The following is a 72,089-nucleotide window of genomic DNA, read 5'->3' as shown; positions in this document are numbered from 1 at the left end:
CATAAATTTTGTATTATTGTGATAGTGGACAGTTTGCCTTCCTAAAATATTTATTTTCTCCATTATAATGTACCCGGGAAAGCCAATATGAAGGGATTTACTGTTATATTAGGAATACAAGATTCAAAGCTGGAAGAAAATTCAGAAATATTCTTACCAAACCCCTTCTTTTATTTTACAGAGAAAATAAAAATTTCTCAAGGATAAATAACTTAGCCAAGATTACACAGTAAAAAAGAGGCAAGGCAAGTATTCTAAACTAGGTTTTCAATCTACAGATACTCTGCTCTTCCCTCTACATAAAACTGCTTGCATAGAATTCAATGACAATTCAACAAACATTTACTAAGGAACAACCGATTACTCAGGACTTTGGTGGATCATAGGATCTCAAATTTAGAAGATGATAGAACCTCTGAAAGAGATAAAATTTCAATAACACATAGTCCTTAACTTCCTGAAAATTTGCTTAAACTGAATTCAATATTGCATAGGAAATCTTGTCACATTCCTTTGCCCTTTGTCATCTTTTGGAGATGAATTTCCCAACTCTATTTCCCAGCCTCAAACCACTGAATTATGAATAGAGAACTGGACCTGGAGTCCAGAAGACCTGGTTTCAACGTTTCAGACATTTGCTAGCTGTGTGATGCTGGGCAAGTCATTTAATCTCTCTGTGCCTCAATTTCTTCTGAATTCTAGCATTTGGACATGGAGTGATTACATGACTGATTCAAAGTTATATAACAAGTATGTAACAGGATGGGAATTTGGACCCATGTCTACTGCATTCATGAGAGATACTTTCAGGCACCATATCCTCTCTCAACCCTGCACTGTCACCACCATGACACCATAAGACTCCCTTAGATACCTTTTTCTTGCTCAAGATATCTTCAAAAATTAGGTTTCCACCTCATGGACTTAACCCAATACCTGTCACTCAAACAAAAAATTACTCATGGCCAATTTTAGCACCTCTAACAGTTGACCTTCATCTCAAAAACCTACCCCAGGATCAAAGATTCAGAAATCCTACAGAAAGCCATCTATAGGAATCACCACAAATACTGTATCTGTAGTCTTCCCTAAGACTTAAAGTAGAATTGGTGCACTCTTCGCCCTTCTCCATATTTTTAGGTGTAGCAGAGAAAGGGTCTAGAAGGAGCAATAGGGAGCAAGGAGTATGCTGACTCCTTAATCAAGGCTAGTGTGTCAGGGGGCATAAAAGAAGGCTCAATTAACCTTTTATTAAGGTAAGAATAACAACTAGAAAAGATGGTCAGGCGTGCAATGTAATGGGGTGGGGGGAGGAGTCAGTTTTCCATAAGTGCCATAGAAAAATTGAAAGCCAATTTAACAATAGAATAGGAATTCGAGAGGATACAATGGAAGACATGGTAAGAAGTGAAACAGAAGAAAGGTGGGGTAAGGCTAAGTGTGTGGGGATGAAAGAATAAGAGTTGGGGAGAGGGTGTCCACTTAGGTGGCTGGGAACTCTGTTCTACAGACCTTGAAAGATAAAAAGGACGAAGGTTGGTAGCCATAGTTGATGCAGTATGCTTTGATTGGGACTCAAACTCAAAAGTTGAGTTGAAAAGTTGGAAATGGCCATCCATGGAAATTTAAGTTGCAGAAGCTGTTATTCAAAAAATAATCTATAAAACAGGTAAAAGATTGTTTGAAGAAACTATAAGTGTTGAATCTACAAAAAGAAGATTCAGGGGAACATAATAGTGTCTTTGACAATTTGAAGGACTGTCACCTGGAGTAGGGATTGGACTTTTCTTTGGTCTCTGTGGGCAGAACCAGGAGCAATAAGTGGAATTGGAAATGAGGCAAATTTAGGCTTGGTATCGAGGAAAACTTCCTAACAATTAGATCTGTCCCAAAGTGAAAAATGCTTCCTCAAGAGTTAATGGGAGAATCCTCTTCCTTAGAGGTCTTTGAAAACACGCTGGGATGATCATTCATCAGGTATGTTCTAGTGGTGATCCTTTCAAAGTGTGAATTTGACTATACAGCCACTGAGGTTCCTTAGAGTTCTCAGATTCTGTGACTCTCTTAAAAAGAAGACAACTGATTACCAAGTAGCTACTGATCATAAGAGCCAACAAGCAAAGTAGTTAGAAGTTTGCTTACAGAGGATGAGCAAGTCATTTTTTAAGACACTGCAGCTTAAAGGCACGTAAACAACTCTACCAAAGTAAGCTATCATTCTGGTATAAATAGCAAACTACCATGTTGGTCCAAATTATGAGCTGCCCCCCACCTCCCACAATGAGATCTCTTTGAAAAGAATAGATATTTATTGAATCCTTATAAAAGTACACAGAAGAGTATGTACTATAAATAATAGCTATTCTTGAGGGGATGAGTCTAGGCCTATAATTCCATAGGAAATCTATCTACCATTTCAGATCCCTCAAGAGATATGTAAATGACAGCATTCAGGAATTATGTGAAACAATGAAAATTGCCCATGGAACACACTTGTCCAAAGTGAAACTTGACCCCAGGTTGTACTGACTCCTAGTCTGACCCTCTTTCCCCTATGTTGCTTCTCATGTAAGAGAGGAGGTGAGAAGAGACTGACTAGTTCTTCATGACAGGGTTTAGTCACACAGAGTTGCACCATGATCTGGAAAACCTGCATAAAAATTTTTGGCCCTCCCTTCATACCAGAGAAGAAGTCTGATTTATCATGGTATTAAAAGATGAAATATATTGATATTATACAATATTACATATATTTTATGCATTTCTGAGTTTCTAAACTTTTCCTGTGTTATCTGCCTACTTCTGTATGTCATCTGTGGCTTCCACAAAAAATTCCCGTTTAATTTCTTTCGCACAATATATCAAAAGCACAATAGGGAAAGTCATGAAGTGGAAAGGATGACTATGTATCTGTAGATCTCTTGCCATGGGAGACTAGAGGAGTCCAGAGAGTGGGACAGAATCAGAATATGATTCTAAGCCTTACTTAGGCTTTGTACAAGCCAGATGTAAAAGTACAGCTTGGCCTGCTTTTAACCTAATACAGTATGTCCATTATATAAACCACACAAACTTAAACCAGAAGGGAATTTGGTCCCTGTGAGCAGAACCAGGAGCGTTGAGTGGAATTTGAAATGAGGAAAACTTAGACTTGATGTCAGGGAAAACTTCCTAACAATTAGAGCTGTCCCAAAGTAGAATGGGCTGTCTGCCTCTGCTGACCATCTCTCCAAGGAGGAGAAATGAACAAACTCTTCAAACTCTGCACTCAGAATTATATAACATTTGGGTGGAACTAGAAAAAAAGAGATAATTGTGTGCTGATAGCATTGCTGTGCAGTCTCCAAATATCATATGGTGCACTCATTAAAATTCTCAAGCAGAGTTGTTACTAGAAATTCTTCTATCTGGCTAAATTCAGTTGAGAGATGAAGGGTGACACTGAGGACCGATAGACCAAGTCCTTGAAATAGTTCAGGGAGAATAGGCAGCACATCGGGCAGAAAATCCAGACCACAAATTTTGCAGCAAAGCTGATGATTCTTGTACATCTCCCCAACTCTTCAAAAGAGAAATAGGGACACTGTGAGTGCAAAAAGCAAGCCCCAGAAGAATCCTATGGCTCTGGGACCCTGGGGACTGGGGCAAACCAAGTGAGAGCATCATCAATGTAGCGTGAGCTGTGGAACGGTGGACTGAAAGATTGACATGGAGTGGAAGCATGCCACTCTGGACGTCAATGTCACAGTACAAAACTGAAGTCACCTTACTTTAGTTACATCTCTACTCTCAAGAATAAATAAGAACCCTAAAACTATAATATACTGAGGCTATATTAAAGATTTAGGATATCACAGAAAGGGAATACAAGAAGAAAATTGAAATTCAGAGACCTTTTTTAAAATCAGCAAAGATGTCAAAGCAAAAGGAAAAAATTCTGGACATGTTTCCACTGAGAGAAGAATAGATACATAAAAGGACACTGATTGATATAGGAAGCTGCATTGCAGAAGTAAATATCATAGACCAAAGAGCCAGGAATCTCTGGGTCAGATAAGAAAAAGTATAGATTCCCTAGTGTAAGAGTCAATTACTGAGGGACATGATCTGGTTAATCTCCGAGTTCCCTTCTAGATCTAAAACGAATTTCTGTGAATTTGGAAGAGAAAGGAAGTGGGTCAAAGTAGATAAAAACCAAATCTCAAAGCTGTAAAGACACTGGACAAGTCCTGCTTCTGACATATACTGGCTATGTGACCCTGGGAAAGTCATTCTCTATTCTTTGGACAGTTTTCAGATACCACAAGTTTCAAAGAAGATTTTCCTCACCTGAGAGTTCTTTATCATAATTAAATCACCAATCTAGTTCCTGTCTCAATGATTGTGTAAATTCTCACTTATTGGATTTATTTTGCATGTATTTATATGTGTATAGTCCGTGACAGAATGTAACCTAAGTTATGCTCAGAATGCTTCACCTTCATCTCTGTATCACCAGGCATCTAGCACAGTGATAGGTGATAAGTAGGTGCTGCTTGATTGATTTATTGATTAATTGAAGGAAATATTTATGGCTGAAGGATAAAGTTAGAACTGAGATAAAACCTTTGTCCCAATCATAAAACATGTAGAATAAGAAGTGTGTGGAACAGCCAATTTTTAAATTTTCAATGTAAACATTTAGGCCTTGGAAATCAGTAAATGCTACAAATCAGAGAATTGGTTTATTGTTTTGTTGGTAATCTAGACTTAAAAAGAGATGGAGAAAATGTTATCAATGCAAAGTAAACTTGAAAGTGTCGTGCCTTTTCAGAGAATCTGTAGTTAAGCATATCCTTTTGAACAGTTGTTTTGGCAGTGAGAAAGAGAATGTAAATGAAAAATATTTAGACATAGAGAGAGCCCTCCTGTACAGTGACATCAAGAAACAAAGATATGACAAGGATTGACCACTTAAAGGAACCACAACATAGAAGTTTCATGTGAAATCCAAAAAAACAAAAACAAACAAACAAAAAAAAAACAGGAATCCAGAGCGCAGAAAACAAGGATAAATGAAGTGTTCAACAGAGAAGAAATATTCACACAAAGAAAAGACTCGTGCCTATACTCTGGAATCCAAGGAAACTGATGGACCTACCCTCTGATTCATGTCAATGATAACAATTATCTACTTTGAGAAAGTGGGAGCAAATAACAAACTAATGCACAAACTGAATCACGGTTTTTAAGATTAAAAGAGTTAAGAAGCAATATATATGATCTGGGCATTCAACTAGGGAGAGAAGTAGTATGTCAGAGCAGAAATAGTTCTGGATTTAGAATCAGAGGTTCCAATACTGACTCTGACATTTGTTCCCTGTGTGACCTTGGACAAGACACTCTGAATCTCAGTTTCCTCATCTGTAAAATGAGAGACTAGATTTAGATCAATAATATCTTAGACTAGATTTTTTAAAAAATGTTTTGATAATGTATTTCAATATGATTACTTTCCTTTATATTCTTGCATATTCTGTTTTATGCATATGAAAGCATTAATCTGAGAAGGGTTTCATAGGATTCACCAGACTGCCAAAGAGGTCCATGACAAACACATACAAGGTTAAGAACTCCTGATTTTAAAGGTATACAAAAGTATAATGGGCCTGTCTCAGGAGTTTATGAGCTCCCCTTCATTGGATGTCTCTGAACATAGGCTGGATAACCATTTGTTGGGAATGTGACAAAGAGATACTTCAGGTGTGTCTTAGGGTATATATACATATATATGTATGTATATATATATATATATATATATATATATATATATATATATATATATATGTATGTATGTATGTATGTATGTATGTATGAATATATATATTCAAATCTATATACGTACACACACACACACACACACACACACACACACACACACACATATTGCAGGTCTGAGAGTCTGCGAGATTCCGCAATTCTCCCCTAGAAGAATAAAGACCAAGGCCAAGGCCCGAACCTTGATTGGTGGCTAGTTTCTCCATGGTCAGAACAGAAGTAGCAGAGACTGACTCAATGCTAAACCCCCAAACTACTCTAGTCAAGCATCTTGCACCTTCATTGTCAAGAGCCATCATTGGTCCTGATGGAAAAGGTAGTACTGAAACTATATCTATGGGTGGTGCTGCCAAGATTAAGTGGATCATAGGATTTCAGATTTGACTTGAAAAGCACCCTTAAGCTCATCTAGTTCAATTGCCTAAATTTAAATAAACAAAATTGAGGGACAGAGAGGCATGGAACCAAACCAGCAAAAGAGTTGATCCTTTCCATTTAGTTCTTTGATACAACTTCAAGTACATCTTAGTGCTGATCTTGCTCAGACTTCATGGCCCCCTTCTCCCAGTGTTTCATCATCACTCTCCTAGCAGCAGGGTCTTCTTCATATCCTCAATCTCCCAGCAGAAGAATCTTCTTATGTCCCAGTTTACCCATAAAAAAGATGGGCAATAGCTGAATGTGAATGAAGCCTATGTACGGTATAAGGAAAATGTAAAAATCAAAACACAAATCCTCCAGACTGCAGGTAAAATATCAAATCATGACAATTAGCTGATTAGAACAGTGTTGAGTATTTGATTCTTGCTTCTATTTTTGTGTTGTTACTAACTTTAACTTTAGTGCTGACATGTCTTCACCCATCCTTCTTTCCCAAATTATTTGTGTTATATTAATTTGTAGCTATATACAGCAGTTCTTTACAGCCACAAAGGAAACTCTGAACCAGGAATTCCCACCCTTTTGACAGTAGGGAGTCATTGTGATATTCATCTGAACTCTTGTATTGGGGAAGCGGTTTTTAATAAGGAAATCTTGCCAGTATCCCATAGAGCTAGAAGAAGGAACACTAGTGGCAAAGGGAGGGGAGGAAGGACACAGTTAATCAAAGAACCTTGGTGTGAAATCCTTCTCTGACACTTACTAACTATGTGACCCTGGCCAAGTCACTGATATTTTCAGGATCTCAGTTTCCTCATGTATAAAGTAAGGAGGCTGGACCAGCCAGACCCTTCTAGCTCTAAATCTATACTCTTATAATTCAATGAATGAATTTCTAGCATGTTATTTCCCTTACCAGAAATTTGAACAAGTTGAAGGTAAAGGATATATTCAAAGGCTACATACTCATGATCAACCACTTAAAAAAGCAATCTGACCTAGCTGGAGTTCTACCTCTGTTCAAAACTGTACAACTACTTGATTGATTAATTCTACTAGCAAGATATACTAATAAAAATATTTTTCTTGTTTTGCCATTCATAAGAATGAATGTATGGGAGGGAGGAGCCAAGATGGCAGAGTAGAAAGACACACATACGCTAGCTCCAAACCCACAGCCCATAAAATATCTGTAAAAAAGAACTCCCAACAAATTCTGGAGCAGCAGAAGCCACAGAACAACGGAGCAGACAAGATTTCTGTTCCAGAGAGCCTTGTAAACCTCTCGCAAAAGGTCTATCGTGCTGCAGAACCAGAGCCGAGCCCAGCCCTGCCTTGGCCACATGGCACTGAGAGGAACAGATCCGAGCAGGCTTCAGAGACAGAATCCCCAGCAGCTGCACAGGTCCTTCAACCCACGGGCCCCAAAGGTTGGTGTGAGGGTCTTCTTGGCTTGCCAAGAGGGGAGTGGGGTGCCCCCATAACTCAGGCCCCCTCGGAAGGCAGCAGCAGAGGCAGCAGCAGACTGGGGCTCCCCAAGCAGGCAGGAGCCAGGATCCATTGTTGAAAGTCTCTGCATAAACCCCCTGAGGGAACTGAGCCCATGTGGTGGCCCTGCCCCCACCTGAGCACCTGAACTTAATCTCACACTGAATAGCAGCCCTGCCCCAACCCAAAGTCCTGAGATTAGGAAGCAGCATTTGAATCTCAGACCCCAAGTGCTGGCTGGGCAGATCTGGAGGCCTGGTGGGTGTGAAGAAAATATTCAGAAGTCAAGTCACTGGCTGGGAAAATGCCCAGAAAATGGGGAAAAAAAAGACTGTAGTAGGTTACTTTCTTGGTGAACAGGTATTTCCTCCCTTCCTTTCTGATGAGGAAGAACAATGCTTACCATCAGGGAAAGACACAGAAGTCAAGGCTTCTGTATCCCAGCCCACTCAATGGGCTCAGGCCATGGAAGAGCTCAAAAAGGATTTTGAAAATCAAGTTAGAGAGGTGGAGGGAAAACTGGGAAGAGAAATGAGAGCCATGCAAGTAAAGCATGTAAAACAAGTAAACACCCTGCTAAAGGAGACCCCCAAAAAAATGCTGAAGAAAATAACACCTTGAAAAATAGGCTAACTCAATTGGCAAACGAGGTTCAAAAAGCCAACGAGGAGAAGAATGCTTTCAAAAGCAGAATTAGCCAAATAGAAAAGGAGGTTCAAAAGCTCACTGAAGAAAACAGTTCTTTCAAAATTAGAATGGAACAGATGAAGGCTAATGACTTTATGAGAAACCAAGAAATCACAAAACAAAACCAAAAGAAAGAAATAATGGAAGATAACATGAAATATCTCATTGGAAAAACAACTGACCTGGAAAAGAGATCCAGGAGAGACAATTTAAAAATTATGGGACTATCTGAAAGCCATGATCAAAAAAAGGGCCTAGACATCATCTTTCATGAAATTATCAAGGAAAACTGCCCTGAGATTCTAGAACCAGAGGAAAAAATAAGTATTCAAGGAATCCACAGATAACTGCCCAAAAGAGATCCAAAAAGAGAAACTCCTAGGAACACTGTGGCCAAATTCCAGAATTCCCAGGTCAATGAGAAAATATTTCAATCAGCTAGAAAGAAACAATTGAAGTATTGTGGAAATACAATCAGGATAACACAAGATCTAGCAGCTTCTACATTAAGGGATCGAAGGGCGTGGAATACGATATTCCAGAAGTCAAAGGAACTAGAACTAAAACCAAGAATCACCTACCCAGCAAAACTGAGTATAATACTTCAGGGGAAAAAATAGTCTTTCAATGAAATAGAGGACTTTCAAGCATTCTTGATGAAAATACTACAGCTGAAAAGAAAATTTGACTTTCAAACACAAGAATGAAGAGAAGCATGAAAAGGTAAACAGCAAAGAGAAGTCATAAGGGACTTACTAAAGTTGAACTGTTTACATTTCTCCACGGAAAGACAATATTTGTAACTCTTGAAACTATTCAGTATCTGGGTACTGGGTGGGATTACACACACACACACACACACACACACACAGAGCACAGAGTGAATTGAATAGGATGGGATCATATCTTAAAAAAATGAAATCAAGCAGTGAGAGAGAAATACATTGGGAGGAGAAAGGGAGAAATGGAATGGGGCAAATTATCTCTCATAAAAGAGGCAAGCAAAAGACTTATTAGTGGAGGGAAAAAGAGGGGAGGTGAGAGAAAAACATGAAGTTTACTCTCATCACATTCCACTAAAGGAAGGAATAAAATGCACACTCATTTTGGTATGAAAACCTATCTTACAATACAGGAAAGTGGGGGAGAAGGGGATAAGCAGGGTGGGTGGGGGATGATGGAAGGGAGGGTAATGGGAGGAGGGAGCAATTTGAGATCGACACTCATGGGGAGGGACAGGATCAAAAGAGAGAATAGAAGTAATGGGGGACAGGATAGGTTGGAGGGAAATAGTCTTATACAACACAACTATTATGGAAGTCATTTGCAAAACTACACAGATTTGGCCTGTATTGAATTGCTTGCCTTCCAAAGGGAAGGGGTGGGGAGGCAGGGAGGAAGAGAAGTTGGAAGTCAAAGTTTTCGGAACAACTGTCGAGTACTGTTCTTGCCACTAAGAAATAAGAAATACAGGTAAAGGGGTATAGAAAGTTATTTGGCCCTACAGGACAAAAGAGAAGATGGAGACAAGGGCAGAGAGGGATGATAGAAGGGAGAGCAGATTGGTGGTAGGGGCAATTAGAATGCTCGGTGTTTTGGGGTAGGGGAGGGGACAAAAGGGGAGAAAATTTCAAACCCAAAATTTTGTGAAAATGAATGTTAAAAGTTAAATAAATAAATAAATGAAAAAAGAATGAATGTATGGCACCAGACCAATGGTGTTTTCCAAGAAACTCCCCAATAGTCATTCAAATATACACACACAGAGAGAGAGAGAGAGAGGAGAGAGAGAGAGAGAGAGAGAGAGAGAGAGAGAGAGAGAGAGAGAGAGAGAGAGAGAGAGAGAGAGAGAGAGAGAGAGAGAGAGAGAGAAACAGAAAAACGAACAGAAAAAGAGAAACAGATAGAGAGCAAATACTTTTCATCTACAAAAGCTAAGAAATACATTACTCAGTATTGATAGATTCTCTCTAGCCTTTATATTTTTATTCATAGACCTCCAGATACTTAACCTCCTTTATACAAGCCAAATTGGTCCTTGGTTTGCAGATATAGAAATTCAATACACAAAAATGGGACACCCAACTACACAGAAAAGAGGATTCAAATTTAGTCTCTAAGTATTTATTTCCATTGATAGCCCATAGATCCTTTTTTTATCTATGGTGCCTTTCCTTTACCTTCATGAGCCATATAGCATTGAGTCATGGTACATCATTCATGTATTCATCTCACTATATCTCAGATATGCCAGTAAAGTCAGTTATCAGAATTTAACACACTCATCACTATTATTTGCAAGCGATAACAAACAAAGCCTCCAGATGCATTGTAAAACTGGTCTGTAAATCACAGAGTTTCCTTACTATGAGGATGAAAGCAAAATGTTCTGTAAACTCACTGCCATCTAGAGCAGCCTGAGCATACCAAAATGTGGTTGAGGAAGTTTAGTATCTTGATTGGTTTATTTTTCTCAAACTAACTGGCTAAAATTCAGCAGGAAAAATATGTTATATATGACATTGCATAAACTATCTGAATGCTAGTCTGTTCCATTTTATGCCTTCTTTGTGCTATTAATCTATTTTTACTAATTATTATGCAGCAATTGTGTTCTTTCCTTTCTAAGCATCTTTTAAACTATGAAGAAATAATATTATTAGCAATAGTAGTCTGTTTGCCTTTGAATTAATTTTATGAATTCCTTTTTAAACTATATATCAAGCTACTGTAATTATTATATCCTCACATTTGAAACACTGTAATTAAATCTGAGCGGCTGTTTTCATGATACACTCCAGATTGTTCTTGGTTCGTTTCCTCTGGTATGTGACTTTTCATCCTGAAACAGATTTGAGAAGCTCTCTATGCTATTCTGGTTATATTAATGCTGTCCTATATATCTAGCAAAGAGGCTTCTCCAGCTGTGTAAAATGCCCTCTTTACCAATTACATCAAGAAATCACTTCCATAAAGACTAAACATGTAAGAAATTGCAAATGTGATCACCCTCAAAAAAATCACCATAATATCTACATGACAGTTTATATAGTTTTGGGGGGTTTTCCTACCTGGTTGGCAAATTTTCTGGCTGGGAAGTGGAAAGGGAGCTGCAATTCTTTGTCTCTAACATCTGCCATTGACTCATACCCTAAGCGCCTAAAAATGAAAGGAGCAGGGCAGGGTTAAATGAGGAAAGCTCCCAATTTTGGAGAAAAGATCTCATTTTCATGAAGTCTTAGAAGTTAGTTAAGCTTTTATCCTATAGTCTACTGATGGAAAGCTTAGAACAGGTTATTAATATAAATAGACACATAGAGAAAGAAGTCTGAGGTTTGAGAGTACAACCATTCTCTCTGCATTTTTTCTGTCTCTCCGTCTCCCCATTCCCATGTCAATTTCTCTCCCTCCCTCCCTCCTTCTCTCTCTCTCTCTCTCTCTCTCTCTCTCTCTCTCTCTCTCTCTCTCTCTCTCTCTCTCTCTCTCTCTCTCTCTCTCTCTCCCTGTTCTCTGTTGCTTCCTCTCCCTCTCCTCTGTTCTCACATCTCTTTGTTTCTCTGTTTATCTATTCCTCTCTCTCTCACTTTTTCTCTATGTCTGTGTGTGTGTCAAACACATATGAAAAAAACCTTCAAATAACTAAAGGTAGCAGGTGAACAAATTATGGGTTACTGGGTACTTAATTTGTATTCCTGAGCCTATCATACATCACTAATAATAATAGCTAACTTTTATGTACTGTCTGATAAATTCCAGGTGCTTTATGATTATCATCTCATTTGATCCTCACAACAACAATTAGTACCATTATTATCCCCATTGTTCAGATAAGAAAAATGAGACAAACAGAAATTAAAATGACTCATCCAAAGTCACAAATTTAATAAGTGTCTGAGGTAGGATTTGAACTCCTGACTTGAGGTCCAATGCTCTATGCACTTTATCACTTTGTTGTTCATTCAGTTGTATCCAACTTTTCATAACCTCATATGGGGTTTTCTTGGCAAAAAGTGGTTTGTCCTTTCTTTCTCCAGCGGATTAAGGCAAACATGTTAAGTGACTTGCCATGGGTCATATAGTGAATGTCTGAGGCCAGACCTGAACTCAGGTCTTCCTGACTCCAGTCTCAATAATCTATCCCCTGAACCACCTAGCTGACCCTATTATTTTCATCATCATCGTCATCATCATCATCATCATCATCATCATCATCATCATCACCACCATCCTACAGCTGGGTTCTGAAAAGTTCAGGTTCACCACGAGTTGTCATTAAGAAACAAGATTCCTATTTCACATGAGCATCATGGTTATGAACAAGTACATCAGAACAGATACTTTCAATCTTAAAATCCCAAATGTCTGATTTTGAACTCAGCATTCATGCCTGTCTCCACAAGGACCCTCATAACCAGAAGTACCAAATGTACCACTAAAAAGAACAGTATTTCAAAGAATTAGAATTAAAACTCCTGTTGGTAACTTCTTTTTTGGTTGTCATTCAGTAAAGCACTAGTTTTCAAAATGTTTTGCCCATTCTACCAAGAAACTACCTTTTCATGTAATTTAATTATTCGCCTTTTTTTCTTTATGCTATTCTAACATGTTAAATCATGCCAACAGGGCCACTGAACTTTTGTAGCATGTTAATGTTGTATACCCTTTTCACATATGAACTATGGACATATGGAAAGAGTAAGTAAAAGAGCACTGCTGAGTGAACAGTCATCAAAGAGTAATATGGGGACTTGTGATGACTCATATTGTAGGAAATTGTTTAGATAAATAGATATTACCTGGGATCTGGCCTACTCTATCTCTGTAGAGATTTTGGTTTTCATTTTTCATCTTTGTAGAGATGAAGAAAGCTTATTACTCTCCTGTTTTTCATGATGAGTCTTGGACTGGAATTATATCTATATGCTACATATCATATATTTGTAGTTTAAGGTTAAGATGCTTTGTTTGGAGGTAGGAGAATGTTTCAAGTTAAAAGTCATTTTGCCTGGTACATTTTAGGTAGGAAGTAGCCCTACCCCAGACTGGGAAGGTAGAATTTAGCTTAATCTTGGCCAGCTTAAGTTTATGCTAGCAACATATGCTAATTACACAAAAGATAATTATGGATAGTTTTATCAAAACAAGTGGTAAAGTAGTAATCAGAAAAGCTATACAGCTTAGACAACAAAGTGAACTAAAGTAATTAGACTCTGTGACTCAGGAGCAAGATGAAATCTCAGCTCAACCAACGAGAGAATGATGTCAGCCAAAAGGTCTAATCTTAGCAGTCTCTCAGGTTACAAGAGCTGAGAAATAAGGAAAATGTTGAAGTGCTATTTTTCCCACATCTGCAATTTTAAGGAGGTCTTCTGATTGCTGTTCAAAGTCTGTATATCTTGCTTCTTCACTGTATTTCTCCCTCTTCTCTCTCAACTTCTCTCTTTCTTTCCCTCTCTCTCATCCCTTCTTTCCCTCTGTCTCTCATTTTGTCTCTCTGTGTCTGTCTCTTCATCTCTCTGTCTCTTTCTCTTACTATCTCTCTTACTTTCTGTCTCCGTATTTTTCTCTGTCTCTGTTTCTCTCTGTCTCTCTGTGTTTCTCTCTGTGTGTCTCTGTCTCTGTCTCTGTCTCTCTCTCTCTCTCTCTCTCTCTCTCTCTCTCTCTCTCTCTCTCTGTCCTTTCTGAAGTTACTTCACCAATCAGAGTTCATGTCTCCCTATACAATACAATGTCACAAGGCTGTCCTTTAGTAATCTATCCAAGTCCATCTGGGTGGAGGTATCAGACTTTCTCTATTGACATTTGTACTTACTTGCCCAATTACAGTTGTTAGAAATTGAACTGAGCTACTCAGTGAGAAACTATTCAGGTTCTTGGAATTAAAAGCACTCTTGAAATACAGGTAAAGCATAGATGTGCTGGGTGCAGAGTTGATGCATTCGCTGAAGGAGGGAGATTAACATGTATTATGGATTTTTCCCTTATATTGCAAGATGTTTTATATAGCAAGATGTTTTGGGATGATATTCCTTGATCCACAATATAACCACATCTGTGATATATAACAAAGCAGTGTCATTATGTTTTACTAATATCAAATCAACACACATTTACTATGTACCTATTATATGCAAGATTCAATGCTAACGACTAAGAACACAAACTGCACTGATGATCAATACAGTCTGTTATGTAAAAGAGCTCTCTCTCTTTTGAGTCCATTGAGGGATGAGATGTGTAAGCAATACAATGTAAAGAATACTCCACTTTGCATCTACTACCCTGTCTAGTTTCAGCTCCATGGAAATAAGGTACTTCTTCCAATATAAGTTTATCACTTCTAAACTCACCATCATTCTGCCTACTCAAACCTTGATTGATACTACCTTCTTTATCTTCCACACCCCTTTGATTAGAGGGCTAGAGAAGGGAGCATGAAATTCCTCCCAATGTCTTCCTTTATAGAGGGCAGAAACTGAACTCAGCTACCCACTACACTTTGTATCTGCCTCTCCACCTGATTTCAACTATATGGAACAAGATGCCTTTGCACCAGGTACTCCCTGGTGTACCCCACACACTTGTTTTCATGCCTCTCTTTGAGTGCAAGGAATGTCTTTGTTTTTATGAATCTTAACCCCAGTGCTTAACACAGTACCTGACACATAGTAAGCATTTAATAAATATTTATTGATTTGGATTGGCTTGGATATGGGTTTGAATACTGGTTCCGTTATTCTTGTGTAACCTTCGGCAATCATTCTTAGCCTCAATTTTCTCATATCCAAAAAGTAAAGGTTGGGAGGGGAGGGGGCAGAGCCAAGATGGCAGAGTGAGAGTAAGTACTCAACTAAGCTCTATGAAAAAATCCTTCAGATACCTCTAAAAGGAATCTGAATAAATTTTAGAGTGGCAGAATCCACTAGGAGGCAGAGTGTGGCAGATTTCCAGCCCAGGACAGCCTGAAAGGGAGACATGAAGAATCTGTTGCACAGGACTGGAGGATCACAGAGTGCACAGGCTATACCAGTATGGACCCTGCCATAGCAAAGCTTAGCAAGAACCACCAGGTGGTCTGAAGCAGAAGCAGTAATGTGAATTCTCAAATAGCCTAGGATGGGAGTCCAGTGGAACTGAGTGAGAAAGAAATACAGAATCCCAGGTAATAGCAATAGCTGCTACTGAGACTATCAGCCTGCAGATTAAATAAAATGATCAAGTAGACCCCTACTTGAACTTCCAGGAGTCAAGATGATGGAGTGATTTGAAAGTGCTCTCCCTCTCCCCTTGTTGACCTTGAAAAACCCAGAGAATATTTCCCCAGGAAAAATACTGAAATAGTGGGATCAGCCAAAGGGGTCATCAGTCTCTTAGGTCAAGAGGCTAGGAAAATCACAAAGGGGAGAGGGGTTCCCTCTTATTGTGGCTGAAGGGGACCAGTGCAGGACCAGAGTTATCCCAGACAGCCCCACCTCAGCTGACCAGGAAGAGATCCTGAGCCCAAGGGGGGGGAGTAGAGCCTGTAAGTGCCAACAGCAAGATCCCAGGCATGCTTTAGCACAACCAGGGAAATTGGGAAGACACCATTACAAATTGGGGTTCACCTATTGCTGTACCTGCCTGTGCTGTAGCTCAGGAGAGAAGACCTCCTGTGGCCAGTTCACCACCTCTCCCTCACCGCATGCAGTGAACTCCAGGGTAAATCCAGGGAAACTCAGAAAGACTTCACCTGACCTCTGCTTTGGTTCACCAGCCACCTCAGCACCAGATAAGCTGCAGCATTTTAGCTGCTAGTTGAAAGAACCAGAGGCCACAACACAAAGCCTCAAGTTCTGAGCACAGGAGCCATAGGACAGAGCCCCTTATACCCCAGAAGCAGAAATCCCCTTTAAAAGCCAGAAAAAACGTGATCATCATGAGCAGGAAGCAAACCAGAAAAGACAATAGAATCTTACTATGGGGACAAGGACCAAAGCACAAATACCAAAGAGTTCAGCATTGAGAGTGTATTCCCATCTGAAAATTCAGAAGGGAATATAAACTGGTCTCAAGCCCAAAAAACATTCTTGGAAGAGCGTAAGAAGGATTTTAAAAGCCAAATTAGAGAGGTAGAAGAAAAATTATCCAATGATTCTTAAAATATGAAAAAGAATTCATGGAAGAATTAAAAAGGAAAATTGGGAAAATGGAAAAGGAAGCAAAAAAACTACCTGGGAAAATTGGACAAATGGAAAAGGAAGTAAAAAACCCAACTGGAGAAAATAACTCCTTAAAAGGCACAATTGGGCAAATGGAAAAGGAGATACAAAAGTTAACTGAAGAAAACAATCTATTAAAAATTAGAATTGAAAAAGTAGAGGCCAATGACTCTATGAGACATAAAAAGATCAGTCAAACAAATTTTAAACAATGAATAAATAGAAAAAAATGTAAAATATTTCATTAGAAAAACAACTGACCTGGAAAAATCAATCCAGGAAAGAAAATCTAAAAATTATTGGTCTACCAGAAAGACATGATGAAAAAAAAAGACATGGACAATATCTTCCAAGAAATCATCAAGGAAAACTTCCCTGGGGTCTTAGATCCAAAGGGCAAAAATAGTTGTCAAAAGAATTCACCCATCACCTCTTGAAAGAGATCCCAAACTGAAAACACTAAGGAATATTGTTGTCAAATTACAGAACTATCAAATTGAGAGAAAATACTGGAAGTAGCCAGAAAGAAACAATTCAAATATCAAGGAACTGCAATCAGGATCACACGGGAGCTTACAGCTTATACGTTAAAAGATCTGAGGGACTGGAATACGGTATTTCATAAGGCAAAGAGGCTTGGACTAAAACCAAGAATCAATTACCCAGCAAAATTGTGTATAATATTTCAGGCAAGGAGATTGACATTCAATGAAATAAGGGATTTCCAGACCTTCCTGATGAAAAGTCCAGAGCTCAATAGAAAATTTGATCATCAAATACAAGTCTCAAGAGAGGCATAAAAATGTAAACAGAGGGGAAAATCTTGTCATTCAATATGCACAAATGTTTTCTGTCCCAATAAGGGAAGATGATACTTGCTAATCTTGAGAATTGTATATTTATTATGAAATTGAAAAGGGATATACATACGTAGAGGCAGTGGATACAATTAAATGATGTGATGATAAAAATGTGATTTAAAGGTGCAAAGGGATTGTAACAGGAGATGTGAAAAGGAGGAGGCATTACATCACAGGAAGAGGGACAAAAACATATTACAGTAAGAGGAAAGAGGGAAGGGAGATGAGCACTGTTTGAGATTTACCCTCATCTGATTGGTTCAAGGAGGGAACAATAAAAACAGTTAAGGATAGAAATCTAACTTGCCCTACAGGTAGGAGGAGAAGAAAAAGGAAAGAAAAGGGAGGGGAGGCTAAAAGGGAGGGAAGAAGTAGTAAGTGAATGAAGGAATAAAGGGAAGGGGACTGATAGAAGGGAGGGAAGACTGAGGCAGGTCAGTGGTCAAAATTAAAACGCTATAATGGAGGTGACAGGAGAAGAGAGAACTAAAAGGAAAAATAGGGGGAAGTAGGATGGATAGAAATACACAGATAGTAACCATAACTATCAATGTGAATGGGATGAACTCTCCATTTAACAGAGGTAGATAGCAGAATGGATTAAAAAGCAATAATTCAACTATGTGCTGTTTACAAGAAACACATTTGAAACTGGGTTACACACAGGGTAAAGGTAAAAGGTTGGAGGAGAATATATTATGCTTCAGCTGATTAAAAAAAGCAGGGATAGCAATCCTAATCTCAGTCAAAGCAAAAGCAGGAATAGATCTAATCAAATGAGATAAGGATATAGCTGAATATAGCTAAAAGTCACCATAGACAACAAAGCAATTTCATTACTAAGCATATATACACCAAGTGGTATAGCATCCAAATTCTTAGAGGAGAAGTTAAGTGAGCAAAACTATACTAGTGGGGAATCTCAACCTCCCCCTCTCTGAACTTGATAAATCTAACCTCAAAATAAACAAGAAAGAAGTTAAGGAGGTGAGCAGAACTCTAGATAAGATAGATATGATAGATGTCTGGATAAAATTGAATAGGAATAGAAAGGAATATGCCTTTTTCTCATCAGTACATGCCACATGTACGAAAATTGGCCATGTACTAGGGCATAAAAACTTCTCAGTCCAGTGCAGAGAAAGGCAGAGAGAGTCAATGCATCAAAGTAATCAATAGACATCCTCTACCTGACCATAATTCAACAGATAGGTACAGCTGCCTGACTGTAGTTATCAGAGAGGGAAGCACAATATTTGGGTTCTCAAAGCTGGATAGGGGGAGGGCCTTAGAGGCTTCCTAGGGTCCTCATCTGGCACTCACACCTTACAAAAACTAAGACCAAAAGTAAAACCTCAACTCAGAGTATTTATACCTTTTTTAGAGCCAGAGGGCATGACAATCCTTTCTCCAGGTGCCTGAATAGAAAATACAAAAGGTACTTGGGACCCTCCTACAAAACAGCTCCCCTAATCAAGCTTCTCACAGTGGGCAGGCCCATCAATGAGTGGGAAAGATCTTTTATTACTTTAAAATAATTAACAATACAAATACATATACTGTTTATAGTTAAAGAAACACTTATTTCTATACTTTACGCTTTGTAAAGACTTTTGATTGATAAAAGCAAGATTCAATCAGAGGTACTTGATTATACTAAAATGAAAACAGCAAAAGATCCTATTTTGATTGCCATCACAAAAGACTAAAGATTTATCTGCATGCATTTATCAATTGAAAATCACATTTAATTCATATTTTAATAATTCTCTTTGACCATGTAAGCATAGTGTATTAGCTCCAGACATAGTCAGAACATGTGACTTTAGTCCCAGCTCAACCAAGGAATAAGCATTTATTAAGCACCTACTATGTATCAAGCTGTGTGCTGCTGGATAATTTCTGGGGATTCAGTAGGGGAGAGAGAGAGAGAGAATTTATGTAGTACTTTAAGGTTTGCAAAGAGCTTATATTTGCATCTAGCTTGATCCTTGCAACAACCCTGAGAGGAAGGTATCATTGCAATTTCATTTAACAAATGGGGAAACTAAGGCAGACAGCAATTAAGAGGCTTAACTTTAACACCACTAATAAATACCTGAAGACAGATTTGAACTCTAATCCTACAAACTCCAGACCCACAGCTCTAGGCAATGCACCACCTAACAGAATCAATAGATAGGAAGATGATAGATAAAGTGGTATAGATGGATAGATGAATGGATGGATGGATAGATAGAGGAATAAGTGAGTGAATTAATGAAAATAAAAAGAATGAATGAATCCCTGCCTTCAAGGAGCTTACATTCTACTGGAGTAGTAGGGGAAACAACATGTGTACAGGTAAGTAAATACAAAATGTATTTAAATAACAAGCTGATTTGGGGGTAGGAGGAGAAACTAGTTGCTGGAAGGATCAGGAAAGCCTTCACATTGGAGGTGGCCCTTGAGCTGAGCTTTAGCCAAAGACTCTTTTTTTGTTGTTTGTTTGTTTAATATTTTATTTTTCTTCAATTATATGTTAAAACAATTTTTAACATTCATTTTTAAAACTTTGAGTTCCAAATTCCCTCCCTTCTTCCCTCCCTACCCTCCTTCTTAAGAAGGCAAGCAATTCAATATAGGTTATACATGTGTAGTGTTGTAGTGATGCAAAACATGTTTCCATATGAGTCATGTTGTGAAAGAAAACATAGAAAAAATAAAACTCAAGAAAAATAAAGCTTAAAAAGTATACTTCAATCTGTTTTCAGATATCATTAGTTCTTTCTCTTAGTCTGAGATTCTAAAAGCCTGTACACAGGAGGAATGTACGTGAAAGGAATTGCCCATTTAACTAAACTGTAGTGTACAAAAGGGGAATAATATTGAATAAGTCTAAAAGTAAGCTGGAGACATACTGTAAAGGACTTCCAATACAAACAAATTTCTCTTTTATCTTTGAGGCAAGAAGGAGCTGCCAAAGCTTCTTCTTGGAAGCAACATGGTCAGGCCAGTGTCTTAGAAATAGCTCTTTGGAAGCTATATGGGAGATGGTTTGGAGAGGCAAGAAACTTGAAGCAGAAATGCCAAGTAGGCTCCACAATTGATCAATAAACAAGTGTTTATTAAGCATCACTCTGTGCCAGACCCTGTGTTAAATACTATAGATACAAAGATAAAACACTCCCTGTACCTAAAGAGCTTACATTCCAACAGTTGAAACAATATATACATATAAATTACAGGCAGTATATACACAAAATGAATAAGAGATGATTTAGGAACAAGAGTACTGGCAACTGGGATGGGCAGATCAGGAAAGGGGAAGCTGGATTTGAGTCTTGAAGAGAACCACAGATTCCAAGTGCAAGGTGGAAGAGAGAATGCATGCCAAGCCTGAAGGATGGACATGTAAAGGCTCAGTGACAAAAAAAAAATGGAGTGTCAAGTGTACAGGCAGACCTGTAAAAGCTAAACCTCAAAGTACAAACAGAGGAATAATGTGTAAGAACCCTGGAAAGATAGAAAGAGATCAGGGTGACAAAGAGCTTTTAATAACAGATGGAAGATTGTCTATTTGTTCTTAGAGAGCCACTAGAGTTTGAGCAGGGGAGAGATGGTCTTGCATTTTAGGGAGATCAGTCAGACAACTAGCACTTCAACAGCCCCACAAAAGATGGGTAGTATTGAAAAACACCAAATAGAAAGTTATTGTAAGACTTCGTATGAGAGATCTCAGGTCCCATAATGAGAGCCTGAGCTAGGGTGGGAGCTTATGAGTGAAGATCTGGGAATATATGCAAGAAATGTTGTGGAGATGGAAATTATAAGGTTTAGCAATTTTTGAATATTAGGATGGTTAAGGAGGGGGGCAGTGAGTAAGAGTGAAGAGGAAAATGTAGTGCAATAATCCAGATGAGAAGAGATAGGGCTAAAACTAGGGTGGTAGCCATCGTGATAGAAAGAAGGGGATAGATGATGATTTTGAAGAGATATAATTGACAAAATTTAGCTGATGGGGCAGGGAAATAGGAGAGAGAAGAAAGAGTTGAGAATGACTTAATTTGTGAATCTAGGTGACTAGAAAGATAGTTCTGCTTTCCACAGAAATAGAAAAGGTCAGCAGAAAAGTGACTTTGGAGGGAAAGGGAGTGAATTCTGTTTTATATAGAATGAATTTGAAATGCCTAAAAGACTTACAGGTAAAAATGTCCCAACCGATGGTTGGCAACGTATGACTAGTCAATGCCCAAGGGAGAGACTAGAACTGAATACATATTTCAGATATCCACTCTCCATAGAGATGATAGTTGAAACCACAGAAGCCAAAGAGACCATACAAAGAGAGTCTTTAGAATTGTAGAAGAAGGTATAGAACTTTGGGGTATGCCCACAGTCAGTGAATGGGACAAACATGATGATTTAGCAAAGGAGACTGAGAAGGAACGTCTTTGGGTAAGAAGAGAACCAAGAGAGAGCAGTACCTGAAAACCCAGGGAGCAGAGACCATCCAGGAGGAGAGGACAGTCAACAATGTCAAATGCTACAGAGAGACCTAGAAGAGTAAGTCCTGCCACACACACATTATGAAATTTTCAGCAAATATTTTCCTTTCTCCAGGTGTTAGTTTTCTCATCTTTAGTATGTTGGGCTTGAGCTAAATTAAATTAAGTTCCCTCCTACCTTTAACATGCTGTGAATCTATATTACTCAAGAATTTATCCTTTTCCCCTGTTTATATGTGGTGAATTTTGTCTATAATGTGAAAAATGTTTAAAAATAATTTCCAGGATAATATGCAGGTGATGCATAACTCATTTGTGTTAATGCAAGAGTATTTTGTTGATGGGATGAAATTCAAGTGGAGGAACAGAAATAATATTTAGGGAGAAAGGAGGTGGGTGGTTATTTAATGAAAAAAGAGAGAAAGAGCAGGAACCACAGACAATGTGAAGATTAAAAAAAATCACTGGCACATGAAGTTCAGGTCACTATTACAGCAAATTAAAATAAAATGAGGTTTACAAAATCTCAAGGATCTTGAAAAAATAAGAAAACTAATGAAGTAGAAAACCTAGCATGACTTTTTCCTGAACTGTTCAAGCTTCATAGACTTGGGAGCTGAAAAATCTTTATTTTCCTGTTAAGCAAGAGACACAAGGGAAGTAAGTTCAATGACTCAGAATTAAATTTTTTATTAGTCACTTTCTGAGCTTTAATTGCTTTTTCCCCTTTGAAAGATGGCTACCTCCCACACTGGATTTCATAGCATTTTAGTCTTTTCTATAAATATCAATACAACAATAATACAAAATGCCATATATGTAATATATAAGTAAAAGAATTAATTTTTGTTTTACCTATTTTAAAACATTGTATGAATATTTCCAGTGTTTAATATCAGTCCAGTTCAATGGTACAGACAGTAAGATATTTTTATAGACCATCACCTGCCTTTTCCCTTCTCAAAGGAGATTCCAATGTGTGGAGTGCTGAAGGATATCACCTGTCCTCTATAGCTAGGTTTATACCAACCACCATGATGATAATATCAATATATAACATTTACATAGAGCCAAAAAAAGGAAGTCAGAAAGAGAAAATAAGAGAGAAATAGAGACAACATTATTCTAAGTGTTATAGCTACAAACACAAGAAAAAAATAAAGACTCTCAAAGAGCTTCCAATGGGAGGGGGAGATAAAGGGGAACTGGAAGGGAAGGAGATGGTGCATCAGCAAGGACCCCAGCCAACACAGGAGGCCCTGCTGTACGGATACTTAGATCTGCTTTTCTAAAAGAAAAGCAACTTTTGCGGGGTCAACAATCTACTTTAATCAAGCACATGTATCATTCACTTAGTTCAGGAGGAAAAGTTAGAGAAAATAAAACAGAATTACAAGCAGAAATACAAACAGAAAGATCAACAGACAGGGCTTCCAACCATACTGTCATAGACAATACATACATCATTACCAGAGAGAAAAGCACCAACATCTGGGTTTCAAAGCCAGGGAGCTTCTTAAAACGACTGCCCAGAGTCTCATCTGGCACAAGATCCTTCTTCCAAAAAATAAGCCCTAAATCAAAACCTCACCTTAGAGTATACATACTTTTTTTAGGGCTGGAAGGCTTGACCCTAGTGACCTTGTGCCTTATTAGAAATTAACAAAAGGTGTCTGAGGCCTATTAATGAGTGGGGAAGATCTTTCACTCTTCCCCTCACCCACCATTAACCTTACATTAACCTTACAGATGGAGAAAGATTGCTTGGCTAAGCAATGCTCCTGATGGGGAGGTAGAGACATCTGTCAAATAAAGAGTAAAGCTGGGAGTAGAATGAGCCTGGGTACCTCATGAAATGGTGGCCAAAGTCAGGGACTCAACAATCAGAAGAGAAGGCCATAAGGTATCTCCAAGGGGAGTAGGCTGCTGGGGACTTACAAGATTCAGAGTTCACAAAAAAGTTAGAAACAAAAACAGTTCAGTCAAGTGAAAGGAATTGAAGGTCCATTAGGGCTGGCTGGCATTGTTTCATTTCCCAGCACCTAAAACAGTGCATCAAGGCTGCTTAATTGAAGGTACTTAATCTTTATTGTTAATTAGTCATAAGCCTGTGAAGCAGTTAGTATTAATATTATTATTCTATTTTTACAGTTAAATGTATTGAGGCTTAAATTGTTCCAGCAAGTGGGAGAGGAAGGAGACCCTCTGCAAGTTCATGCAATGGGAAAAAGATGCCAAACTCCGCCCTGCTGGCATAATCAAGGAGGTGACTGGCCTTATGGGTAAAACGTCTCTGGGAAAGGGAGAAGCAACCTCTAAATTCTCCCTTTTTCACATTCCTGTGAAGTCTTCTTAGAAATGTGAAGGAAAAACTTTGGAGCCAGAAGCTATGCATAAACCTCTTCCTAGATGTTACCCAATAATTCTTTTCTAAATCAGCAAAAATAACAAAAAAAAATTCAGAACTAGTGAAAACAGAATTGGGCAGGCACTAATGGCTGGCTGAGTGGGTCTTATACTTTGCATCTGGAAATTTTATCACTGGCTAGAAGATACCGGCCCTGTCTTGGAGTCAGAAAGAATTGGGTTCAAGTCCACCCTGTGTCACATTTTAAACATGACTCTGGGCAATTGACCTGGGTAATTGAGTTCACCAGTCATACTTCCCTATATGTAAGTCACAAATGTGTTATTTATTTGCATTAGTAAAAGAAGTTTCCACACTGAGAGTCCCTTGTGCCCCCTCCAAAGAGAAAATTAAATCTACATAGAACTTTAAAGTTTATGAATTCTCCTTCTTCCTAGCAATCCTATGAAACAGATGTTATCTGTATTTCATGAATGAGAAAATTGAGGCTCAGAAATATGAAATATGAAAAATGACTTCCCCATGCTCACACAGCTCATAAATGTCACAACCAACTTCAAAAATTTTTGCCATACTTTCTATTGCGCCACACTGGTTCTCAGGATTGACCCAGCTTAGATTCTGTAGATGACTTTAAAGAGTATAATGATTAAATGAGTCAGGGAAATTGCAGAAGACTTTATAGGGAAAAACCAAGTGAATAAATAGATTCTCTTTCAATTTATGATGGTAACCACAGTCTGATCTCAGCAACCAGAACTATCAACATCTACTCGGCCAAGTAATTACCTCATATTGAACCCTCTAGAACCCCATTTAACTGCCTGAAGATCAAAGTGCATTACTAGGTCGCTGCACAACAGGCTTATCCTTAGTCAGCTAGTTGAAACCCATCTCTAGATCTAGCTAATGAGTCTAAATAATTGCTTAGTAGAGCATTTCCCTTCTGCTGGAATTCAGTCAAATGATAGACCAGTCCAGTGGTGGAAGATTTCAGTTAGGAGGATTTCAAAAGGTCCCTGATAGAAAACCAGTATTTGAAGAAGGGAAGAAAGGAACAAGAGGAAAAGAGGGAGTTTTTCTCTCAAACTTTCCTTCTATCGTTTAACCATGTTATTAGAGAGACTGAACCAATAGGAGACAATATATCCAGAGGACAAGACAATGGTACCCAAAGTTAGGAAGCAATTTCAAGTAGCATGAATCTTCACACTAAAAAATAACAAACAAAGCTAGCTAGAGATGGAGGAAAAATTGTCAATAACCAGGAGTTGTGGGTATACTCTTTGACTCTCTGTACATTTGTCTTAACTACCACTGCACTCAAAATTTAAGTCAGTTCTTCCCCTGGAGTCTGTATGCATTTGTGGAAGAATATGCCCAAAATTGTTTTGTGCCAACTGTTTTTACTTTATCATTTCAATAAATACCCTCTGTAAAAGCAAATTGATATTAATGGGAGGCACACTGGTTAGCATTCATGAGCACTAATGTTAGAACTCAAGTTCCCCATAATTATCTTCCTAGAACCCTAAAAGCAGTAGTCTAGGACTGAGTCCAAAAATGTAAGTGGGAGTTAAGTAGCCCCATAGGTGGTGAAACGTATTTAAAACCACAGATTAAATTATAACTTTTTGCAGAAATGTTATGTTTGTCAGTGTATGAAAAAAACCATAGGAATTTACTGTGTTTTATAAAACTATGTCACAGAACAAGTTGACTAAAACTGTATCTTTCATGGAATGGTCTGAATTTTTTCCAAGTCAAATCAGAAGAGAAAAAAATTCAAAAGTCTTTCTTAGTTTCTATTTGTCTTCTTTGTCTTATTTATATATAGTCTTCCATTAGTTTATATCTGAACGGCAAATGGTATCCCACGAGGTAGTATGAGGATTGTATAGTCCATTCTTGTTCTTCTCTCTCCCATCCCCACCCCATGCATGTCGAATAAGTAATTGAATTCTTCTTACATCATTGACTCCCTGGCTTATCTAGAGAGTATCTATATTGTCTAGAGTCAGAATCCAAATAAATTTCAGCAGGCTAGAAATTAGATTGAATCTAAGATAATATTTAATAGTTTTTGCCCAAGAAGACAGAACAAGGGGCAGTGGGCCGGAGTTTCAGAGAGTAGTTTAGAGTTTATATAAACAATTAGTGCTACTTCTAAGGGAAATAGATGTACTTGAAATCTTCACACACCCTTATTGGGTGATTTCGATGGGATCTTTGTTCAACCATGGGTTGGACTAGAAGCTCCTTCTAAATCTGAGACTCTGTGACTCCACTAACTTGAAAATTAGCTAAGAGACCTTGAGCAAGTCACTTCTCTGTTATTTCATCTCTCAAATGATAGGCTTGGACTAGAAGGATCTCCAAGGACCATTCCAGCTCCCACATTCTGTGAGTGATATTTTGTGTTTCTATCAAATCATTTGAGATGCCAGAGACAAAACATTAAATTTACCATCTTATGATTGTCCATGAAAACTTCCAAGAAATGAAGATCGGTTCTACAAATATGACATGAGTACAACAGATACTAAAAATTGGAGGAAAAAAGCAATATAAGCTAAAGCTAGATCTTTGGTAAGTAACAGAGCATCAAGAAGGAAGAGGAGGAAAAGGAGCTAACATTTTTATAGTGCTTGCTATGTGCCAGGCACTACACTAAGTGCTTTACAAATATTATCTTATTTGTTCCTCACAAAAACTCTAGGAGGAAGGTGCTATTATTTTCCCATTTTATAGATGAGGAAGTTGAGACAAAGGTTGCATGACTTTTCATTGTCCTGAATCATAAAGTTTGGTGAAGAGAGTGATTGACTGACTCCTGGAAAAATCTTGTCCCATCTCTGGCTGCTAACCTATCAAGTGACTCCTTTGTATTCATGATAAACAGATTTCTGAATAATCCCTCTCACATATAAAATACAGATCACATAGCTACTAAGTATATGAGGCTAAATTTGAATGATCTTCCTGACTCCAGGCCTTGCTGTTCAGTCACTTCATTACCTAGCTGCTCCTATATGTGGACTCCAATATTAAACATTTTGCCAGAGTTTCTGACATGTTCCAGACTTGTAAAACAAAAAAAATTAGAATTGTACTACCAGGGCTGAGTTGTTCTTGACTAATTCTAATGAGAAGCATTCCCTTCCAATTGTTATATTGGAGATATCAAAAAACTATTCTGGTGTCCTCCCTGGTGTCACCTAATTTCCTCTCAGAAATAGGACTACATCTACTTGGCTGATTTTCGTATTGAATCTTTAAAAACCAAAGAGTTTCATGCATTTGAAACACTCAAGAAAATAAAATTGCCTCTGTTGGGTAGCGTTTGATGTCTGGACACACAGCCCTTTACTTTCAAACATAATTCATTACCCTCCTATATATGTTCTTTCCTCTGGTTTTGATTCAAGGCCAGTGGCTAGCTAGGGTCAGTGGGCTTTCTGTTGAGTGAGGCCTATGATTAAGTCTGGGGGCAGTGGTGTGGTTAAAACCAGACTGTGTGCTTAAATCAGGACATGCCTGCTGTTCAATGAGGCCCATAAGGAAGTTAGAATATTGGGACTGGAAGCAGCTTTATTAGGATTCCATCACTGGTGAGATCACTTAGCCTTTATGAGGTACAATTTTCTCATCTATAAAATGATGGGATTGAACTGAATAGCCTTGTGAGGATTCTTCCAACTAGTAGCCATTACCATACTAAAACAATTTAGGCTTACTAACTAGAGATCATTCTTAAATGGGGACAGGAACCATCCATGATCACAAAATTCCTTGGCCATAAAAAAATCTGAACAACCCCTTTAAATTCATAGCAACAGTCCAAGATTTGACTTGAATAGAAGTAATCCCTCCATTAATTCACAAAGTAAGTGTAATAACAAATATTGCCATGTACTGATAAGCATCATATCTAAACACAACAAGTAATTGCTAAGCACCAGTAAAATTAAAAGAATTAAAAAATGATGAAAGAAGGAAAGAATTAAAGGGAAACTGTATATACTGTAAGCCACATTGCTCTATATATTTATTACAGAGTTTTCTTGTTGCCTTCTTTTTTTCCAACAGGAGCAGAGATGGTGGGAGGATTGAGATAGATAGAAGTGATAGAGAAATTAGGGATTGGGCAGCTAAAATAAAAAAGTAAAGAAAGAAATAAGAGCTGGTCATTGAGGTATCTTTTTTTAATGCACAAAAGGGAATCTTGAATCACTAACAAGCAGGACAACTGTAAAAGTTACATGTAGAAGTTATTTCATTTTTTTTAAGCAAGCTATTCATAGTTGAGACCCACAATTTCATGTTATCCTATGATATGGAAATCCCTATTTTATTTGGCCAATGTTGTTCAAAATAAATAAATAAAATAACAAAGAAAAATTATAATAAACTACAGTTTAAGTCTCATTCAACATGATCTTACCTAGAGAGGTTATTTGAAAAAGGAGGAAATAATCATTTTACAATCTAATTTAAAATTAGACAGTTTTAGATTCAGAATATCTTTGACAGTTCCTCCTAATCTAATCCATAAATACTGTGCAAAATAGTAATCAACACAGATTAATTTAAAATTAAATTGATTAATTTAAGGGCTTTTTATCAGTAATTAAAATACAATGCTAAATTTAAGTAGTCATCAATAAAATAGCAGTATTAATGTGAGAAATGTCCTACTTACAACAAATTAATCTGATGTTCCATTTCAGCTAAATTTTACTTTTTTTAGAAAAGGAAAATACAGTCATTTAAAACTAACGTTATTCATCTGACCAATACTCTCCCAATCAAAAAGTTCCAATAACTATCTTTGTCTTCTAGGATAAAATATAGATTCCCTGTTTGGCATTTAAAGTACTTCACAATTTGATTGGAAGCTTTTTTCCAGGTTGATTTCCCATTAATCCCCTTACATAGTCCACTGCATACTTCAGCTAGACTGGCCTGCTTGAAGTGGCTCACTATCTCTGTTGTCCCCCACCCCACCCCACTTTACACTAGCTGTCCCCATGCTTGGAGTGTACACCATACTCACCTCTGCCTCGAGAAAACCTCAAGTCCCTTGGAGTCTCATCATCACAATTGTTAACTAATCCTCCTTGATTTCACTAGTAGTCAGTCCCCCCCCACTCTATCCCTTCCTGACTTGAAATTTCTTTTATCTTTTAATTATTTATTTTTTGCTACATTTTGAGTTCCATATTGTCTCTTTCCCTTCCTTCCAACCTTGCTTTAAAGAAGGTCAGCATTTGGTGTATATGTGTGTGTGCATGTGTATGTGTGTGTATATGTATGTGTATATGCATGTGTGTGTATATATATATACATGTGTGTATATACATCAACATATGTATACATATATAGATGTGTGTGTATGTGTGTGTAACCATACTTTCATATATCAATTCTTTCTCTGGAGGTGAATAGAAGTTTCATTTATAGGTCCTCTGTAACTGATTTAATTGATCACAGTACTCAGAATAGCTTGTCATTAATACTCTTCAAACAACATTGCTGTTATTATATACAACGTTCTCTTGGATCTACTCATTTCACTTTGCATTGTTTCAAACAAGTCTTTCCCCTTTTTTTTCCTGAAACCAACCTGCTCCTCATTTCTTATAGCACAGTAGTACTCCATCAGAAATTAGTTCTCTGTTGTACATGCCCTGTATTTTACTCTTCTGTGAACAAGTAGAACATCAGATTTTCAAGAGTAGGGACAGTCTTAGTTTGTATTTGTGCCCCCAGTACCTAGCACAGTGCCTGGAACGTAGGAGGCAATAATAGATTCTTGTTGATTAATCTATGTACAAAGTAATCAAATTCAAATATGGCAATTCAGGAAGATGAGGAATCTTGGAAAATAAGTGGTCAAGATCAGGGTTAGAGGCTGGGATGTTGGAACTCATAAATCATTTGAATGGAGGGCAAAAGATGTAATCATATGATCAGAAGGAAAGAATTAATCAGAGGGAGCAGACTGGATCCTGCATGAAGTTCCCCTAAAAAAGAAATTGAAGATCTCTAAGTACCAAGGGCATCTCTTGCTAAGCAAGGAGTTTGATGTAAATTTAAAAAAATTTAAGATGAAAATGAAAAGAAAATTAAGAAAATAAGAATGAAAAATATTTAAAGAAAGGACATAAGGGAAGGTAAAAAAATAAGTAGGACAAGGAAATAAAAGAGTGAGTCACTGTGATCAATGTAAACCCACGCATATTTGTGTAGTATATATGAAATTTTTTCAAGTTCAAGTTGAAATTCTAATATTTGGGGGGGAGGAGCCAAGATGGTGGAGTAGAAAGACACACATATGCTAGCTCCAAACCCACAAGCCATAAAATATCTGTAAAGAAGAACTCCCAACAAATTCTGGAGCAGCAGAAGCCACAGAACAATGGAGCAGATGAGATTTCTGTTCTAGAGAGACCTGAAAACCAGATGCAAAAGGTCCATCGCACACCACACCAGACCTGGAGCAGAGCCCAGCCCTGCCTTGGCCAAGGCACCAAGAGGAGAAAATACCAGCAAGCTTCAGGGACAGAATCTCCAGCAGCCACGCAGGTCCCTCCACCCACAGGTGACAAGGGTTGGTGAGAGAGTCTTTTTGGGTGGCCAACAGGGGAGTGGGGTGTCCCCCTGGCTCGGGCCCCCTCGGGAGGCAGCAGTGGAGGCAGCAGCAGACAGGGGCACCCCAAGCAGGCAGGACCTCGGATCCATTGTTGAAGGCCTCCACATAAACCCCCTGAGGGAACTGAGCCCAGTGTGGAGGCCCTGCCCCAACCTGAGCACCTGAACTTAATCTCACACTGAATAGCAGCCCTGCCCCCACCCAAAGCCCTCAGACTGGGAAGCAGCATTTGAATCTCAGACCCCAAGAGCTGGCTGGGTGGATCTGGAGGCCTGGTGGGTGTGGAAAGAAAACTCAGGAGTCAAGTCACTGGCTGGGAAAATGCCCAGGAAAGGGAAAAAAATAAGACTATAGAAGGTTACTTTCTTGGTGAACAGATATTTCCTCCCTTCCTTTCCAATGAGGAAGAACAATGCTTACCATCAGGGAAAGACACAGAAGTCAAGGCTTCTGTATCCCACACATCCAAAATAAATATACCATGGGCTCAGGCCATGGAAGAGCTCAAAAAGGATTTTGAAAATCAAGTAAGAGAGGTGGAGGAAAAACTGGGAAGAGAAATGAGAGACTGCCCTGAGATTCTGGAACCAGAGGGCAAAATAAGTTTTCCGGGAATCCACCAATCACTGCCTGAAAGAGATCCAAAAAGAGAAACTCCTAGGAATATTGTGGCCAAATTCCAGAGTTCCCTGGTCAAGGAGAAAATATTGCAAACAGCTAGAAAGAAACAATTCAAGTATTGTGGAAATACAATCAGGATAACACAAGATCTAGCAGCTTCTACATTAAGGGATCGAAGGACTTGGAATAGGATATTCCAGAAGTCAAAGGAACTAGGACTAAAACCAAGAATCACCTACCCAGAAAAACTGAATATAATACTTCAGGGGAAAAATGGTCTTTCAATGAAATTGGGGACTTTCAAGCATTCTTGATGAAAAGACCAGAGCTGAAAAGAAAATTTGACTCTCAAACACAAGAATGAAGAGAAGCATGAAAAGGTAAACAGCAAAGAGAAGTCATAAGGGACTTACTAAAATTGAACTGTTTACATTCCTACATGGAAAGACAATATTTGTAACTCTTGAAACTTTTCAGTATTTGGGTAGTGGGTGGGATTACACACACACACACACACACACACACACACAGAGACAGAGAGCACAGAGTGAATTGAATAGGTTGGGATCAGATCTTAAAAAAAATGAAATTAAGCAGTGAGAGAGAAATATATTGGGAAGAGAAAGGGAGAGATGGAATGGGGCAAATTATCTCTCATAAAAGAGGCAAGCAAAAGACTTTTTAGTGGAGGGAAAAAGAAGGGAGGTGAGAGAAAAACATGAAGTTTACTCTCATCACATTCCACTAAAGGAAGGAATAAAATGCACACTCATTTTGATATGAAAACCTATCTTACAATACAGGAAAGTGGGGGATAAGGGGATAAGCAGGGTGGGGGGGATGATGGAAGGGAGGGTAATGAGAGGAGGGAGCAATTTGAAGTTAACACTCTTGGGGAGGGACAGGATCAAAAGAGAGAATAGAAGCAATGAGGGACAGGATAGGATGGAGGGAAATATAGTTAGTCTTATACAACAGAACTATTATGGAAGTTATTTGCAAAACTACACAGATATGGCCTATATTGAATTGCTTGCCTTCCAAAGGGAATGGGTGGGGAGGGATGGATGAAGAGAAGTTGGAACTCAAAGTTTTAGGATCAACTGTTGAGTACTGTTCTTGCTACTAGGAAATAAAAAATACAGGTAAAGGGGTATAGAAAGTTATCTGGCCCTACAGGACAAAAGAGAAGATGGGGACTAGGGAAGGGAGGGATGATAGAAGAGAGGGCAGATTGGTGATAGGGGCAATTAGAATGCTCGGTGTTTTGAGGTGGGGGGAGGGGACAAATGGGGAGAAAATTTGGAACCCAAAATTTTGTGAAAATGAATGTTAAAAGTTAAATAAATTAATTTTAAAAAAAAGAAATTCTAATATTTGTCATTCAATGTGTAATCGAGGTTTTTTTCATTTTTTTCATCTCCATAATGTCCTCCTGTGCCTCTCAATAGCAAACCAAAGATGACTAAAGTAGCTTTGTAATCCTGGTTTAATGAGGTTGAGTATGGTCCATTAGCGGAATATGCCCACCTCCTTATTCTAAGAGGTAATAATAATAACAATTAGCGTTTAAAATAGAACCCTAAAATTTGCAAAGTACTTTAAGAATATTATATTATTTGATCTTCACAACATCCGTGGGAGATAGGTGTCATAATCCCCATTTTATAGATGGGGAAACTGAGGCAGATAACAATTTAAGTGACTTGCTCAGGGTCATACAGTTAGCAAGTGTCTGAGACTGGATATGAATTCAAGTCATCTTGACTCCAGGTCCAGCAATCTATTCACCGTGCCACCTAGTAGAATGGGTAGAACACCAAAGATACAATAAGGCATATGTTACCCTGAATACAAGGTCAGGGACAATGACTGTTTCCTAACAAGTCAAGATAAAGTGTGTCTGCAGGCTATTGCTTGGTGGGCACTACTCCTAAGTGTTCTGTGCTCTGAGTATATTCAACAAAACCAGAATTAATAGAGCAGGTATCCTGTTTTCGAAGAAATCCATGACATCAGAGAAATGATGACATGACTTGCACTTGACTTTGTTTTGAGTGAGGGAGGGCTGTGCAAGGTCACCAGCCTCACTTTCCCCTCCTGAGCCATCTAGATCCAGTGAACAGATATTCATCAGAATGGCTGGAGAAGGCCCAGGATGCAATGGGAGACTTTGGCCTATTCAGGTACTCACTTAGAGCAGGTATCACACGGTTTCCAAATCACAGGTTCTTGATCTAAGACCCATGAATTTTTTTAAAAATGTTTTGACATACTGGTTCAATTAGTTTCTTTTGTAATCTTCCATAACTTATTGCTTTCACTTTAAAATATTAGTCTTACAAAGATTGCATAGTCATCACCAGACTACCAAATAAGTCCATGACACATAAAAAGGCTAAGAACTCCTGATCTAGATGATGCAAAGGCAAAAACAAAAACAGTCTTTACCCTCATGGAGCTTACTTCTTCTGGGTAAATCTTTGGCTCAGTAAGAAGAATTATTAAACTGCTAATACCCAGAGAATCTAAATACTTGTTGATTGGTTGGTCTATGGTTTTTTGGGCTGGGCCTGACAGGCCAGTCCCCTGAGATTCTGTTCCATAATGGAATGAAATGAGACCGTTATAGGTCATTCAGCAGTTACCAAAGAGAAATTTACCAAGTCACAGCAGAAGATAATTATTCGACAAGGGTGGTCTTTGAGGACATTCCAAGTTGATTCAGTTAAGTGAAGTTCCTCTGCATGAATTGCCCATCATATCCACCAGCCAGGCACCAATCAATCAATAAACATTTATAAAGTGCCTACTTTGTTCTAGGCATTGTCCTAAGTCATTAGGGAAAATAAAAGGAGGCAAAAGACCATCCCTGCCCTTACAGTCTAATTGGGGAGAAAGCATGCAAACAAATAGAAAGTAAGCTATGTACAGGATATATAGGAAAAATTAAAAAAGGGAAAGCCCTGGAATTAAGAGCGCTGGGAAAGGCTTCCTGTAGAAGCTGGGATTTTAGTTAGGACTTAAATCTGGCTATTTTGTACTCAGTTAACAAGGAAAATGCATCGATACCCTAAGCCTCCAGTCCCCTGAGTCAATTAAGTTTCAAGGATACTGTCAATACAGTCAATACAAGGAAAATTAGTCTAACTTGGAGGAGAGGGGGGCAGGATTTAGGATATTGTTCCTGCCACATATGGCCCTTGTGACTTGAATCCCAACAGAAATACGTATTCTCTCATGGTGTGGTTCAAGGTCCACTCCTGCCAAGCCAAGTACTCTCTCTCTTGACAGTGGGGCTCAAAACTGTGTCAGTCTGATATCCACAGCTGAGAGGGATTTGTCACAACAGTCCCCAAAATGCACACTTTTATTCTTCCCAGCTATAGGCCAAGGGTCCTACACTCCGTGAGCTGTTTTAAACCACAAGCACCACTATGTATTATAGATAGAGGTTTGCCCAAGGGAGAAACTAAACCCTCGAGGAAACTTTACCCAAAGGCTTAAAGTTATCATTCTAAACTGCCTGAGAATCTATAGCCTAACAACCCCAGTGACATATTTACTGACTCTAGCATGCTCACCTTCCTCCCTCCTCATGTTCAAACTCCACTCTTCAAACTCTCCATTACAAGCACCCAATCACTACTACTCCACTGATTACCAGCATCAGGAAAATAGCCTTATAACCCGAAGGGTAATCAATCACTATTATGGGAGACTTTGAACCCTCACTACTTCCACAGAAGGAGCCTGCTCTTCAAGATGAGGGTCCTCAGGGTTTTAGGTATTTAGGGAAGAAACAGAATCATTAGACCAGAGGTGTCAAACATAGGCAACACTGCTTCCCAAACTAGATTAAGATATAATTGGAAAACATTTAACAAAATAAATGAAAAATACATATGTGGTTTTCCAAGTCAATATGGAGCCTTCAGGGATCCTCAGGTATGATTTAGTGGCCCTGTTTCTATTTGTGTTTGGCATCACAACATTAAACCACTCTATCATCAGTCACTAGCACAGGGCGGTACTCAGAGGAAAGCAACTTTGGTTAGCTGGATGTAGGGAGTCAACTAATCAACAGAGGAGAGTGTTATGAATAGTAGACCCCCTACATGAAAAAACACTTTCTCTGACTTTGAAATCTTAAGGGGAATCTTCAAAAGACAGGGCTGCCTGTTTCCTGCTTTCAATATAACTTTAAGTGAGGGAATGCCTGACTGCCCATCAGAGTTTTAGATTTCTGAAACCAAAAAATACCAGCCACCTTGGAAATGTAAACATATTTTGTGACACAGGAGTAACAAAATTGTGGAATTGTTTTCCTCCATTCAAAACTTTTTTTTTTACTTTCTACTATGAGGTAGGCCCCATTTTAGGTACCAGAGATACAACCCCATCAACAGGAGGTTTCCTTTGGATTGGATTGTCCATAGAATGGCCCTAGATTTTATTGCTCTGTGTGTGTGCCTTGACATAAATATAAATCACTGAATTTTAAAATCTGAATGGGCCTTAGGAATCATCTAGTCAAATACTTTCATTTCATATACAGGACACACTCCACAATTATAGGGGAAGCATTAAAGAGGCCAGGAATTTGGTGTTTAAATGTAAAAGACACAATGTGGTGATAGTGTGATGATCACCAGCTCTAGAGACAGAGAACTTCTCTACAAATCCTTTCACTTACTGTATGACTTTGTGGCTAATCTCTCTGAGACTTAGTTTTCTCACCTGTATAATAGATCAGACTAGAATGACATCTTAGATCTTTGACCTTTTGTAAATCCATTTCCCCAACATCAATCAATTGTATGTTGTTTTGTATGTGTGTGTGCATGTGTCTGTGTGTGTGTGTGTGTGTGTGTGAGAGAGAGAGAGAGAGAGAGAGAGAGAGAGAGAGAGAGAGAGAGAGAGAGAGAGAGAGAGAGAGAGAGAGAGAAGGAGAGGCAGCCATGGCAAAGTTCAAAGAAAGGATACCAGAATCACCATTAGTAAACTTTAGTTAATATCTGAACTCTCTCTCTTACTCATTGTTTGACCTTGAGCTAATCACCTGTGCACAGGTTTAGGGCCCATACTCCCAGACCAACAGGTCTTACTCTGACCAGCAGTGCCCGTCAGTCTTGGCGGAGCGAACTGTGAGCAATGAATGGAGCGGGAGAAGAGATGGTGGATAACTCCATTTATTCCAGCTAGCTCATGCACTTTTATGGTCTCAATTATGTACGCAGCTCGAACAAATTTTATGCCAATTTAAGCAAGTTTTTACTCCTACTTTCCAGGAAGTATCTGGTAGTAAACAGGGGTGGAACCCTTCCTCCCAGCTCCAACTTGTCCATGCCTTACCAATCTCCCCTCAGTTTACCTGAGCCGTGACTGGTGTACGCCATCCAAGAGGGCTGAGAGTTGGCAATTCCCTTACACACCCAGTTCTCCCAGACTTTGTTTATTTGTTTTTATTTTGTATTTATATTTTATATTCCTTATTTATAAAATGAAGATAATAATATCTGCAGTTACTACTTTATAGAAGTACTGGGAGAATCAAGTACTAAACCATAATGTACTATATAAGCTGTCATTAAATCTTAAATGTCTTCTCAGTGGATGAAACACTGAGCCTGAAGCCAGGAAGACCTGAGTTCAAATTCAGTCTCAAGACACTTACTAGCTGTGTGACCCTGATGAACAAGTCACTTGATCTGATTGCCTCAGCTTCTTCAACTCTAGTAAATTGAGGATAATAACAGCTTCTACTTTGCAGGATTGTAATGAGGATCAAATAATATATTTGTAAAGTCTTAGCACAGTGCCTGGCACACAGTAGGTGCTATATAAATACTTATTCCTCTTTCTCTTCCTCTCTTGTGTTCCCAAAACCCTAAGCACAATGCCTTACACATAGAAGGTGTATAATAAGATCATAAATTTGTAATTAAAATGGACCTCAAAGGTCTTGCCATCAGCAATCCCCTAATTTTACAGATGAGGAAACTGAGACTCAAAGAACTTAAGGGACCTTCTCAAAAGTCACACAGCTAGTATCTGAAGAGGGATCCAAATGTAAGTCTTCCTCACTCCCAGTCTGTTGCTTTCTCCACAACATCGTTCTGCACTGCTTAAATGTTTGTTGAACAGGATTGTGAAAATGAATAATAGGTGACCAAAAAATATGAGATTGGTCGGAATTTTCATTTTGAACACACAAAGATTTGTCAAATAGATACCAGATTTTTGTCAATTTGCTACTTTTGAATGGTGTCCAAATGGCAAAAAGTGGTGGTGCTACTCTTATGGAAAGATTTATAGGGTAAAACAGTTGTTAAAGGCTCTGTCAAGGCAATAAACTGTCATCTCCAAAAATAATTGGGTGGTCTTGATGCTGGGATCACAAGTCAGTTGTAAAGGAGATGGAGGAGCTAGTTTATAGTCGTCTATCAATGTGCAGATACATCACCTCATAAATTTCACAAGTCATATTCCGGTTCACAAATTTCCTGGTGGGAAATTGATAGCAAGTACTAAAATCCTAAGTAGGCAGACACATTCTTTGTTTTCCAAAATGGAATAAGGCTCCTGAAATAAGATAATCATTTAACCTGGAGTTTATACTGTTGTGGTTAATATAACAGCATCTGGTTGTTGCTTTTTGTTGTTCTGTTTTGTCTTTGTTTTGTAGTTTGTTCACAAGCCACAGTAGCAAATATTTAACATTTCATGTATTCTTCTAATTCAGTATTTCTCTTATGACCCATGTTCAGAAACTTGCCCATTTGCATTAACCATTATGTCTGAAAATAGTCAAGTGGGCCCTACCTAAGTGCAGAAAATTATAGACAATAGAATGCAAGGGCTAAAAGAGACCTTTAAGATCATTAAATCCAGCATTTTAGAAATGGGGGAGATCAATATACAGTGAACTCAAATAACTTGATCAAGATCACAAAGCTAATTAACAAGAAACAATTATGGTGCTGTAGAAGCTACTCTGAAAATTTGCTTTGGGATGCTCATCGTGTAATCATGGACCTCAGTTTCCTCGTTTATAAAATGGAGATAATATTGCTCAAAACTACCTATGTTATAGGATTGTTTTAAGGACCAAATATACATAAAGAATTTGACAAAACCACAAAACACTATATAAACTTCAGCTGTTATTAGTTGCAGAGCCAGGATTAGACATCTGGTCTCTTGGCACTCGGGTCCATTCACTTTCCACAGAAGCATACTAACTCCTCTTTTCAGCCATATCATTTAAGGCTATTCCAAACCAATCAAAAAGTACATTTTTAAAGAGGGCTTCTTTGTTGTGTTATAAATGTTGACTACATAATGAAAAGTCTGCTTAGTTTTAACTTGAGCTGTTAGATTTGAAAAAAAGAGTTTATTGTTCATATAATACTTGAACATATGTACATGTGTTCAGAATAGATGTTTTTGAAGGACTCAGAATGTGTCATTTTTATCTTTATAGCAGCAGCATCTAGCACAGTTTCTTATATGTAGTAGGTATTTAATAAATACTGAATTAAATTAAATTCCCTTCTGATGAGCCAGGAGCTTTGGAATTTGTTTTGACAAATTGTGAGGACAAGAAAGAGAACAAAACAGGTTTCTATTTGGACAGCTCAATATTCTGCTTAGCTCAAGTCAGAGTAGTCCTGATGGTTTTTAATTCTAACTTGAAAGAGGCCAATTATATCTTTTTCAGAGACGATTAGCTACAAATCATCATCTTTGTATATATAGATTTTAACAAGCTCCTGTTACTATTTTCTCAAGAATATGTACTGAGAAGCATTAGAGGCTCCTCCTTCCTGTACTCAACCATGCCAAATGTCATACATATTCTATTCAAAAAAAATCTCAATATTTCAACTGGAAAACTAGGTTCTCAGCCATATCCTTCCTTGACATTTCTCCAAGTATAATACTTTGGCATCAACCTCTACATTTGGTCTTTCCTAGATTTTTCAGTCCTATTTCAGATTTGTCTTGGTCTCTCCAAGTCCATTCAATTCAATCCAACAAGAGTTTATAAAGGACCTCCAATCTGTAAAATACTGTGCTAGGCACTGGAGGCACAAAGATAAAATCAAAAGTGGCTCTTGCCCTTAAGGAGAAAAAGGTTGAGAGATAGAGTGCCAAGTTAAGGGAAGAATAAATGGGCCAATTTGATTAGAACATATAGTGAAGGGGAATAATAAACAATCAGGATGTGAATGGAGACTAAAGCTAGATATGAAAGATTTTAATGCCAAACAAGAGTGAGTATCTTATCCTAGAAGCAACAAGGAGCCACTGAAGTTTTTCTGACATCATCAGATGTATTTGGGTTGGATAAAGTCCTGGAATCAGGAAGACGAGTTCAAATTCAGTCTTATCCACTTACTAGATGTGTGATCTTGGGTGAGTCACTTATCCTCTGTCTCAGGTTCCCCATCTGTAAATGGAGATAATAATAGCACCTGCCAGCCAGGATATTTGTGAGGATAAAATGAAATCCTATTTGTGAAGGGTTTTACAGGCCTTAAATCATTTTATAAATGCAAACCACCATTATTAATTATTATTATGCTTTAGGAAGATTATTGTATACCTTCCTATCCTCTATAAACAAAAAGTTTCTTTTTAAATACAGAGTAATTAATTAATTTGGAACAATGTCCACTCAGCTCATTAAGGCTATTTTTCCACAGGCTAGCATTTATTGCCAACTGGATCGGTTCATAAGAATGTATTAGTAAGATGTATTGAGTCAATTCACTCAAACTGTCTGAACTCATAGTGAAGTTGACACAGCTGATGAAGGAAGATTAGATTACTTACATGGCCCAAAGGAGTCTGAAATTGAAGAAGACAGATATTTTTCATCAATGACAGGCTCTGTTTGCCTCATACTATTTTCCTTTACCTACTCTCTTATTTTTTAAAGCATTTTTTAAATATTTCCCCAGTTACATGTAAAATCAATTTTTAATATTTGTTTTAAAAACTTTGAGTTTCAAATTCTCTCCCTTCCTCCCTTCCAACCACCCCTCTTAATGAGAAGACAAGCAGTTTGATATAGGTTATATGTGTGCAGTCATGCAAAACATATCCATAATAGTCATTTTCTGGGAAAAAAATGAATAAAAAAACTCAAGAAAAATAAAGTTGTTTTTAAATGTATACTTCAAACTGCATGCATACATCATCAGTTCTTCCTGTGGTTAGCATTTTTCATCATAAATCCTTCAAAGTTTTCTTTAATGGTTATATTGCTAAGAATAGCTGTCGTTCACAGCTGATCATCTAACCAATAGTGTTGTTACTTTGTACACAGTACGTTTCACTTTGCATCAGTCCATACAAGTCTTTTCAGGTTTTTATGAGAGCATTCTATTCATCATTTCCTATAGTACAAGAGTATTCCACCATAATCACATTTCATAACTTGTTCAGTCATTTGCCAATTGATGGGCATCCCCTCAGTTTCTAATTCTTTGCCCCCAGAAATGAGCTGCTAGAAATATTTTTGTACGTAGAGCTCCTTTTCCTTTTTGTTTTTTATATCTTTTGGAATTACAGACCTGGTAGTGGTATTACTAAGTCAAAGGGTATGTGTAGTTTTATAGCTCTTTGTGTATAGATCCAAATTGCTCTATAGAATGGTTGAATCAGTTCACAACTCCACCAACAGTGTACTGATGTCTCATTTTTCCCACATTCCCTCCAACATTTGTCATTTAGCTTTTCTGTCTTATTAATCAATCTAATAGGTATGAAGTAATACTTTAGAATTGTTTTAACTTACATTTCTCCAATCTATAGTGAATTAGTTTATTTTTCCTATGGCTATAGACAGCTTTGATTATTTCACCTAAAAAGTGATCATACCTTTTGATCATTTATCAATTGGAGAAGGGCTCTTATTTTTATAAATTTGACTCAGTTCTCTAAATGCTTGAGAAATGAGGCCATTATCAAAGAGACTTGTTCAAAATTTTTTTCATAGTTACTATTGCTAACTGTATTTCCTTCCATCCTATCCCCACCATTTAATCTATTCTCTCTCTCCCTTCACCATGTCCCTCCTCAAAACTTTTTCTTCTGACTATCTCTCAACCTGCCCTCTTTTCTATCAACCCCCCCTTCTCTTATCCCCTTCCCTCCTACTTTCCTGTAGGTAAGCTAGATTTCTATACCCAATTGAGTGTGTATTATTTCCTTTGAGTCAGTTTTGATGAGAGCAAAATTCATTCAGTTCCCCTCACCTCTCTCCTCTCCCCCTCCATGTAAAAACTTTTTTTTGTCTGTTTTATGTGAGATAATTTACCCCATTCTACCTCACCCTTTGTCTTTCTCCCAGTACATTCCTCTCTCATCCCTTAATTTTGTTTTTTTAAATGTCATCCTTTCATATTCAATTCACACCTGTACCTTCCTTTTAACTACCCTAATAATGACAAAGATCCCATGAGTTACAGATATCATCTTCCCATGTAGTAATGAAAACAGTTTAAGCTTATTAAGTCTCTTATGATTTCCCTTTTCTGTTTACCTTTTTATGCTTCTCTTCAGTCTTGTATATGTAAGTCAAATTTTCTATTTAGTTGTAGTCTTTTCATCAAGGATGCTTGCAAGTCCTCAATCTCATTGAATGTCTGGTTTTTTCCTCTGAAGGATTATAGGTAGGTGGGTAGGTGCTGGGTAGGTGATTCTTAATTGTAATCCTAGCTCCCTTACCCTCCAGAATATCATATTCCAAGCCCTCCAGTCCTTTAATGTAGAAGTTGTTAAATCTTGCATGTTATCCTGATTGTGGCTCCACTATACTTGAATTGTTTCTTTCTGGCTGCTTGGAGTATTTTCTCCTTGACCTGGGAACACTGAAATTTGGCTATAATATTACTGGCAGTTCTCATTTTGGGATCTCTTTCAGTAGGTGACCAATGGATTCCTTCAATCTCTGTTTTACCCTCTGGTTCTAGAATATCAGGGCAGTTTTCCTGGATAATTTCTTGAAAGATGATATCTAGGCTCTTTTTATGACCCTAGCTTTCAGGTAGTCCAACAATTTTTAAATGATCTCTCCTAGATCTAGTTTTCAGTGAGATATCTGATATTGTCTTCCATTTTTTCATTCTTATTGATTTCTTGTAGTCATTAGCTTCCACTTGCTCCATGCTAATTGTTAATGAATTATCTTCTTCAGTGAACCTTTCGACCTCCTTTTCCATTTGGCTAATTCTACTTAAGATATTCTTCTCCTAGTTGGCTTTTTTAACCTCTTGTACCATTTGTCCTAATCTGTTTTTAAGGTGTTATTTTCTTCAGTATTTTTGTGTCCCCTTTACCAAGCTGTTGACTTATTTTTCATGATCTTTTTGGGTATCACTCTCATTGCTCTTCCCAATTTTTCCTCTATCTCTCTTACTTGATTTTCAAAGTCCTTTTTGAGCTCTTATGTGACCTGAGGCCAATTCATATTTTTCTTGGAGGCCTTGGAGGTAGAGTTTTGACTTTGTTTTCTTTTGAGTGTGTGTTTGGATCTTCCTTGTTACCATAAAAACTTTCTGTAGTGTAAAGAAAGTGAAGAGAGAGACAGAGAGAGAGAGAGAGAGAGAGAGAGTCAATCATTGGTCATTGAGGCATTTTTTCATGCACAGAGAACAGAAGGCTGGAAAGACTGACAAACAGCTATAAAATCTGGAAGAAGTATTATTATATAATTTAAAAGAAAATCACATAATTAGTATCTTCAGTTTCATGTACAACCTACTTCTTCTATTCCTCTGCATATATGGAAATGACCGTTTTATTTGGCATTTGTTAAGTTCAAATAAAAATAAGTGTGTGTGTGTGTGTCTTTTAAAATGAATGATCTGATTCTTCCTGCTTCCTTCCATTTATCCCTTGTTACTGTGAAGAAAATATCTATAGACTGCTACTATATTTCCATTGTCATGTGAGAGAACATGTTGGTTAGAGATATGATGATTGCAAAGAAAAGATAAAGAGGAGGGAAGTAATAAGGACGATTACTTCAGCACAAACAGAGTGGATAGATGAACTCTCATTCATGGAGACAAGAAGTATTGTCCCTAGGTTTCTCTGGATAGAATAATTAAAATGATTTGATATGTAGTTTTTTTTTAAAAAAGACTTAGGTACAACATTTAGTAATTACTAACAGAATTATGTGGGTTTTGTAATCAATAAGAGGCACCAGAGGCAGGAAGATGGCATAAGAAAGTACTAAGCCTTAAGTCAGGAAGATCTGATTTCACAGCCAGCCTCAGACACTTATCAATTGTGTGACCCTGGGTAAGTCACTAAACCTTTATTTTCCTTAGTTTCCTTACTTGCAAAATGGGAATAATAATAGTATCTGCCTCCTAGTGCTGTTATAGTGCAATGCCTGGCACATAATAAATGCTATATACATGCTTATTTCCTTCCCTTATTTAAAAAAAAATTCTCCTATGAAACTCACTCTCTCTTCATCCTTATTCATATTCATAAACACTCCAAGAAATTTCTTGCCTAGGACTGGATGACTGGCCACATCTGAATGTCATGTTACCAATAAGACGTGTGCTTTAGCATTAACATTCAGTTGATATAAATACTTTCCAAACTGTGGGATTGCTGTTTGAATTTAAATTGGATCAAAAAATTCTTGTCCCAAATGATTCCCTGATCTTTGAACATGTTAACTCAAGTTAAAAAAAGAAAAGAAAAGATCTAAACTTGAGATTCTTCCTTTGCTTAGAGTTTGTAACCCTCTTAGCAGGTATGAAGTAAGCCTACAAACTTAAGCTTAAGACTGTATGTCACCTTTAGATTTTTTAAAGAAAGGTTCTACTTTCTGTCTTGGTAACCAGCCCCACCCTCTGTGGTTCCACAGAACTGATTTATCATTATTATTATTGTCATTATCATAATCATTGTAGAAATGATTTCTTCATTCCTAGGGAGTTTGAGGTGTGAGAAGTCCCTTCACTAATGCAAATAAGCAACATATCTGTAACATGGACCATTAGAAAATTTCCTGGGAGCCCTGAGGGTAAAGTAACTTGCAGATGGAAATAGGATCATAGGATCATATATTTACAACTGGAAAGGAGTCTGGAGACCACGTGACCAAATATTCTCATTCTCGATATGAAAAATCAAGAAACAGGACTAAATAAGTTTAAGTGCCCTGCCCAAAATCATAGCCCTAGTTAAGGATCAGAGGATCCCACTCATCTGATTGCCCAGTCAGTGCACTTTCTGGTCAATCAGCAAGTATTTACTATTTACCTACTATGTGTTAAACACTGTGCTGGGTGCTAGGGGTACAAAAAAAAGCAGGACAGTCCTTGCTGTCATGGAGCTTATAGTCTAACTTCCACCATCCCAGTTACAGGCAAGACTTGAATGTACAAATGTCTTCTTTACTCCAAGGCTGGCCTTCTATCCACTAAAACACATTGTCTCTGGTGCCTACAAAAGTTCACATCATCAGAACATGCTTTAAGTAGATTTCTCAGATTTATATGAAAATCACTTTCTGTATGAGTTCTCATCAGCCAGTTTAGCTTAGTTTATCTTCTGAATACATCCAAAATCTTTTTTCCTCACTTCTCTACCTGTTGCATGTGAAATTTCTCCAAACCTCCCCCATAAAAGTAAACTTTCACTTGTTTTTGTCCCTTAAAGGATTTTCATTCTCATGTCTTGCTTTTCATCATTACTGTTCTTCTGCATACTGAAGTTCTGGTTTTGGTGGAGGCATTCAGAGAATGTTAATTCACTATAAGAACTATGAGTACACTCATAACAAAGATGGTGCAGCCATACAATTTCTGGAAAAGTAGATTCAGAGGGAGTCAATTGGGGGTTGGCTCTTCTTATGGTTGCTACTTCTACCTTATATCTTGAAACCTCTTGACATGAGGAAAAAGGAGGCAAAAGAAAAATCGAATGAGGTTTTATATTTAGAAGCAAAAATTACAAGATAAGAATTCTTTTCCCTAGCATTTTTTTTATTCATGCTTAAATTGGATTTAAGTGATACAGAGTTACACAAAGTCATCAGCCTCACTCTCTCCTTCGGAGTCATCGTAGTCCAGTGGCAGGACAGAATCAAGATGGCCAGCTCAGGATGCAGTGAATGACCTTGGCATCTTTGGTGTCTAACCAAGCTCTAAGCTCTCCACATCAGATGCTTCAGCTACTTTCATGACTATTGGAACAAATTGTTCTCATCTACCATTCCACCAGAGGAAATCTTCCCATGCTTGGGATAGACACCCCCCTAACTCACCAGTGGGTTTGAGACCCCTTGGTTACCCTCAATCTGGTTTGGCCTGTCTGCCAAAATGGTTTAGTGAGATGTGGCTGCTGCCCATGCTACAGCTTCTTGGAGCCACATGTGAGAGTTAGGTGGAACAGGTGAACACCCCAAAAAGGGCTTGGCAGCCATCATACCAAAGGTACTGGTCCTCCTTGAACATACCCTAACATTCTATGAACCAAGAAAAGAGATATGAAAGCAGGTTGGTGAGAAAGATTAGCACAGACTTTGGGGTTACTTAGCCTGGGTTCAAATTCCATCTCTCCCTTTTACTTTGTCAGTGACCTTGGGCAACTCAACTAGGCACCTTGGCCCTCAGTTTCCTCACCAGTAAAATAAGCTGTCTCTAACACCTTGTCTAGCCTAAGATTCATCATACTATAAAAATGAAATGGTTACCTGGATTTGAAGGAGTCAGATTGCTCTGAAATGCACACACAAAAGTCTAGCATGTCCATAGAAATCAAAATTGATGGAAGATTTATTCTCCAAAGTTCATACAGCACCTTAGAATTTCCCTCCAATATCAATTCTGAATGACAGTCTGAGGTTTCCTGCAACAGCATTTGTCTCAGGGTTTGTCAGAAAAGTCATTTCATTTCTTATGATTCATTTCATTTATATTTTAGTGTATTAGCTGGATACATTATTGATCCTTTCTTCATCCAATTTGAGCTTCTACAGAATAGACAAAAATTTGGTTTGAAAGATGTCTGTTCTATCCAGCTTGCTCCGGAGTGGTGCTGAGATCTAACAGAGTTACAGCAGTGAAGGAGATGATGTTTAGGGGAGTGAAAAAGAATTACACATCCAGAAGAATCATTTTTCATGCAGCTATACACATTGTGTACACATATGTAAAATACAAGAATATGTAAATATATCTGTCCCCTCTCTAACCTGTCCTCAACACAGCAGCCAAATTGCTCTTCATAAGATATGTGTCTGACCCCATCATTCTCCTACTGAAAAATCTTTAGTAGCTCTCTCTTGCCTCATATAAAATCCATAATCTGCAGCCCATCATTTAAAACCCTGCACAATGTGGCTTCCACTTTTCTTTCCCTTCTCATGTAGTATTACTCCTCTTCGCAAATTCTCCATTCCCATAAAAGTGATCTATCAGTTGTGGCACAGCATTCCACCTCCTGCCTTTGTGTCTTTTCACAGATTACCCCACTCATCCCACTCCATGTCTGGAATGTAACCCTTCTTCCTCTCCATCTCCCAGTATTCCTAACTTTCTTCAAAGCATACCTCAGAGACTATTCCTGAATCCCACAGTTGTTAACTTTAGAGGCAACTATATCTCACAACAGAACACTGGGCTGAAAGCTCAAATCTACCTTCAGACATTTCCTAGCTGTGTGACCTTGAGCAAGTCTTTCAACTTCTGTCTACCTTAATTTCCTCAATTATAAAATGGAAATAATAATATAACTTCCCAGGGCTATTGTGAAGATCATATAAAATGATATTTATAAACATGGTACCTAGTAGGCACTTACTAAATGCTCATTTCCTTTCTCCTCTCTTGCTTTAAATTATTTTGTACTTGGCATTTACTTCCCTGTTTACCTTATCTATATGCTCTATCCCTCCAGGAGAAAGTAAACTCCTTGAAGACAGGGACTGCTTTATGTCTTTGTCTTTCTTTGAGACCCAATCACAGTGCCTTAACATCACAAGTGCTTAATAAATGTTTGCTTAATTGAATTCAATACATGGATGCAGGTTTGTATGAATATGGGGGTGAGAGAGGGGGCAGTCTGGACCTGTGACTTCACAGGAATGCCATGTTTCACCACATAATCATCACAGCCTGGTTTGTTTGTTTTATTTGGTCCAAAATTTGGTTTATAACATTACATCGCATAATTGTAATGTGGTTTAATCTTCTTGTCATGCCACTTAAAAGGTAAACAGAATAGTAAATATATTCACCAGTGACATATGGATACACATTTATCTCTCACACATTGAGAGTGAGCCTAGAATTCTCAGTGTAAGTACATTGTCTGTATTCAATTTTAGCATATATCCACAAGTATTCTGTGCATCCTAATTTTGCACCAAAGACAGTTTAGTCATAAATGACTTTTAAGTAACATCAGCACATTTTTTAAAGCCTCACATAATGGTCACACCACAGTTTTTTGCAAAAAAAACAAAAGAAAATTAGCATAAAATCTGCAATGATTACACCCATGCAATATGGTATGGAGTTCCTGGTCAGGAGTCTCCCTCTACCAGTTCTGATTAGGATCTGATCTATAGCTTAGAATTAGTTTGAGAGAGTTGCCTGAGGGCACTGAGGTTAAGCAATGACTTGCCCAGGATCACATAATCTATATGGGTCAGAAGCAAGATGTGAATGAGGTCTCTGACACAGAGAAATTATCACCAATTACTACTGTGCCTTGTAGCCCAGAGAATACAACACACATACACACACACACACACACACACACACACACACACACACACACACACACAGAGTCCAAGGCACTTGGGTCTCATATAGAGGCAGGTTCAGTCCCAGGAAGCCAGACCAAAAATACAGGATAATGTTTTTCTTTATCTGACAATATCCCTACCTTGTAGCAAGTGCAAGAAAATTTCTAAATGAAAGGTTAACTATGACTCATGTCTAGGAGCTCCCCAAAATGTGGGTAACAGTGTGCCTTCTAGAAAAATTCCTCAATATGTAACATAGGTATCAGTTATAAGACAGTTTTTTGGCTTGGGTTTTTTTTCCCACCATCATAGACACAAAACCACCACAGCATATGAACAAATACAGAAAACAGAAAATACTTAAAATTAATCCATTACTTTCATTATATTCCTCCCCTAGAAAATAAAGACAACTTTGTAGGACTGCTGAACTGATCTTTCACTTTCCACTTAACACCTACAATATCTAGGCATCTCACAAGACCCAGATCTCCTGGTCAGATGGACCATAGGTTTGTTTTAACTGATCCTGGCGGTGATAATCACCTCCAAGAATCGTACTGTGAAAGAAATCTTCTCCTGCTGGTCAACTGATAGCCTAAATTCCACACCCGAGAACTCTCAAATACATAAAGTAAATTCTAAGGATTGATAAAAGTTGCTGACCCATACTCAGAAAAGGCAAGAAATGGCATACCAAGATTCAGGTATGTGTACACAAGCACATCTCACTCTACCATGTGCATCAGGCAGGTGCGTAAAGGAAAGAAATCCATTCCCTGTACCCTTCCAGAAAAGATAGGACAGACCTGGCCTGAGAAGAGGCTCTCCCCTTGACTATTAGACACCAATTATCTTTATTAAAGTCTGTCACTGCGGACCAATCAAGAACCACTATTTTATCCCAGAAAAACATTATGTCGCTCACCAAAGGATAGATGAAGGTCTACATGGAAGATATCCCAGTTTAGCAAACCCAATCACCTGCTATACTACCAAGAAAACAAGTCATTTTCTAGTAGGGAAAAAAGGAATATAATTTCTTGAAAACTAAAAAGAACCCTTTCCAGAGTTGTTGATTTTCTTAGGTGTCTATGTGAAGCTATCTTTTTTTTTAAGCCAAGAAGTTGCTAGCAAACTTTATGCAAGAGTATTTTCCACTTAGTCAAAAATCTGCTTATTTATTCCAGGCAGTAAATAGTTAATACATACTGTAACTAACAGGGTGTTTCAGGTCTATGACATCTCAGTAGTTGTTTGTTCATTTCACTAGAATTAAGGTACCAAGCAAAACTCTCCAAGGTGACTTCAAAAGATGATACTTAGAGAAAAAGAGAGCATTATTCAGAACATTAGACCAAAACAAAGGTATGGGAGTCCTTCCCCATCATTACTGTGAATGAGTCAGCTGCCATATAATCAAAGCACATGTAAATGACTCTAGCAGAAAATTATTCCAAGTAATTAGGGAAGCACAATGAGATAATTAGGAAGGAGGTGTAGGGATAGTATTCAAGGGAAGGAATCTCTATAAAATTTGTATACGTGGCCCAGAAAAATTCCTTGGGATCTCTCTATGACACAAGAGAACTTGGCAGGAAGCAAATGACTCCAAACTATTAGACCTACAAAGCTAATAATTTCTCATATCTAAGGCAGACTGTTATCTGCTACCTATTGCTATCATAATCTGTTATCCCTTGTATCCACATCCATTCTGGGCCCATTTCAAAGTAGAGGCTGCCACATCCTATAATCATTAATAAATGCAACTCTGAAGTTGGACAATTCCAGCATCCTCCCTCACACATTCTCTCCATTTACAGAAACAGGAGAGGCCTTTAAATCATGGCATTATGAAGGATATATTTGTGGACAAATGGATGAAAAGACACTTTGGGGAGTGATTCCCTAACTCCAACATGGCTCAAGGAGTGGTTAGGTACAGTCATTTCTTGAGGAAGAGAAAAATATTTTAAATATGTTTGGAGGATGAGGAAAGCGTGCAGAGCCTTTTGGGTAGAGGGTCTCTAGAGAAGTTATGGGAGGTGATGGCTAAGAATTTCGTAGTATAAGAAGAAGGGATGGGGTCTGATCTGTATTGCTGAAGGGAGCACCACATGTATGAGATCAAAGAATCATCCGTTCTGGAAATGGAGAACCTGTGTTCAAATCCTCCCTCTGACACTGCTTGTGTGATTTTGAACAACTCACATAACCTCTGTAGACCTCAGTATGCTCAAGTGCAAAATAATAGTGGTAGAACTAGATGACCCCTGGGGTCCTTTTACTATCCTAGTAACAATGAAGAATTGAAATATTGAAGAGAGCTGAGATGGGTAAAGCAGTCATCTGACCAGTTACCTGGGAAGCAAAACATTTTGAATTTGAACAGAAGGCAAGTGCTCAAGCAGTGGCGACTAGGCAAATTCCTGAGATAACATTCAGTTATTGAAGCAAGAGTTCGTTCCAAGCAATTCAGTAGGGTGGATTAGGGCAGGAAGCTCAAGGCTCAAACATTTTTATCTCTGAAAGAGAAAAGGCGACACCTAGTGATCAGAAATTAAAAGTTTCACTTCCAATCTTAAATGTCTCCTATTTAAAACAGGAGGCAGTGTTATTGTCTATTTGTCTTGCTATGCCATTGAAGTGCTTATGATACAGAGCATTCCCCATAGACACAAATTGCCACAAACCTGTTTTCTCATATCTCATTCTTTTCTCAAGGATACATCCATGACTGTGCAGTGAAACAAGGCATTCAAAATTCTCACGTTAGACTCATTCATTCCATACACTTACAGAACAATCTAATTCAAATATTTTATTTTAAAGATACACAGACTGAAGCCCAAAGACCAGAAAGGACTTTCCATGGCCACAAATCTAGTAAGTAGTTGGTCTGATCCAAGCCCTAACCCTGGAACACTCCCTACTGTTCAATCGTTTCATTCATGTCCAAATCTTCATGACCACATTTGGGGGTTTTTTTGACAAAGATACTGGAGTGGTTTGCCATTTCCTTCTCCAGATCATTTTACAGATGATGAAACTGAGGCAAGGTCCATTGAGTTGACCAGAGTCACACAGCTAATAAATGTCTGAGGCCAGATTTGAACTCAGGATGATTAATCTTCTTGACTACAGGTCCATCATACTGTGCACTGTGGCACCACCTAGTTGGTGAAAGGCATACAATTATGCTTTGTTTCACTAAAAATTTATGTTATTTAATCTCACCTGGGCCCTCACTGTAGCACAGCAACCTTTCTAGTCCTTCCTGATCTGACTTACTCACACTCCCCACAATATTTATTCCACACTTCTCTCCTTTAGTCACTATTATATCACTATTTCTTAGTAGATTTTGTCTCTTATTTGGCTGATAAAATTGAGATCATCAGTCTAGTAGAACTCCATCTTCTTCTCAATTCCATTTCTCAAATCCCTTCATCCTTGTTCTCTATTCTCTCCTCCTTTGCTCTCATCACAGAGAGAGGTAGTTCTCCTTGACAAGATCAACCTCTCTACTTATGCCCTTAATCCCATCCCCTCTTCATCTTTCTCCTCCAGGGATTTTGCCCCTTTGATCTTCCCATTTCTCCTTTTAACTTTCAATCTCTATCAATTGGATCCTTTCCTCCTGCAAAAAAATGTAGATAACTTCCATCCTAAAAACAAAGAAAAACTTCTTTTGATTCTACCACTCCTCTGAGTTATGGTTTTATGTATCTCTTATACTTCTCCTCCATTTCACAGCAAAACTCTTAGAAAAAGGTGCTAATACTTGCTCATTAATCCTAATACTTAAATCCTTAATCCTACTTTTTCATCTCTCACTCTTTTCTAGATTCCTTGAAATCTAGTTCTCCAGCCTCATCACTAAACTGAAACAGATCTCCTCTGTTATACCAACAATATCTCAGTTGTTACATCTGATGTCATTTTCTCAGTCATCATCCTTGATCTCTCTGCATCATTTGATACTGTTAACTGTCCACTCTATCTGGATAAAATTCTCCTCTTGTGGGATTTTTGTCACATTTCTCTCTTGGCTCTACTCCTGCAAGTCTGACTACCTTCAGATTGTGCTTCTTGAAGACAGTCTATCTATTGTTTCTTTTTGTGTCATAGCACATTCTACAGTGCCTGGCATGTAGTCCTTAATACATTTTAATGATTGATTGATTGACTGCTCCTTCTCAATCTCCTCTACCATATCTTCAACCATATCCCATCCCCAAACAGACTCTTCTCCTCTCTTTATACTCTCACTTGGTGACCTCAAGTCACCACATTTTTATTCCAAGGGTTTTAATGATTATCTCTTTGTAGGTGTCTCCCAGATCCATGTATCCATCCCTATTATCTCTCCCAAGTTCTAGCCAATCAAGAAGTGAATAAAAATTGTAAGGTGCCTACTATGTGCCAAGCGTTGTACTAATCACTGATTATAAAAAAGAGGCAAAAGACAATTCCAGTCTTCAAGTAGTTTACTCATACATTATTAATTGCTTATTGGGCATTTCAAACTGAATATCACATGAGTATATCAAATGCAGCATATTCAAAACAGTATGTGTCTTTCCTCCAGAAACCCTTCTTTGTAACTTTCTTATTATTGCTGAAAGCACCACCACCCTTCCAGTCATTCAAGTTCACAACCCTGGTGTAACATCAGCTTCTCATTCTCACTCACCCCACATATTCAATCAGTTACTAAATCTTATTTCTACCTATCTAATATCTCTTGCATCCATCCCTTTTCCCCATACAGCAATCAAAATGACTTTCTTAAAGCACTGATATGACCACATCACTCTACCCTTCAACTCATGAAACTCCAGTGGCTGCTTCCTATATACCTTTCCAGTTTTATTATATATAGTTTTCACACAGCCCCAAGTAGAAATTAAGCTCTTAAAGTAATAGGGAGTGGGAGAAGGGAGAAGGGGGCTGTTTTCATTTTTATCTTTGTGTCTCTATTACCTAGCACAATGCCTGGCACACAGAAGCCACTTAATAAATGCTCATTGATTAATGGATTGCTTAACTGATAGACTCCTCTGACACCATTACCAAAGCACCTGAAAACACATTAGGATTACACACAGGGATGCTGACCAACTCAGTGGTGCTAACGCCTCACCTTACCCTTCCCTCCCTCTATCTTTACACACAATCTATCTCCCCAGAAAACATGAAAACAAGTTTTATCCACGGTGTAACAACAGGAGCCCTCTTCTTTAGTACCAATATTCTCCCCTTAATGTAACTGTGACTAATATAAAACATCAATATCAAGATCACAATCTTAACCACAAACTATCCAAGGGGCAATTAAAAAAACATTAATGGTCATATGAAAGTTGCAACGTTAGCAGTGATGATTTCCATGTAACAAGTGTTATGTATAAAAAGTTTCTGTAGCAAGGATGAGAGCCAGCAAATGAACAACCCAAATGGTACACTGGGGAGAGTGGAGAGAAGAGAAGGAGAGAGAGAAAGAGAGAGAGAGACCTGGATGGATGGATGGATGGATGGATGGCTGGATGGATGGATGGATGAATAGAAAAGCTTCAGGTACATTAAGTAGATCTTCTAGAATAGTGGTTCCAAACTCAAATTGAAATGGAAACCACCAAAGAGTTTATAAGGATGCCCATGATTTAGAAAACTACATATTAAAGTTAGCTATGTTGTAGTGTATTTTTACTGACATTTTAATCTGGCTCAGCTGCAATCAAGATTGTTGCAGGTCTCATGCAGCTCACTGCCTTGTATGGTATGCTGGACCATAGATGAAGAGTTGGAAGGTAATTAATTCAGAGGTCATTACTATTTCTCTCATTTTACAAATGAGGAAATTGAGATCTACAAAAGTCAGGTTAATTGCCCTAAGACACTCAAGGTAACAAAGCTAAGATTCAAACCAAGGCCCTTTGATTCTAATTCCAATTATCTCTCAACGGTACTATGCTCAATGGTACTAGGAGGACCTAGAAAAACAGTGTAAAAAGAAAAGTTAATGACCATTTAATACATTACAAACTAAAAAGGCAAGTTAAGGATCTCATTCTACTTTGATTATTAAGCATTCCCCAATTCCTCACTCATTATCTGTGTGGATTCTACTTTTCTTTCTCAGTTACCAGCTCTATAATTGCTAGAGTCAGGAAAGAGCTGGGATTAAATGCCACTTTTAGGGATGGAGCCAAGATGGCGAAGTAGAAAGACGCACATACACATAGCTCCGAACACACAAACCACAGAACGGCTAGAGGGGACCAACCCAGGGCGAATTCTGCACCCAGAGACCACGGAATATTGGAGCGAGGGAGATTTCTGTTCCGGAGAGACCTGCAAACCTCTCACGGGGGGTCCTTTGCACCGTGGACTGGGCGCCGGGACAGGGAGCAGAGGGCAGCCCTGCCACGGCCATGACACCGTGAGGAAAAGATCCGAGAGGGCTATGGGGACGGAATCTCCAGCGGCCACGCGGGACCCCCCAACCACAGAGGGACCTGCAAACCTCTCGCAAAAGGTTCGTCGCGCTGCAGACACGGAGACCAGCCCGGACCTGCGGCGGCCGCGGCTCTGAGAGGCACAGATCTGAGAAAGCTCCAGAGACGGGATCTCCAGCGGCAGCACAAGCCCCCCCACCAACAGGTGACTGACGGGGGTAGGTGAGAGAGTCTCTTTGGCGGGTTGAGAGGGGAGTGGGGTGCCCCCATGGCTCGAGCCCCCCCAGGAGATAGAAGCTGAGAGGCAGCTACAGACAGGGGCTCCCCAAACGGGCAGGAGCCTGGATCCATTGTGGAAGGTCTGTGCATAAACCCCCGGAGGGAACTGAGCCAGAGAGGCGGCCCTACCCCTGACCATCTGAACTTAATTCTCACACTGAATAGCAGCCCTGCCCCCACCAAAACCCCTAAGGCAGGAAGCAGCATTTGACTCTCAGTCCCCAAACGCTGGCTGGGAGGACCAGGAGGCGAGGTGGGTGTGAGGAGAACATTCAGAGGTCAGGTCACTGGTTGGGAAGAATGCCAAAAAAAGGGAAAAGAAATAAAACTATTGAAGGGTACTTTATCGGAGAAAAGACACCTCCTCCCTTCCTTTCTGATGGGGAGGAACAATGCTTGCCATCAGGCAAAGACACAGAAATCGAGGATTCTGTGTCCCAGCCCACCCAATGGGCTTGGCCATGGAAGAGCTCAAGAGGAATTTTGAAAATCAAGTTAGAGAGGTGGAGGAAAGACTGGGAAGGGAAATGAGAGGGATGAGGGAGAAGCATGAAAAGCAGATCAGCTCCCTGCTAAAGGAGAACCAAAAAAATCTTGAAGAAATTGGCACCTTGAGAACTAGCCTAACTCAGCTGGCAAGGGAAGTGCAAGGGGCCAATGAGGAGAAGAATGCTTTCAAAAGCAGAATTAACCAAATGGAAAAGGAGATTCAAAAGCTCACTGAAGAAAATAGATCTTTCAAAACTGGAATGGTACAGATGGACGCTAAGGACTTTATGAGAAAGACAGATATCTCAGAACATACCGCATAGATTCGAAAAATGGAAGATAATGTGAAATATCTTATTGGAAAAACAACTGACCTGGAAAATAGAATCAGGAGAGACAATGTAAAAATTCTGGGACTACCTGAAAACCATGATCAAAAGAAGAGCCTAGACATCATCTTTCATGAAATTATCAAGGAAAACTGCCCTGAGATTCTAGAACCAGAAAGCAAAATAAATATTCAAGGAATCCGCAGAACACCGCATGAAAGAGATCCAAAAAGAGAAACTCCTAGGAGCATTGTGGCCAAACTCCAGAGTTCCCAGGTGAAAGAGAAAATATTGCAAGCAGCTAGAAAGAAACAATTCAAGTATTGTGGAAATACAATCAGGATAGCACAAGATCTGGCACCCTCTACACTGAGGGATAGAAGGGAATGGAATAGGATATTCCAGAAGTCAAAGGAACTAGGACTGAAGCCAAGAATCACCTACCCAGCAAAACTGAGTATAATACTTCAGGAGAAAAAATGGTCTTTCAATGAAATAGAGGACTTTTAAATTTTCCTGATGAAAAGACCAGAGCTGGAAAGAAAATTTGACTTTCTAACACAAGAATGAAGAGAACCATGAAAAGGTGAACAGCAAAGAGAAGTCATAAGGGACTTACTAAAGTTGAACTGTTTACATTCCTACATGGAAAGACAATATTTGTAACTCTTGAAACATTTCAGTATCTGGGTACTGGGTGGGAGTACACACACACACACATGCACACACGCACGCATACATAGAGACAGAGTGCACAGAGTGAATTGAAGAGGATGGGATCATATCTTTAAAAAAAAAAAAGTGAAACCAAGCAGTGAGAGAGAAATATTGGGAGGAGAAAGGGAGAAGTTACATGGGACAAATTATCTCTCATAAAAGAGGCAAACAAAAGACTTATTAGTGGTGGGATAAAGAGGGGAGGCAAGAGAAAAACATGAGGTCTACTCTCATCACATTCCACTAAAGGAAAGAATATAATGCACACTCATTTTGATAGGAAAACCTATTTCATAATACAGGAGAGTGGGGGACAGGGGCACAAGCAGGGTGGGGGGGAGGATGGAGGGGAGGGCATGGGGAGGAGAATGCAATACGAGGTCGACACTCATGGGGAGGGAAAGGACCATAAGAAAATAGAAGTAATGGGGGACAGGATAGGGTGGAGGGAAATATAGTCAGTCCTATACAACACAACTAGTATGGAAATCATTTGCAAAACTAAACAGATATGGCCTATATTGAATTGCCTGTCTTCCAAGGGGAAGGGGTGGAGAGGGAGGGAGCTAAAGAAATTGGAACTCAAAGTGTTAGGACAAAATGTAATGTTCTTACCACTGGGTAACAAGAAATACAGGTTAAGGGGTCAAGAAAGCTATCCGGCCCTGCAGGACAAAAGAGAAGACGGAGACAAGGGCAGGGAAGGAGGATAGAGGAGAGAGCAGATAGGTCACAGGGGCAATTAGAAAGCTTGGGTTTGGGGGGAGGAGGGGATAAAAGGGGAGAAAATTTGTAACCCAAAATTGTGTGAAAATAAATGTTAAAAGTTAAATAAAAAAAAAAAAAGAAAGTAAGACAAGGTTAGCAGGACTGATAAAGTAACATAACTGGTGTTACACAATTTTCCCAATATCTTTTACAAAATTCAAATTAAAAATTGCTTTGTCTAGCACTAAAAAAAAAATGCCACTTTTAACACTTGCAAGTTGTATAGTGAATGGAGTGCTGGGATTGTAGTTCAAAACTTGCCTCAGACAATAGCTGTATGACCATGCAAATCACTTAAACTTCCTCAGCCTCAGATTCCTGTCTGTAAAATGGGGATGGTAGTAGCACTTACCTCTCAGGGTTGTCATGAGGACTAAATGAAAGAGCAAATGTAAAGCTCTGTGAAACTTAAAGCACTATATAAAAACTAGGTATTATTACTACTAGCTATGGTGACCATGAGTGAGTCATTTAATTTCTCTGAAATTCAGCTTTCTTTTCTGTAAGATGCACATAGTGATACAGAGTTGTAAAAATAAAACAAGATGACATAAAACGCTTTGTAAAACTTAATGTGCTGTGTGTGAGCTGTAATTCTATAGTGCTTTATGGCAAAATGTAGACAAATGGACAAAATGAGGGGGCATGCAGCTTTGGCTATTTACGTTTGTGTAAAAGAGTACATTAAAGAAATCATGGATCCATCCCTATATAAAGTCCCAATACACCCCAGCTGTCATGCAATCTGTCTGTTTCCATCAAATACTGTGCTACGTTAGCTCTAGGTGGAAATAGCAGTGCAGTGGGTAACACTGGCTGCTTCCTCTGCACATGTGCTGGGTGAGCCTGCCCTCTCCTGCACCTTAGGCTTCTTTCCTCTAACTCTTCTGAAGTTGTTTAAATCTTTTAGTAATCAAATATTCGGAATAAGAAACATTTGGACATGGCCAATGACAAATTTGTGGGAGGTTTTTAACTAAGTATATTTGTTACAAATGTTTTATTTTTCTTTATTTTTCAGTAGACTAGAAAGACAGGAGGGAGAGGAAAGAAATACTAATTTAATTAAAAGAGGTATAGAAAATATTTTTAGAGTTCTTAAAATAGCTATTTAAAAATAGCTTTATGGAACGGTAAGGAATAATCATTTAGTAAACAAAAAAAATCTTTTGTAATGCAAATAATCACACACACCCAACTTACCTGTCTAGTATTCTGAATGTTTCATAAATCAGATCTTCTTAAAGCAGAAAATAATGTAAAAGAACAGTTAATAACCATTTAATCCATTACAAACCAAAAAGGCAAGTTAAGGCTCTCATTCTATTTCAATTATTAAGCATTCCCCAATTCCTCACTCATTATCAGTGAAGATTTTATTTTTCTTTCTCAGTTACCAGACCTATAATTCCCCCTACAATCTATTTTAAATTAGACTCATCCAGTTTACTGCTGGCAGTCAAACTTCTGATTTCTTTTGCACCTGCTGCACATTTTGTATCAGGATTCCCAAGACGCTGTTTCCCTTTTGGCAGCTCATGAATTCTTCACTTGGTCAATAACCCTTAATTGCTTGAAAACCTCAGTAATCATAGCATGGACTCTAACTTGAAAAATGTTTCATTTGAGATACTTTTTTTTTAACCATTGTATAAATTTATTCATTTATTCAAGATACATTTTTTCACCTTACTATATGTGAAAGGATTGTGCCAGGTGTGATGGGAAATACAGGATGAATTAAAAATGACAGATGGTTTCTAGGGTTCAAAGAGTATATTGTGTAATAAAAAAGATCAGCTACATGCAGAAATAAAAATTATAGTATGCAACAAAATGAGATCAAGATTTGTCATTTTCTTTGGGTTCAGATATATGGTTTCATCAGTCAGAAGTTCCCAGTAAGGGAACTCTCTCTACCAATAGGCTGTGTGCCTGTAGCATGCTCTTAAAGAATTCCCTAGAGGTGGAGCCAAGATGGCAGAGTAACAACATGGACCTGCAGGAGTTCTTCCCCAAGGCACTTAAAATACCATAGAAAATTACTCTAAAAAATTATAGGGCAGCAAAAGCCATAAGGTGACAGAGTGAAACAGATTTACAGCCCAAGATAGCCTGGAAGGCCAATAGGAAGGATCTATTGCACCAGGCACACAGTGGCCTGCACAGCACAGACAGGACTGGAGCAGGTTTCAGGTGTTGAATCATGGGCAGCTGTTGCAGGATTCCAGATTTCCCAACGCACAAATGCCAAAGATAACTTCAAAGATCAGTGAGAAAGCTCTTTCATCTGGGTGAGAGGGAGGCATGGTTCAGGCTCCGGCCCTGGCCCAGGGCAGCTGCAGCCACTGCTTCAGCAGCCACTTCTGGAGTTCTCAGCCTACAGACCATGAGGGAATTGAGCAGCTGATATGGATCTCAGTACTAAGTGGGGGGTTCAGGGTGAGGAGGAGAGCTGGTGTGGCAGAGTTGATGGCAGCTGTGGAGAGGGAATCCTACTCACAGTTCCAGGGCAGAAAAGAGTGCTTGTAGTTGGTCATAGACCACAGCACAGGCCAGGAGAGGAATAAACACCTGTTCCTTGATTATGCCACCTTGGAGGTACCCAGAGATATCTTGGAGAACAGCTACACAAAGCATACCCTCCACTTGACAAAAGGTTCAAAAGTCAAGTAATTGGCTGGGAAAATGCCCCAAAAGGGGGGAAAATAAAACTATAGAAGGTTACTTTCTTTGTGAAAAGATATTTTCTTTCATTCTTTCAGAGGAGGAAGAATAAAGCATAAAGCCAGAGGAAGAACAAAGCATACAACTGCAGGAAGATAGCAAGGTCAAGGCTCCTACATCCAAAGCCCCTTCAAAAAAAAATATGAGCCATAGAAGAGCTCAAAAAGGACTTTCAAAATCAAGTAAGAGAGGTGGAGGAAAAATTTGGAAGAGAAATGAGAGCAATGCAAGAAAATCATGAAAAATGAGTCAACAGCTTGCTAAAGGAGACACTAAAAATGCTGAAGAAAATAGCATCTTTAAAAATAGACTAATCCAAATGGCAAAACAGTTCCAAAAAGCCAATGAGGAGAAGAATGCTTTAAAAAGCAGAATTAGCCAAATAGAAAAAGAGGTCCAAAAGCTCACTAAAGAAAACAGTTCTTTAAAAATTAGAATGGAGCAGATGGAAGCTAATGAGTTTATGAGAAATCAAGAAATTATAAAACAAAACCAAAAGAATGAAAAAATAGAAGACAATGTGAAATATCTCATTGGAAAAGCAACTGACCTCAAAAATAGGTCCAGGAGAGAAAATTTTAAAATTATTGGTCTACCTGAAAACCATGATCAAAAAAGAGCCTAGACATCATCTTCCAAGAAATTATCAAGGAAAACTGCCCTGATGTTGTAGAATCAAAGAGTAAAATAGAAATCTAAAGAATTCAATTGCCACCTCCTGAAAGAGAACTCAAAAGGAAAATGCCTAGGAATATTGTAGCCAAATTCCCAAATTCCCAGGTTAAGGAGAAAATATTACAAGCAGCTAGAAAGAAACAATTCAAGTATTGTGGAAATACAGAATTTAGTAGCTTCTACACAAAGGAAACAAAGGGCTTCAAATATGATATTGAAGAGTTCAAAGGAGGTAGGATTAAAACCAAGAATCACCTACCAAGCAAAACTGAGTATAATACTTGGTGGAAAAATGGAATTTCAATGAAATAGAGGACTTCCAAGCATTCTTGTTGAAAAGACCAGAGGTGAATAGAAATGTTGACTTTCAAATACAAGAATCTAGAGAAACACAAACACAATCAGGAAAAAGAAGCCATAAGAAACTATTAAAGTTAAATTGTTTACATTCCTACACAGAAAGACATTATTTGTAACTCATGAGACCTTTTTCAGTATTAGAGTAGTTAGAGGGAAAAAAGAAATATTTTTATATATATATATATATATATATATATATATATATATACATACACACATACATGCATGCATGTAAACACATACATAAATATACATATATACACATATATAATATATACACACATATATGTGTGTACATGTATATATACATATATTCATATGTAGGTGTGTATGGATATGTATGTATATTATATGTGTGCATATGTATATGTAGGCATATGTTTATGTATGTATGTATATGTATATATATATATATAAATGTGTGTGGTGTGTGTGGGTGTGTGTGTATATATATATATATGTATATATATATATGTATGTATGTATGTATATAACATAGGCAGAGAGCACAAGGTGAGCCAAATATGAAGGGAGAACGACTAACAAATAAAATTTACTGTTGAATGGAATATACTAGGAGCAAGAGAAAGGGAGAGGTAGAATGCAGCAAATCACTTCACATAAAAGAGGCAAGAAAGACTTTTTACAGTGAAGGGGAAGGAGGGAAATGAAAGGGAATAAGTGAGCCTCACTCTCATGAGATTTGGCTTAAGGAGAGAATAACACACACTCAATTGGGTTTGGAAGTCTATTTTATGGGTATGGAAATCTATTTTATCCTGTAGAAAGACAGGGGCGAAGGGGATAGGAGAGGGAAGATGAGAGAAGGGGCAGCAAATTGGGGAAAGGGACAATCAGAAGCAACACTATTGTGGGGGACAGGTCAAGGGAGAGAATGGAATAAATGGAGGGCAGGACAGGACAGAGGTAAATGTGGTTATTCTTTCACAACATAACTATTGTGAAAGTGTTTTGTGTGTCTACACATGCATGATCTATATCTAATTGCTTACTTTCTCAATGAGGAAGGAAGGGAGACAATAAGAAACTCAAAGCTTTAAAATGATTGTTAAAAATTGGTTTTTCATGCAACCAGGAAATAAGATGTACAGGCAATAGGGTATAGAAATCTTTTTTGCCCTACAGGAAATTAGAGAGGAGAGGGAATATAAAGGGAGGGTGATTGAAGGGAGGACAGACTGAAAGAAGGGGTACAAGAGGTTCATGCTGTCCTGGGGTGGAGGGTTCCAAGAGATTGGGAGAAAATTAGAAATTCAAATTCTTGTGGAAATCAATGTTGAAAACTGAAAAATAAATAAATATGTATTTTTTTAAAAAAAGAATTCTCTAGGCCATTAAGAGTTTATGTGGCATGCCCAGTCACACAGCTACTAAGTGTCAAAGGTCTGACTTGAATCTTGGATTTTCTTGACCCCCAAGAGAAGCCCTCTAGCCACAACTCTATACTAGAGTATTTTTATAGTCAAATATTGTGCACTGAGAAAAACTATTATGTGTTCAAATTTTTTCTCTGAGACAGATAGGTGGGGAAGTGGATGGAACACTTAAGGAGTCAAGAAGACCTGAATTGAAATCCAGCCTCAGATATTCACTAGCTTTATGATCCTGAGCAAGTCATTTAACATATCTGCCTCAGTTTTCTCACCTATAAAATGACAGTAAGAATACTATCAATTCTAGAGCAGCAGAAGCCACAGAACAATGGAGTGGAGGAGATTTCTATCCCAGAGTGGCTTGAAAGACAAATGGGAAAGGTCTGTTGCACACTGGATGTGGAGCAGAGCCCAGCCCTGCCTTGGCCACGTGGTATGGAAAGGAACAGATCCCAGCAGGCTTCAGGAACACAATCTCCATTGGCAGCACAGATCCCTCAACCCACAGGTGCCAAAGGTCAGTGAGAGGGTCTTTTCTGCTGACCAAGAAGGGAGAAGAGTGTCCCCACAACTCGGGCCTCCTCAGGTGGCAGCAGTAGAGGCAGCAACAGATGGGGCTCCTGAAGCAGGCAGTAGCCCACATCCATTGTTGAAGGTCTCAGCATAAAACCTTCTGAGGGAACTGAGTCCTGTGTGGCAGCCCTGCCCCCTTCTGAGCACCTAATCTTAATATCACACTGAATAGCAGCCCTGACCCCATCTAAAGCCCCTGAGGCTTTGGAGCAGCTCATCTGAATCTCAGCCCCCAGTGCTAGCTTGGCGGAACTGGAGGTGAGGTGGTTGTGGAGAGGAAACTCAGAAGTCAAGTAACTGGCTGGGAAAATGCCCAAAAAAGGGAAAAAAATAAGACCATAGAAGGTTAATTTCTTGGGGAACAGGTGTCTACCTCCATCCTTTTGGATGAGGAAGAACAAGGCATACTGTCAGAGGAAGTCAAGGCTTCTGCCTCCATTGCCTCCAAAGGGAACTTAAACTAGACTCAGGCAATAGAAGATCTTAAAAAACAAGTTAGCAGCTTACTAAAGGAAAACCAAAAAAAAAAAATGCTGAGGAAAAAAAAAACTTTAAAAAGAGGCTAACTCAATTGGAAAAAGAGGTCCAAAAAGCCAGTGAGGAGAAGGAGGTTTTAAAAAGCAGAATTAGCCAAATGGAGGAGAAGGTTCAAAAGCTTACTGAACAAAATAATTCGTTGAAAGAGAGAATTGAGTTCAAGGAAATGAATGACTATGAGCTAAAAGCAGCTAGTAAACAAAACCAAAAATTTGAAAAAATAGAAGATAATGTGAAATACCTCATTGGAAAAACAACTGACCTGGAAAATAGATCCAGGAGAAACAATTTAAAAATGATGGGACTACCCGAAAGCCATGATCAAAAAAAGAGCCTAGACATCATCTTCCGTGAAATTATCAAGGAAAACTGCCCTGATGTTCTAGAATCAGAGGACAAAAATAAATATTGAAAGAATCCACCAATCACCTCCTGAAAGAGACCCAAACAGAGAAACTTCTAGGAATATTGTGGCCAAATTTCAGAGTTCCCAGATCAAGGAGAAAATACTACAAGCAGCTAGAAAGAAACAATTTGAGTATTGTGGAAATACAATCAGGATAACATAGGATCGGGCAACTTCAACACTAAGGGATCAAAGGACTTGGAATGGGATATTTCAGAGGTCAAAGGAACTGGGATTGAAACCAAGAATCACCTAACCAGCAAATCTGAGTATAATAGTTCAAGGGAATAAATGGTCATTCAATGATATAGAGGACTTTCAATCTTTCATATTGAGGAATAGACCAGATCTGTATAGAAAATTTGACTTCCCAAGACAAGAATCAAGAGAAACATGAAAAGGTAAACAGACAAGAAAAATAATAAAAGACTCTCTAAAGCTGAACTGTTTACATTACTACATGGAAAGAAAATATCTATAACTCTTGAATCTTTTCTCAGTACTTGGGTAGATGGAGAGATTGTACACACACACACACACACACACACACACAATCACATAATTAGATAGAGAGTATAGGGTGTGTTGAATCAGAAGAGATGATATCCACACAGAAAAATAAAATAAAATAAAAATTAAGGGGTGGAGGAAAATACCAGGAAGAGAAATCAAACGGGGCAGGCTGTAACTCGTAAAAGAGATAAGAAAAATCTTGTTCTATGGAGAAGAAAAGGGAGAAGGGGAGAGGGGAAAAATGAAGCTACTCTCTCCATATGTGGCTGAAGGCGGAATAACATGCTCACTAAATTTGATATGAAATTTTATATCACACCACAGGAAAGTAGGAGAGGAGGGGACAAGTAGAGTGAAGGGAATGTTAGAAGGGAGGGCAAATGGGAGAAGGGAATCACTAGAAATAAACACTTTTAAGAAGGGACAAGGTCAATTGTGGAGGAAAAAATAAGGGGGAATAGAGTAGGACAGAAGGCAATATAATTAGTATTACACAACATGATTATTATGGAAGTCTTTTGCAAAACAACACATATTTAGTCTATATTGAATTGTTTGCCTTCTCAGTGGGACTGGGGAGGGAGATGGGGAGGGAGAGAAGTTGGAATTCAAAATATTAGCAAAGAATGTTGAGAATTTTTATTGCATGTAATAGAGAAATAAGAAATACAGGGAAAGGGGTATAGAAATTTATCTTGCCCTACAAGAAAAGAGAGAAGATGGGGATAAGGGAAGGGTGGAGTGTGATAGAAGGAAGGATACGTTGAGGGAAGGAGTAATCAGAATGCAAGGTATTAGGAAATAGGGGGAGGGGAGTGATGGGGAGAAAAACTGGACATGTTACAAAGTGAGGCAAAAGCAATTAATATTAAAACGATTGACTGAATTAATTACTGAAAATAAATCAATGACATCTTTAGTTTGGTGAAAAGAATTTTAGTCTAAATTTCCTAGAGAAAGGTAACTTTGGGTAAAATTTGGCACTGATGAAAAAGTTAAGGTTTTAATGATAAATTTTATTTTATGATTGCTATTTAACCAGGAACTAGAACATGTATAGAAAGGCATGTAAGCCACTTAACACTTGCCTCAAAAGTGGTTCCTTAGCCAAAGTGAAATTATAATCATATTTGAAACCTGGTTATTGGAACTTGCCACTTTTAGATACTATGGGACTATTAAGTGACTGTTCTTCTGAGTCTGTCTCCAGGAATGGATAGCAAGAAAGGCAGTCTGAGCCTCCAATGCATGATGCCAGTAAGCCAGTGAGATGCTGGCATGAACTGCAAAAGGTGATCTCATGGGAAGGGTGGGAGAGCAGCTGTTCAGCCTGGGCTAAGGTAGGATTCTCCTGACTTAATTTCCCCACTGACACCTGGCAGACTTTAAGCCTGACTGAATGCAAGTGGACAATCTAATCCTGCCTGGAATTGACATGAAGTTGGGGAGATATTGTATCCCTGCAATGTCCCTACTCTTGGTGGCAATTTCCTACAGTCAAAATGTTTGTAAGCTTAATACCAGATCTATTAAAGTATAGATTATTGGTAGGGGAACATCCGAGGTTATGTCTAAAGTTAAGCTATTAGGCATAGGACTTTAGACCAACAACAATAAGTTAGGGTCCTTTAATTCTTAGTAATACTGTGGGGACAATTAGGTCAAGAGCTTGTGAAGTTAGCAACATAAATATTATTTGTGTCTCAGTTGGTTAATGTTTAAAAAAAAATTCTTTTGTGGTTCATATTGTAAATGTTTTAAAAAGAAGTATCACCTGACCAAAAGTTTGAGTTGTTTTATCTGTTATAAACTGTGTTAAAAATGAAAAATAAAATTTAAAAAAAAAGAAATCCAAAATAGGAAACCCTGATGGTTAATAGACTCAATTTGTTTTTGAAGGCTGCATGTAAATAATAGATATTCATATTCAAGGAAATTTAACTTTTTATAACTAAAACTCTTTTTGCTTTTCAAATGTACTGTGTAAAATGGACTAATTCTGTATGTGTTGCTATCCTCCAGAATTATTTTGCAAAGTTTAAATGTTTCTTGCATGATTAAATAGGCTTTCAATAAATGAATCTTATAATAAAAGAAAAAGAATACTATCAACTTTCTCCCAGGGATGTTATGAGTCTAAAGTAAGATAATATTTGTAAAGCCCTTTGTAAACTAGATCTAGTTCAGCACTTTCATTTCACATATGAGGAAACTGAGGCCTAAGGAAGTTAGTAACTTTGTCCAAGGTCAAAGAAATAGTAAACATAAGAGTAGGGACTGAAACCTAGGTCCTTTATCCTTCAATTCCATCTTCCTGGTGTAAGATGAAAGGAAAAAAACCTTAATTTTCTCCTCTTCTGATTGTCCCCATTTTATCACTACTGTACTTTTTCTCACCATCTCATTTTATTCTCATAACAACCTTGAGAGGTAGGAGCTCTAATTGTCCCCATTTTATAAATGAAGAGACTGAGGTTTAGTGACTTGCCCATAGTCACACAGTTAATAAGTATTTGAAGCTGAATTTGAACTCAGATATTTCTATATCTGAACTCTAGGTCAAGCAATCGATCCAATGCACCACCCAGATGCCTCTTGCTTTGATCAGAACCTAAAATGGCCAGACAGGAAAGGATTTTGCTCCTACAAAGATCAATGAGAAGTTCAAGGAAAGAGGTTAACCTTGGACTAGAGAAAAGCAAGTAACGGTCAACTGTAAAGTTTAGGAACTAGGTGATTGGCCTTTAGACTAGAGAGAGAGGATAATATCAAGCTCTGAGAAGAAACTGTTTAATCATTTAAGCTTGTTCTAAAGCAACTCAGTAACATTACATGCTTGGTATTAAAAGACAACATTACAAGATGGTACCATAGCTACCACATTCCTGCCCCTGGATGCTTCCCCTTGTGTGAATTAAAATGTGCCATATTGGTAGGTTATTGTTTTATGCATTACAGATCTTTCAGGTGTGTATATACACATACACATATGTGTATGCACCCATGTGCACACACATATACTTATATATAAAGCTATACTTAGATGTAGTAAAATAGCATGATCAAAGCATTTACCATGTGCATTTGCCTCATATATGTATAGGTGTGTATTTGTATGTATATATTTATGAGTCTTATATAAAAATTATATTTGAAAAATTGGAAGTTAAAGAGTCATTGAGAGAGAGTGGAGAGAGAAGAGAAAAGGAATGAAGAGAGTCCCTTGACTCTATAGTTCTAGTCACCTAGAGCTATAGGGTGGGAAGAGAATATAATACATCAAAATAGAGGGGAAAAGTCACCATCAGACAAGCAGGAGGAAAGTGAAAAAGAGAGAAAAGTGCCGAGAAAACACAGAGGGAAGAATAGCCAGGACAAGAGGAAAGCCAATAGTGTTAAATACTGGAGAGATTCAAAGAATCAGAAAGAAATAGATAAGATGACTTGCCCAAGATTACAAAATGAATAAATGACTGGAATTAGAACCCCAGTCCCATGACTCCAAACCCAGTATACCTTTCATTGTAACTTGCTGCCTCTGTTAGTAGGCAGAGCATAGCAGAAGTAAGGAGTCAGCTGGGGGAAGGGGTGGGCAAAACATGAATTTAATTCAAACTATTGCTTTCCAGTGACCAAATGTCTACATAAGTGTATAAATGAATTTGAAAAGTATTCGTATTACTTTGCTGAAAACACATTAAAAGAATTACAAGTATAACTATAAATATAAAAAAGGATCTGCTCTAAACTGATAAGTACAAATAAAGCTGACAAATTAAAATGATTGATAAGGGAATGGTTAATAGAGTTGTGTGTTCAGTATTATACCCTTGCAGAAAATAGCTTTATCATTGTGACTATATATAACACTCACACAATGAAGGGAAAATTTTATTATAACTAAGAGTGAAATACTGAATTCTCTTTTTGAAAACTATTATAAAATCATTTCTTTAAAAGTGAGACTTTTATAGAAACTATTAGAAATTGCGTCAGGACATGTTCCTCCTGAGACCCTTACCTTTTGGAAGAAACAATTCTTCCTCATAACTGACCCAGAGAAACTCTTCCTTTGAACCTGGGATTGTTGTGTGGTTTTTTTTAACTGAAATTTAAAACTCATTGATGCCTAAATCCTGGTTGGAAGTATGAAAGCCCCTGTTTCCTTGGTCACTGAACAAAGCATAGCTATGAGAATTTGCCCTTTGATCTCTCTCAGTGGTTTTCCTCTGAGCTCCAGGAGATGAATCCTGAAAGATAAATTAGAAGAAGAATTTCTAATGATCCCTGGGTAACACAGTTCCCCACCAAATGGTTTGGAAATGTACAGGCTAGTTCTGAGTGCAACATGTAGAGAAGAGATAGCTCCTGATTGATAGAAAGAATTCTGTGAACCTGCATATTTGTTGTTGTTCAGTCATATCAGTTGTGTTCAATCATTTGTGACCCAATATGGGGATTTTCTTGGCAAAGATACTCATCATACAGAGGAGGAACTGAGGCAGACTTCAGTAACTTGCTCAGGGTCACACAGGTAGTAAGTGTGTGAAGCCAGATTTGAACTCAGGAAGACAAGGCTTCCTGACTCCAGGTCTGACAGTCTATCTACTCTACCACCTAGCTTCCCCTGGACCTGCATAAGGGACTTAGTAAGTTGATTCCAGAGATTCTTTGGGACAGAAGAGACTTCAAGGAAAACAAAGACTCTGAAATGACAGCCATATCATGACTCTTAACTTGCTTGAAATTCTAAGCACTCTCCTACATGAGAACTTTAATTCTCTCCCCTGGTTTAAGCTTGAGATTTCATTTGCCTTCCAGTTGAAGAGCTGATTCACCCTTGTGTATTCATTGCTATATTCTGATTTATATACATTCTCCAAATTCTCTTTGCTACTTGCTTGGATAAATGGGTTATTCATGATTAACTATTTGTGATAGTCTTTTGTGTAACCACTGTTTATTGAAAAAGATCTTAGTTGGCAAATATAAGCTAAGCGCTACCCTCCCTTTAAGAGTAAGTAGGTAGAGGGCTACTTTTATCCCGAGCTTTGTATTCCTAGTTTAGGCAGATATTTCAAGTGTGATAGATAAGTATAAATTTAGTGTGATACCCCTCCTCAGAGACTGGAGAAAAGAGCACCCAGGCTTGGCAATATTCCTGGGGTCTGCCTGCCCTCAACCAAGCTGGAGTTCTGGAGGCGTAGGTGCTAACTTCTCTCCACAGAGGTGCACCAAGTCTCAGTTTGTATCCATCCATGTAACTCACAAGCCACATCTATGTATTGATACTACCCATGTTTCAAGAATCCAGTCCTCTCATTTTACAGATTAGGAAACTAAGTCCCAGGAAAGCTTAAATAATTTGCCTAAAGTCATAGCAATTATAAGCATCTGAGGTAGGAGTTGAGTCCAGATGCTCTGATTCCAGATTCAGTCAATAAACATCTCTTAATTGCTCACTATGTGCCAGGCACTGTGCAAAGCTCTGGGAATGCAAAGAAAGGTAAAAGACAGTCCCTGCCCTCAAGGAGCTCACAATCTAACAGGGACTGAATGCTCTGTTCATGGTACCATACTGCAACCCTCTGTTAAATTTTATTTAATTCTAAATTATTTAAACTTTTTATTTTAAATAAGTTTTTATTGATGTCTTTTAGTCACTTTTTAATCATCATAATTTCTCCAGGTGAAATTTCCTTTCCTTTCTCCCTCCCAGAGAGCCAACACATATTACAAAAAAAAAAAAAACATTTTTAAAAGCAAAAAAGAAAGAGAAGCAGAAAAAATAATAACGACTGATCAATACATCAAAAAAAGTCTGAAAATAAATGCAATGTGCAACATTTGTGAACCTTCAACCTCTACCAAGTGGTGGGGTGGAGTATCTCCCTCATAGCTCTTTATTGAGACAAATTTGTTCTTTATGCAACCCATGGTTCAAATTCATTTTTGTTAGACTCTCCTAATTGATAGAGATTGATTACTCACCAACTCTTCCCCTATGGCCACAGGTTATATTCATAATTCTGCAACATTAACTTTTTATTGTTTTTGTGATTTTTCTTCACATTTCCATTACTGTGGTCATTGTGAAAATTGTTTTCTTGGTTCTGATTACTTCACTCTGCATTTGTCCCTGTAAATTTTTATATTTTTCCCCATATTAACCATGTCCATCATTTCTTACAGCAGAGTAGTATCATATTATATTCATAAACCACAATTTGTTTAGTCATTCCCCAGTTGCAGGCATCTACTTTCTTTCCAATTTTTATCTATCACAAAGAGTGTTGCAATTAATATTTTGGTGTATATAGGGATTTTCTTTTTAACTTTCTAATCACTTTGTTGACCTAATTCCAAGTTGTTTTCCAAAATACTTGGACTAATTCACAGTTCTACCAACAACGCAGTAATGTACCTAACTTCCTACACCTCTCCGACATTATTTCCATCTTTTGTCATATCTGTCCATTTGCAGGGTGTAAAGTGAAACCTCATGGTTGTTTTGATTTCCATTTCTCTATGAAAATGCAGTGCTCATTTAAAAACTGTATTTTGCTTGATAACATGAGGCTATGGTATCTACTTCCTCTGGAGGGGAACTATTTAAAAGTAGAGCAAATCAATGGGTACAAAATGAGATGAGGGAGAAGATGACTTCTGAAGTATTTCTTCATTCTTTCAAGTCATTTGAATGAGTGGAAGAAGATGTTTTTATGTAATATTTCTTTGGGAGAGAATGCTATGTTCCTGTAACAAGAAGGTTCAGTTTAAAGGCATTTCTGATGTGGGAAGGCTAGTTAAAAACAAGGCTATAATAAAAAAAAGTTAATGATCATAACAGCTACCCTACTTTTAGAAAGACAAACTTACTACTCAGCCAAGTGAAATCCCTTCTCCCCATTTTGTTTTAACAATGTATAATAGGAGGTGCACATTTTAGAACAAAGTTCAGTGTGACAGAAATTCAATTGAACCTTTCAGTAGCCTGGGCAACTCTCTAAAATAGTAAGAAGTTACAGATAAGTTGACAATTTTTATTAACTGAGGGATTTTCCACACCAAAAATTCTTTACATAGATTTAAAAAAAGCAATCACAGGTCCAGAGTCTGAGATTAGATTCTGAGGATCTAAGTATGAATCCTGGAGCTCTGACAATGATTGCCTATATGAACGTGGAAGTCCCTTAGCTTACCTAAATCACATTTTTTTCATTCACAGAATAAGGAGATTGGCCTTAAAGACCTAGAATCAGATAGACTTTCCAAAACCAAGATGGCAGAGTAAGTGGTAAATCACTTTCACTCTCCCTTATTGATCTCTTAAACACCCAGAAAGTACCACCCCTATAAAAATCCTGGAACAGTGGAGCCAGCAGAAAGACAGGCTGGAACAGTCTTTTAGCCCAGAAAACTTGGAGGATCACCAAGAAAGGTCCACTTGGGTAAAAGAGGAGGAATTCTGGAAAACCAGGCAAAAAACCCATCTCATCAA

This window comes from Notamacropus eugenii, chromosome 7 (genome assembly GCF_028372415.1).
Source record: "Notamacropus eugenii isolate mMacEug1 chromosome 7, mMacEug1.pri_v2, whole genome shotgun sequence".
Lineage (NCBI taxonomy): Eukaryota > Metazoa > Chordata > Mammalia > Diprotodontia > Macropodidae > Notamacropus > Notamacropus eugenii.
The sequence above is the reverse complement of the archived record's forward strand: the minus strand, read 5'-3'. Positions refer to the sequence as shown.